The 72089-nt window shown below is 36.6% G+C and overlaps 1 protein-coding gene and 2 long non-coding RNA genes across 3 annotated transcripts; 2 read left to right on the top strand and 1 right to left on the bottom strand.

The window, feature by feature from the left end:
- The first annotated feature begins 1521 nt into the window (after positions 1-1521).
- LOC130051925 (uncharacterized) lies at positions 1522-6190 on the top strand. Its single transcript, XR_008800199.1, has 3 exons — positions 1522-1621; positions 4058-4104; positions 6113-6190. It is a non-coding gene; the product is annotated as an uncharacterized LOC130051925 (long non-coding RNA).
- Positions 6191-37183: 30993 nt separating this feature from the next.
- LOC130051526 (uncharacterized) lies at positions 37184-38283 on the bottom strand. Its single transcript, XM_056153499.1, has 2 exons — positions 38142-38283; positions 37184-37827 (listed from the first exon to the last, which is right to left on the bottom strand). Exons 1-2 carry the CDS (start codon positions 38281-38283, stop codon positions 37184-37186), a joined length of 786 nt encoding a protein of 261 aa, XP_056009474.1.
- An 8700-nt stretch (positions 38284-46983) lies between these two features.
- LOC125682327 (uncharacterized) lies at positions 46984-51512 on the top strand. Its single transcript, XR_007372517.2, has 3 exons — positions 46984-47077; positions 49393-49439; positions 51448-51512. It is a non-coding gene; the product is annotated as an uncharacterized LOC125682327 (long non-coding RNA).
- The last annotated feature ends 20577 nt before the right edge of the window (positions 51513-72089 follow it).

Raw genomic sequence — 72089 nt, 5'->3', positions numbered from 1 at the left:
AGTTAGTTATCTTCACCTTTCATTGACAAAGAGCTTATTTTGTGCAATTTGGAACGAACACAACCTCCAATCTGCGTTGCGTTGCATTGAGGTCACTCCAAAAGTGTAGGCACATCCATGGGGATTGGTTGTATGAATAAGTAATATACACTGATATTATAGAAACCTTACCCAGGATGTTTATGTTGTATACTATCGATGGGAAAGTTAGCAAGTGTTATCTAATCGAATTGTACACATCTTACTAGTGCTGTAAACAGCCTTCAGTTTTTCCGGATGAACTTCACTCATACCATGAACGCGGCACACCTAGGACATAAACATCGAGGTTCCATTGTGTCCTGCTTATCAAAGTCAAAATCCACCACGACTCCTACAAGCAAATTTAATGACGAGCATTCATCATAGAGAACGAAGTATACAGTGTACACTCTTCTTTATTTTAATAGCGTTGTATAATTGAACCTCTTCTGCTTTCTTATCAAAAATGCATGAATTTGAATGAGAAGCAGATAACAAACAACAATTCATTTTTATCCACCTCATTATTAACAAGGATATAGGTGTAACAAGTCAGCAGGTGATGTTTACTCCTTATAGGCACCCGATCCCCCTCTGGTTTGCCCAGGGATCCGTGTTTACCCAACTCTTAATTTTGTATTTCTTGTAAGAGTTATGAGATTGATCGCTGTTCGTTATCTTCACCTTTCATACAAGATTTATCAATTACTATACAAATTGTTCCAAAATTTCATGAAGTCTAGCTTAAGAAAGAGACTACTTTTTCCACTTTTATTACTCAACATTCTAAGCAGTGGCCTATATATAGTTCATTGATTGCAGAAAGGTCTTCGCGAAAGAGCATATGCATATGCATGAATACGTCATTGAAGTGACATTTGTAGATAATGATTAATTAGCAGCAGCGAACATATATATTTCACTTGAAACTCCGCAAAATAGGATTCAGCTGATACTCTATAGGTAAGTGTTGATCATTTAAACATGCTCTATGGATTGATTTTTTACGTGTGATTTCATACACCAAAGTAACCATTCTCTTGAAAAATGGGAAGAAATTATGTTCCTATATCTAACCTATACATAAACTTCTAGCGTATAAAATATTCTGACCACTGCAAAATATGGAATATATACTTGTAAATATACTGCTTCAGAAGTATGCATACTTTCCAGTTTGTATGATTTTGTTCCATTGAATATGGGTATTAATATAGATTCCAAGCCGGAAGGAAAGTTCATTAATTTTTCCAAAAGAATATTTGAATGCAAGGTGATCAATCTCATAATTCCTATCAGCAATACAAAATAGATAGTTGAGCAAACACGGACCCCTGGACACACCAGAGGTGGGATCAGGTGCCTAAGAGGAGTAAGCATCCGCTTCTCATTCGAAAAACATATAGGAATAATACGTAAAATTACAATAGTTCAATATTTCTATCACTGATTAAAAATCCAATATTGTAAAATTGTTTTCGTGTTCTTAATCCAGTTATTCTAGAATGAAGACCCATTCTGTGAGAAACAAGGACCCCAAAACCGAGGGGAAACAACGCCCGGAAACTCATATGAAATCTCAACAGAGTCGTGAAAATCGGTAATGTTTTATTTATTGAAATTTGTTTGAAAGTTGAGACTTTTGCACACGCACTTAAGAATCAGGTAGAATCAGGCCAAACAGTCCCTCTTTATCAGGCGTATTTGTATAAATTTTGTGTTTATTTGCAACATTCATTTTTAAAATCCTTTTTGCATAAACAATTACCACAAGGCTGAGTTTACAAACTAAGAGCACCGATTCTTATGTATGAAAGGTGAAGATAGCTACTAGTGATCAATCTAAAAAAAATCCCATATGCAATACAAAATAGATAGTTGGGCAAATACGGACCCCTGGACACACCAGAGGTGGGATCAGGTGCCTAGGAGGAGTAAGCATCCCTTGTCGACCGGTCACAACCGCCGTGAGCCCTATTATATCTCATAAGCCTAAAGTTTGCAGCCATTTACCGGCAATGGTTGCGTCTTCATATGAGTGAATTCTCGAGAGGGACGTTAAACAATATACAATCAATCAACAATACAATCATGGATGTATTGTGAAAAATAGATGAGTAAAACTCAAAAAATTTAAAATAGAATCACAGTATCTTATTTTTATTGAAGCAATAATTCTTTTTCTTTCTTCGCGGGTATGTTAAAGCAATGAACGAAAATTATTATTGTTAATAGATGAAATATCGTCGATATATATAAATGTGGAATTGAAGGCCACAGCAAGAGATTTTTTTCTTCCCGCGTAGAAGTTTTTGAATAAATTCCGCTTCATCAGAATATAAAAACAGGTCGGATAACAAAGAAGCACAATGAATAAAAGTAATCAAGTAAAGTAGCACTGAACAGTAATATTTTCCCTCTTCGCGGGTGTGCTAGGGTAGGCCATACTCCATTTATGCACGTAAATTGAACAATCTTTAGAATCTGCCCTACACTAATTTTTTAAAACTATACTAGGTGTTTACATAGTAGTACTTTGTATCATGACAACATGACAAATATGTGCTTCTGTATGACGTCATTACACAGCTGTTATAAATAGATCACGAATTTACCTTTACAGAAAATCCTAAAAGTAGAACACTACCCCAGGATTTGAACAATGATACAACTTGCGTTAATGACACTAAAACACCCAAGGATTATTAAAAGTGTGACCTGAATCACTCCAATTTCAGTATGAACATTATCAAACATCAAAAGATGAAACCATCTCAATGTTTTACATATAACACTTATTTTCTGGAGTGTTTTACCCGGTGTATAAAGAGGCTCTAAAAGTATGCGGCGCAGTGTTATACTTTTGCATTTTTTTGTCCTATCGAATCTTTGCAATCTTATCGTATTGTATGTTGTACATATCATCCTATCGTACCGTGTGTAATGGTATTGTATCGTGTGCGAATCCTATCGTACCGTGTGTAAATCCTATTGTATCTTGAGCTAATTCTATTGTATCGTGTGCTAATCCTATCGTATCGTCTGCTAATCTTATTATATCATGTTAATCCTATTGTATCGTTTTAATCCTATCATATCGTGTGCTAATCCTATCGTATCGAGTGCTACTCCTATCGTTCCGTGTGCTAATCCTGTCATATCATCTTAATCCTATCGTACCGTGTGCTAATCCTATCATATCCTGTGCTAATCCTATCATATCATGTGCTAATCCTATGGTACCGTGCACTAATCTTTTTGTATCATAGCAATCCTATTGTATCGTGTACTAATTCTATTGTACGGTGTTTACATCCTATCGTATCATATGTTAATGATATCGTATCGTGTGTTAATCCTCTTGTATCGTGTGTTAATCCTATCGTATTGCGTGTTAAGCCTATCATATCGTGTTAATCTTATCGTACCATGTGCTAATTCTATCGTATCGTGTGTTAATCCCATCGTATCGTGTATTAATTTTATCGCATTGTGTGCTAATCCTATCGTATGGTGTATTAATCTTATCGTACCATGTGTTAATTCTATCGTATCGTGTGTTAATCCCATCGTATCGTGTATTAATTCTGTCGCATTGTGTGCTAATCCTATCGTATGGTGTGTTAATCTTATCGTACTGTGTGCTACTTCTATCGTATCATATGCTAATCCTACTGTATCGCGTGTTATTCCTATTGTATCATGTGTTAATCCCATCGTATCGTGTGCTAATTCTATCGTACCGTGTGTTAATCCCATCGTATCGTGTGCTAATCCTATGGTACCGTGTGCTAATCTTTTCGTATCATATCAGTCCTATTGTATCGTGTGTTATTCCTATTGTATCATGTGTTAATCCCATCGTATCATGTGCTAATTATAACGTACCGTGTGCTCATCCTATTGTACCGTATGTTAATCCCATAGCATCGTAATTGTATCATGTCGTTTTGTGTATCATATTAAAAATACAGAGTATCGAAATGGAATGTATTAAATGGTACGTTTTAACACATTGTTTAAATCAACATTTCAGAGTGCATTCTGCACAGTCTCCACCTTCAGATGACACGGCGAAGACAAGTAAGTATTCATTTCAAATACACTGCTTGTCGGTCATACACGGATTTTTATTATTACATCGGAAAACAGTTTAAGGCCAGTTATGCGATGTTTAGGTATAACATCAAGCTTTAAATCATAAAGTACAAGTATGAACAAGTCAAAATAGCACAGACTGATCAATCTCAGTAATCCTCACCTTCACAAGTCAAGGGTTATTGATTCGTTACCTCGCACTAACCCTTGACATCAGTCACTATCAATAAGTTGGGTCCGTTCTGATTGTTTCCACGAAATAGTGGGAACCAATGAGAATGCGGTTTTATTTATAACAACGCGAAGTGAGAGATTCAAATAAAAACACGTGTATTGATACCTACAGTTATAGCTAATATTGTCCTAAACCGAAAGGTTTCCAAACTTGATCTACTATCAATAAACGTTCTTAGTGGTGTAAATATTACAATTGCGCGTGTTACAATATTACAATACAGCAGTATGAGATCGCGTCATTTGTATCCATGTACATAACAAGATGCAATGATTTCATTGGATGTTTTATTTATAGTGGATTGTGTAATGGTCTAATTGGCCCAACTTCTATATAGCGACTGATGTCAAGGGTCAGTGCGATGTAACGAATCATTAACCCTTCACTTGTGAAGATGATTAATCCTATAAAGAATAAAAACGTAATATACATGTAAGGAAAAAAGGAGCGCTGGACGTACCAGAGACAGGATCAGGTGCCTAGGAGGAATAATCATTCCCTATTGACTGGTCAAACTCGTCATGAGCTGTATGTCTTTACCAGGCAAACGGAGTAAGCATGTAAAGAACGGTCTAATGATTGATATAAAACACCTCAGATAGCATTCGGCTTAACGAAATGTTGTATTTGAAAATAAAATCGTCATAATAATCATAAAAATTGCTAAATGCTGACTTTAAACGAGACTGTCGAAACTCTTGTAACCTCAGCTTATCTGTCAGTAGCCTGCCTTAATTTGAATATTGATCATCCTCAGAACACACTCTTGCATATTAAATCATTTGAGATATAAACACCATATGCAGGTGATAAAGCAATATGACTACATGAATGTCGGGGAAATGACGGTGGAGAAGCTGGAGTCATCTCGTTTGTCATATAAATGTGTTGTTAGTTTGACTTTGACATCTATGTTCAATCAAAAACCCAAATATGGGTCAATATTATCGACTCTGAAGTGTCTTTCAGTTCCAGTTTCCCGAGATATATCAAATCAACATATGAATGAAAATGAGTATTTTGATAAATAAAACATCCTTGATGCAACTTACATGTCTAGATGAAGGCCAGAGCAGCACATTTTTTTCATGTAGAAGCCATTGATTAGATTTTACCTCACACGAATACAAAAACTGGTCCGCTAATAATGGAGCACAAGTTGCACCCATGAGTATCCAGACAGACCTCTAGAAGAATTGATCACCGAAGACTATGTAATTATTACTAACCAAGAACTTCATCATCTTTATCATGAAAAGTGAAGATAACGAACAGTGATAAATCTCATAACTCCTACAAGCAATACAAAATAGATAGTTGGGCACACACGGACCCCTGGACACACCAGAGGTGGGATCAGGTGCCTAGGAGGAGTAATCATCCCCTGTATACATCTAATTGACAAACATCCGACTTTGAAGACGAAATGTACATGAAATTAAACTTTTCTGAGACAAAGAAACATCTCTTTCAAGCCATTGGCCAAAAATTCGGAACCAGTGTGCTCAAGATTCTTGATGTATTTTGTGTCTTATCCCTAAGAATTATAATTTCGTAAATAATCACATCTTCTAAAGGCATGGGTTTTTCGTTGGATAGCGTACGAAACCGATATTCCTTGTTATGAGAGAATAATACAAGCACTTTATACAGAGTCCTTGGCTTCTATCGGTTTTCAAAATGAAAACTAAAATGTCACTGGAGAATACTTTTGCAAATACATATCACGTGGTGTTTCACTTCTTTGATTAATTTCAGGTTGCATATCTACCTCAGAAAAAGGAGTTCAAACGGAAATATCGATGGCGGATGCTAGTTCGTGGTGGAAAGTTTTGTATCGTAAGTTTATTTTTATGTGTTAATGAAACATGTCTATTTATCTTGGCTGCAAAAATTATTTCAAGTCTTTATTCTTTTTAATGATGTTTTCTTCTTTGAACAAATAAATATTTATCCTGTTGATTTTATTGCCATATAGAAACATTATTCATGTTCAATATATCATGGTGAAAGGTGAAGATAACGAACAGTGTTCAATCTCATAACTCCAACAAGCAATACAAAATAGATAGTCTATATTATATATAGATATATAAACATGTATATATAAAATTTGCTAACTGCGAAAAAGGGGTGTTCGACAGGAACGGCAACTTTCCCTAATCGGGACTCCGTGTCTGGTATTTCAACACTCGTGATGTAAAACTTACCTTCATCCTGATTCTTTTATTTTCGAAGTTCAGAACTGTAATAAGACTAAATATATTTTTCTATTTCCCGGATGTTGTTCATGCCAACTTTCATAACATTACAATCCGTCTATGTCAACCTGTTTAAATAATTAATGCAGCTATATATATGTAGCTGTTATTCGCAAACTGCGAAAATTTCATACGTTATCTATTTGAGGTTAGGGTTTCCAGTTTCAAGACGAAAATCACAATGTTCATTAAATTGAACTTTTCTGAGACAGAGAAACATCTCTTTCAAGCATTCAAAGCAGTCAGAATTTTCCTGATTCTTTTTTGTTAATTACGTCTATGTTAAGCTTGCTTTCTGATATCATTTCTTTCAAAGGCGTCGTTTGCTCGATTTATTTACTTTTAGAACGAATGAAATTTAAAAAACATATAAAGATACTCGTTTTTCAGGATTCTTTATATTTTCGTATTAATTGAAAGGTATTTAAACAAGGTTTTGCAAAATAGATAATATACCTGAGAGTATTTTCTTGTAATACAAAATTTTAAAATTTTGATCGTTGCCATGGCAATATTTTATATTTGCCATTCATATCTAAAACACCTACATTTAAAACATTCTACAAATAGACTTATGATAATACTTTATACTAAAGCAGTCAAACCTATATGTACCCGAACTCCTTTCCACTGAAATTGCCAGCTTCTATAATTAGCACAAAATGACAGTACATTCAGTAACCTACTTTTGAAAATAATGACGCCACCTTTTGACGTATTCGGACTAAATAAGAACAATACTTATATTGAGTATTTAGTACATAATCCCTATCAATTTCCATCAAAATCCTTCAAGAGGTTCTGAAGGAAATTTCAAAAAAGAATCCTATTGTTGCTGCAGTCTTACAAAATTCATGAAAAATAGAAAATATATATAATTTCATAAAAGTTCGCTGGTCAAAGCACTTCTCTGCCTACAAGTTATTAAAATAACTCCAATTGATACATCATGATCAAATAAAAGAGAAAGAATGAATTAAATCACACTATTTGACATTGAATTAAATCCCTGTACCTGCAACCCTGACGTTAACTTCATTTAGCGGATGGTTGAAACAAAGAATTATTCTTGCTTTCCTATAGGGTGTCACGTTACTGACGTAATGCATTCTTGTAATACTATGTGGAAAAGAAAGCAAGCACGATGCACTACGTTCAATACATTAGAACATGTTCCCGATTTGTGCACATTGGTCCATGTTTGCCCTACTACACTTAATTTTGTATTTTTTATACGAATTATGAGATTGGTCACTGTTATCCTCACCTTTTCATTGGATAATTAGGTTTAGGACTATAGGTGTTAACTATGGTCTAATATCAGGATGAACTTGTGACATTCAGTCGACTGACAGTTCACAAAAAAGTCTGGAATTTTAGTGAAAGAAAATTCAGTGTCTATTATTTTTTAATTCTGAAGTTAGAAATTTCGTCACTTTGAAGGATATTTTATGGGTTATTTTCTTTTCCCTATCGTCTACATCCAACAGCTCACTCCATTTTCATTTGCCAGCTGAAACCGAGTTGCTTTGATTAAGAAATTCAAAACTTATGTTACCTTATTTCGGCATGGTCTTACCTTGTTGAAACTAATTCCTGGCCTACTAGTATCATAAACAACTTCAAAGTAATATTATGTGTATTTCAAAACATATGTACTGATTTTGACAAATTATTACTCCGTTTACCTGTTTAAGATACAGGGCTCACGGTGGGTGTGACCAGCCGGTAGAGGATGTATACTACACATAGGCACCTGATTCTACCTCTGGTATATCCAAGGGTCCATGATGGCCCTACTGTTAATTTTTGTATTTTTATAGGAGTTGTGAGATGAATCACTGTTCGTTTTCTTCCCCTTTTCAGTCTGATCATTCACCCACTTATTCCATAAAAATGAAGTTGTACGTTTCGATTGTTCAGGTTAAAATTCTACAGTACACTTGATATTTGAAGTGGAATTCCCAATAATCACAACATCCAACATCCATGGTCTCGGTTAGCTTAATTTAAATAACTGCAATAAATCTACTCCCCATACTCCTATAAGCCTATATATCAGTAATCCAGAGGATGCACTTCCTTCTCGTGCAATGATTCGATTACGAATCAACTTATACTCTGTAATAAAACGTTCCTCCGAAAATGCTGTAAGGTTTTTAGCAGTCTCGTTTAAAGTCAGTATTTCGCAGATTCTACGGTCGTTGAGTTAAATGCTGTCTGACGTGTTTCATACCGATTGTAAGGCCGTTCTTGGCACACTGATTTGGCTACGAATAACTCTTTTTACCTGATAAACATATAGGGCTTACGGCGGGTGTAACTGGTCGATAGGGGATACTTACTCCTCCTAGGCACCTGATCCCACCTATGAATGATCACTTTATCTTTATTTTGTGCTCATTCTATTCCCTGACTAGGAAAATGTTTCCTGTTTTCTAGAAGACAATTCGAACTCTTGGGTTCATTATACACGATATATTTGAGATTGCCTTGCAGAACATACATGGAGGAGACATCTTTATATGAAATTCCAATTACTCTGTCTATTTGTAGTCATAGCATTTCACGAACAAAACAGAAATGACGCCTGGGACTTCAAAGGACGAGAATCGTGATCAGTAGACGAATGCCAAGTCCAAAATAAAAGTATGATGAAATTGCATTATAAACGCTATGTATCATCAATAGTTTTTTGTAAATCAAAAATGATAGGAATAAAAAGGAATGATTCAAGTTTTATTAGATGTTCAGTGCATGCTATGCAGGAACTTCACAAGCCAAGTGTCCGATTCGCTTACTCTCAGGGGAGATGAGGGAAAGCGAATCAGACACTAGGCTTGCGAAGATGACTTCGCAGATAAAAGGTCAAACATAGATTATTAAACATGTTTTTGTCGTTATTATCTGTGATGTTTTGTTTTGTCGTTATTATCTGTGATGTTTTGTTTTGTAGGACTGGAAATGACGAAGATTTATCCACATCCCGAAACTCTGACCAAATGATTGAAACTCTTATTTTGGCATTTTCAAATGTTTTCCTTTTTGTACAGTTATTATAATATAATGATGTTGTATTCCTCAATGTATAAAAACTCGTTTCAATTGATATATTGCACTTCATTTAGAAGACTTTGTAAAAGAACCGGTAACCATTGTGACAGCTAAAAAGGATAGGGCATTATGGTAGTTTTTCAAACCAATATTACACGTTACCTAGTAGTGTCGGATCCACTCTGTGGATATAAAGTCAAATATATAGGAAAACGCGAGAAAAAAAATCGCTGATGTCTGTATGAATGTTAGATTTTGTAATAAAGTACATTTCCAAAAGACACTAAATATTGAATTGTCGAATGTGCATGCTGATTTATCGAAACCCGAAAGCTAAGATACATTGATACATATCTTATTGAAAGTAGATATTAACGGCAAACTAACAACTCAACTTTATAACAAACGGGATGTTTGTAGCTTCTCCATCGTCAACTTACCATATTTATGTAGCAATATTCATGATCACCTGCATATGGTGTTTATATCTCTCAACTGATTCGATGCGCAAGGGATTGTTCTGCGTATGGTCAGTTTTTAAATCGAGACAAGCAACTGACAAACAAGTTGATGGTACAGGGGATTCAACAGTCTCGTTAAAAATCAGCTTTTCGCAAATGCTATGGTCGTTATAACGATAGGAATCAAGGTGGGTGTGACCAGTCAACAGGGGATGCTTACTCCTCGTAGGCGCCTTTTCCTACCTCTGGTGTGTCCAGGGGTCCGTGTTTGCCCGACTATCTATTTTATATCGTTTATAGGAGTTATGAGATTGATCACTGTTCGTTATCTTCACCTTTCAACAAACAATGCATCTAAATACAAAAAACTACATTGGTCAATCATTAAACAATGTCATCTTCTGAACAAATACAAGTGATTAAAGCTGACATGAATTAATAAATATAGTATAATTTTATATGTCCGACATATTTCTCTGCTAATCCGCCATATTAGTTGGATATTCTATTGTTATATGTATCAGGGTTCGCATGGTATATAAGGGGACGAGTTTTGCTACGCTTCACTTCACATCAGTGTCTTCGATTTACCTGTACGGATAGCTTCGACAGCTAACACGTACATTTCCGATACTAATTTACAGGACATCAAGAAGAAATGAAATCACGTTTTGGAACACCGCGCAGTGCTCAAAATTATAATAAACATATCGTACAATAGTAAATCATTTTAAAAGCTTTGAATAAATATATATAGAATGCCTTTTCTTTACGTGAGTGTCGGTACATTTGCAGTAAATATGTCAAAACTATACAAAAACGCGGAGAAATATTTCATCTATTATCTATTGATACAATGGAATAAGCAAAGGGTATACAATCTATTCCATTCACAATTACTTCAAGTAAAAGGCAAATAAATAAGTAATTTTGTACTTATAAACATGACATGTATGCTCGCCATGAAAACGCATCGAATGCGGACGACTATTTACCTGGGTCTACTCGTAATATCTGTAAAGGACCGCAAATGTACGTGTACACTTGTCGAAAATACTCTAAGTAGTAGTAAAACTCCCGTTATTTGCATAATCCATGAAACAAAACGATAAACTCCATTTGCATTCCAACAGTAAATACCATTGTACAGCCTGCGACACACTTAGTCAGCATTTCGCAAATTCTATGGTCGTTATAACGATCTAGTTCGTCAATACAACCTCGCATTGGGTCAAATGCTGTCTGACGTGTTTCATACTGATTGTTAAGCCGTTCTTGGCACACTGAATTTGACTGCGGCTAACTCCGTTTACCTGATCGGGATATGGTGCTCACGGCGGGTTTGACCGGTCAACAGGGGATGCTTACTCCTCCTAGGCACCTGATCCCACCTCTGGTATATCTAGGGGTCCGTGTTTGCCCAACTATCTATTTTGTATTGCTTGTAGGAATTATGAGATTGATCACTGTTCGTTATCTTCACCTTGCACTTAGCCCGTGCCGATCAGCTATCTTCAATCAGGGGAAGTATCAGAGTATAATATTTACCCTGTATTGTGCATGAATCCTTATACCATATGATTTACTGGTCAGAGTATTGCAGATTTATAAATCAGGAAATCATTTAGGTACAGAAATTGTTTATGCATATATAATTTGCATATACAACACTGTACGAGTGTATGGGATGAGAGAGAGAGAGAGAGAGAGAGAGAGAGAGAGAGAGAGAGAGGATGACCTTGTAATAATCACAAATGATATTGTTAATTCATTAAAAGAGAACAGTACTAGTAACTCAATATTGCTCTCATCAATTGATAATACAGATTTGTTTGATTCATTTAAAACACACAATAATTAAAAATTAAGCATATCTTTTAATAATGTTATTTTCGATTACTTCATTTTATGCTAATTTGGCGCTCAATAGATCTTATATATATCTATGCCATTTTGCGTTATTACATTCTGCGTTGAACTCGATGCAAATTGTACTAATGCAAATGTAATAATCGAGTTTATCATATTATGTGTCGTTATCAAACACATAGAATCAAGGGGAGGGGACAAGAGTGTCTTTCCCCCACCTTTAATAACAATATTCTTTTTTGTTATTTTGTAATGCAAATAATATGTATGAAGCATAAATGGATTAGGCAGCAGGCTTGCAGCCTATATAAGCCTTCTCCAATAAGGTACAAGGTGATTACATGTATGTATAATGATGAGCATGAGTATATATATTTTTTTATCACCGATTCCTGTCCAAAAATAACACTGTACAACCACTATAATAATGAACGGTATTTATTTGTTTTGGCGCTCTTGGCCGCGGTGATGGTTGGGGGCTACCACAGAGCCGCCCCCTCAACAATCAATCAAATGTGACGGCCCCAGATGGGCGAATTGCGCACTGGGTAAACGCAAGTGCACAACGTCACCAAATGCAAATACAACTAGTTCTAATTGTAACGGGGACCGTTACAGATGTTCCCCAAACCTCCCCCAATTAAAAAGTGATGTCCTTGTGAATCTATAGGAAAAAATCATTTTATTTTAGCCTTTAATTACATGTAGTACGTTCAATATGGTCATTTCAGTACCAAGAAATGAAAGAAAGCGTTGCACGTGCATACACGCGCACGCGTGTATGATTCCGAATTTTTGTTGATGTCGTTCAACAGGCATTTGTATCATATACCCACAGTATGAATTTCATAACGTTTCCACCAAATATAAGGAAGTTATAGCGATTTTAAAATCGTCCAATCAGAAATCAGCACACGTGCATGCACGTGATGAGCAGTAATTCTAACCACAGCAATTTGTAAGGAGTACCAAGATACATCTAAACCCCTAATATGAATAGAATTTGATGAAAAACAAAAACGTTATCGTCCTTTAAAAATTGAACATTTAAAAACCGTTGCACGCGCATGTGCGTGTGCGTTGGCATTTTTTGTTACACCAACATATAGATACACATATTGTCTACATATGCTGTGAATATCATCTCATTCGCTTCATAAATAAGATAGTTACAAACGTTTTAGCATTATCCAATCAAAATGAAGCGCACGTGCATGCGCGTGCAAATTGGTAATTTTGACCATGTAAATCAGTTAAGGGTCTCAATATCTACCTATGATATGAATTTCAAGCCATTTCAATGAACAACAAAAAAGTTAGACTGATTCCAAAGTTAGCGTACAAATTTTGTAATGCGCGTGCACGCGCATGCGTGCGCGTGCTGGCAAAATAACTATTATTTTTCATATGTACAAATGATATACTATCATCCTATTTAGGTTTTATATCGCTTCCTTCAATATTCTGATTTTCCATTTTTTGTACCAAAATTGCAATGCACGTGCGCGCGCGTGCATGCACGTGCAAACAAAATGACTATCACTATGCACATCTACAAACGCTATACTATCATCCTGGAAAGTTTCATATCGATCCCTTTTGTAGTTTCTGAGAACACTACCGGACAAAAAAGTACCGGAGAAAAAGAATAATAATAATAATAATAAGAAACAGAGTAAAAACAATATGTTCCCAAACTTTGTTTGGGGAACATAATAAATCAATCAATAATACAAGAATTAAGATATTAAATCAATCAATCAATAGTCCGACAATTCAATGTCAACAATTCCATCATTCAATCAGCAATTCAATCATTAATCAATACTGCAAATTTTCAAGTTCATGGCATGAAGCTGCAGAATATTGGGTGCACTCCTCCATTTGAGTTGGGGTGCGCCGAAACGCCACTTGCACGTGCCACACACGCCCGTGAAACAGAAGCGTTTGTGGGACTGCAACCGCCACAAAGGGAGTGCCCAGAACCGTGGTGACGGCGGCAGTACGCCAACTCAAATGGTCACCGCTAACCAGATTGCCGCAAATCGAAACAGGTCTAAGGAAACGCATTAACCCTGCCACCAATGAAGGTTTCAAGGGTACCTTGTAGATTATTGAGAAATAAGTCATTCCCGAGCTGTGACAGATGCACACCATCAGAATGATACAGATGAACGGGCTTAGCTTCAAATTGTGTGTGTTTGATGAACGCCCCACCCTTTGAAGCTATTAGCCTAATACCCTCCCTGTTAATTCTTGCTCTGGCGTTTTCCATTGCCTGTATCTGTGTAGAATAATGCCAACTAAATCTAGGTAGCAGTGAAGACCACACTAATTTCACACTAGGAAAACGTTTGGTTATTTCTAGTATAGCAGACTGAAGAAGTCTGACCAGTGACCACAGGTTGGTACGGCCAAGGTTGTTTGCCCCACAATGAACAATGATAAGATCAGGAATATCTTGCACCTGCTGTAATATTTTAAGTTTCGGCACCAACTCGTATAAATTCATACCCCCGTAACCTTGCCACCAAATGGTCGTGTTTGGAACGTTAAGGTTTGGTCCCCCTGTCCTGGATCTGGCAGCCACTGCTGCCCTCTTAATAATGGAGGATCCAACAATCCACACTTTAATTGGACCTATGAAGAACTTGGTGAATGTTAGGCATGCAAATACCCAAGGCATATGAACGTTAAGAGATTAGCGAATATATGACTGATATGCAACAGATCTCCATCGACCTGCCGCTTGAATAACTTCGGCTGACATGCCTTGTTGAGCGAGTGTAGTTGCTGCACCAATGCGAAACGAGTGGGATTTGAAGTGCCTACTGTCTATCCCCGCTAAATTAAGCGAGCGTGACAAAACTGAGGTAAACTGGTAACGAGTAAGAGGCTGACCAGAGTAATGACAAAATAATGGCCCCGCTTTCGGTGCCCTAACCTCCATATAATCGTGCATGGCCTGTATTGGACAAGTAGTTCCGGTCATCTTATGTACTGTCAATGTGGTGCCCTACCTAATTGGTCAGTTTTCGAATATCTAATGTGAATTGTTAAATAGTTAGTGTGCAGGGAAATGTCCCCAGTATGTAAAACCCGATCCACAGAATTGCCCTTTGACAAAGCAAATTCCCCTATCCTAAGCAAGGCATTAAAAGCTAGTGAGAATGATGCTTTAAAAAGAAGGGTCTCATACATGCTAGAGCATACCACCTGTAGTTTATTTATGATTAGTTCCAAAATGCCCAATGTGATAGGTAAACGGGCATCCGATATTGAATTTGTGCGCTTCATACCCTGCAACAATTTCTGCACTATAAAATGCTTAGTCGGATCCGCATTCCAGTGGAGTTTGCAATAAAAACTAATGGCAGAGATGTATGCTTTAGCTGTGGATTGCTTGTAACCGTGTATGGATAAATGTGCAATAAATGTATTGATGTGAGCATCCAGTGGTGGGCTTGTGTTAGGTAGTCCCTGAATGCTACGGAAATGGTTGAATGCCTGAATACCCACCATATATGCTTGGTTGGTGTTTGCTGACAAGGATGAGTGTAAAAGGCGGCTTATTTCACTTGACAAAGCAGCCTCTGGAACGAAGCTGGGATTAGCTGAGGGTTGTGATCGGCTGTAGGTGCTAGGTTCCTGAACAAGTCCCACTGCTTGCGAGATATAGAATCAGCAATTTTATTTGTTTTCCCAGGGATATGCTGGGCTTTGAACTGAATATTGAAGTGCAATGTTTGAAGGATAAGTGGCCTAACAAACGACATAACCCGATGTGACTTAGATGACTGTTTGTTAAGAATGTGTACTAAGGCCATATTGTCCACATGAAATAGTATCTTTTTGTTTTGCAACCTACTGCCCCATACTGATATGGCTAGCACAATGGGCACAAGTTCTAAAAATGTGATGTCTTTCAAGATTGAAGTAATGGTCCAATCATGTGGCCATTGAAGGTAGGTCCACTGACCCTGAAAATAACACCCGCAACCTAAACTAGATCCACCTGCACTGTCCGTGAACAGTTGTAAAGTGTTGTGGGTGGCCCACTCCCTCTCTGGGAAATACACTACACCATTGAATCCCCTCAAAAAACTTATCCATGTATTCATGTCTTCACGCATTGAGTGATTGATTCTGATATGATGCGATGGCTTAGTGGGACCAATCGTGGCGTTGTAAAATCTACGGTTGAATGCCCTGCTACCGAGTATTGCTTTGCCAAAAAAAATTTAACTTGCCCACCAGGCTCTGAAGGGTAGATAACTTAATTTTATTTTTCGAGACCCAGAAGAGTAGGAGATTCATGACTTCGTCAACCTTTTCTCGGGGTATTCTAATTTGCATTTTGATAGTATCAATCTCCAGACCGAGAAATATTAAACAGGTAGTGGGTTGAACAGATTTATCCTGGTTCAAAGGTATTCCCATCTCGACACACATAGACTGAAATGTATGCATAAGGACATGACAATGGCTTGTATGCGCACTGCCTGCAAAAATAAAATCATCCAAGTAATGGTGAACCGTTTCAATCCCTGATTTAGCTATGACCAACCACTCTAAAAATGATGAGAACATTTCAAAAATTTTGCATGAAATAGCGCAACCAAAAGGTAAACACTTATCAATATAAAAACTGCCATTCATATGCAAGCCCAAGAGTTCGAAATCAGCTGGATGAACCCGAATTAACCTGAACGCACTTTTGATATCAACTTTTGCAATGAACGTCCCCTTGCCCAGAAGACTAATGGTTTGGACTACAGTATCAAATGAGGTATACTTAACAGATCTGTGAACCGGGTCGATATGGTGGTTTATACTATTTGACGGTGGGTAAGAAAGATGTGTGATCATGCGCCAACCGCCATCTGCCTTCGGAACGACACCTATTGGGGAAACGTGTAAATTATGCAATGGGGGGTGGTCAAAAGGACCAGCCATTCGTCCTTCAAGCACCTCTTTATGGATTTTTTCTTGCAACACCTCTGTGTGCTCAGTGGCTGATACAAGATTACTACAAAACATTGGCAGTCGAGGACCCGAATACTGCAATCTAAACCCCCGAATTAGACCATTTTTTAAAAAGAAATAGCTGATGTAGTGTCTGGGTATGTGTGGAGATAACTAACAACTATGCTAGTATTTATTGGCGAATTTGCCAGGGCCCATATATCCAGATTGCTGTCTGGTTTGGCTTGGGCTAAAGGATTGTGACTGGTTGCTATTGGCCCAAAAGGGCTGATTGTTGCTTGGTCCCCCTGGTTTGCCCGCCTTAGCCTGGGTTTTAGCACAATCACTTGACGGATGGTTGTCGCCACACTTAAGGCAACGGTGTAAATATCTACACTGAATCTTGTGGCACGACCCCTTGTAATTATAATCAAAGCACTTGAGATACTGATTTGATGGTGGTTGGGGGGATGGGGTGTTTGAAGGGGTCATGTAAATGAGCCAAAGCTCTGCATCAACCCTGCCCCAGTCCATAGACGGATTAGTTGCCATGCGCAAGCGAAACTGCTCGTCATAATTAGGCCAACCCTGTGACTTTTCTGCCCCCAGTCTAACGTCGTGGACGTACTTTAATAATTGCTGTGTTTTTTCTGGATGAGCAGCAATATATATGCTAGTAAATATGAGGAACGCATCTGTCCAGCGTTCAATAGTAGTGATTTTGTTTGATTGCTTAGGATATGCAATAATTTGGCCAAATTTGTTGACTGAGAGAATAGATGCTATCTGAGAATTACTGCTGTCACGTACAAGCAACGTGGCTAAATTAACAAATTCACCGTTGACTATTTTATGTTTAGTGTGGTTATAACATATGGAGCGCCAAATTAACATAAACTCAAATAATTGAAGATATCTTCAATTATTTGAAGATATCATTAATTCATTTGATGCACGCAACAATTGAATTAAAGATCTCTTCAAATAATTAATGATATCTTCAATTCTGAATTACTGCGCGCATTAATTAAATTGATGATAGCATTAATTCTTCAACTGAATTGATGCGCGCTTCAATTGAATTAATGATCTCTTCAAATGAATTAATGATATCAACAATTGAATTGATGCGTGCTACAATTCAATTGAAGAGAGCAATAATTGATATAATGCGCGCATTAAATCAATTGATGAGAGCAATAATTGAATTGATGCGCGCATTAATTCATTTGATGAGAGCAATAATTGATTTAATGCGCGCATTAATTCAATTATTGCTCTCTTCAATTGAATTAATGATATCTTTAATTCATTTGAAGAGAGCAATAATTCTTTTAGAGAGAGCAACTATATAATTAAAGATATCTTCAATTCAACATATCCACAATTGAATTAATGATCTCTTTAATTGAATTGTTGCTCTCTTTAAAAGAATTGATGTGCGCATTAATTCCTTATACAAAAGCATTGTAAATGATTTAAAGATATCTTCAATTGAATTAAAGAGATCATCAAATTATTTAAACCGAGCTCTAAATTAATTATTGCGAGCAATATTTCTACTAAATTGATGCTCTCATCAAATGCATTGAAGAGAGCAATAATTGAATTAATGCGCGCATTAAATCAATTATTGCTCTCATTAATTCAATTGATGCGAGCATTAATTCAATTGATGTGAGCAATAATAGAATTGAAGCGCGCATTAATTCATTTGATTAGAGCAATAATTGATTTAATACGCGCATTAATTCAATTAAAGAGAGCAATAATTTAATTGATGATATCTTCAAATAATTGAAGATATCTTCAATTATTTGAGTTTATGTTAATTTGGCGCTCCATAATAACATGATATGCCAATGGGGCCTGGTTTGAATTGATCATTGTAGGTAACGGTTGTAGGCCCTGATTAAATTCATTGTGCAAAATATCATTACCTGTACTTGGCGTTAATTCTACCCCAGGCTGCACCCGCTGTGGGGATTAAAAGTGGTTTTTGGGATGGAGGACAGGTATCTGAGGCTGGACGACAGGTATCTGAGGCTGGACGACAGGTATCTGTGGCTGGACTCCGCCATGTGCTACGCTGGGGTCAGCATTGCTCCTCCGTGTCCTGCGATTACGCCCTGTCTGTACTGCCTGAGCATGCTGAGACTGGTCCGACGTCGTGGATCTGGGTGCCCCCCTTTTTGATTTGGTCTTGGGCATATTTTAAAGTGATATGGATAGAATTGATGCTGCACCAAATTGATGACCACGGCGTTTGGAAGAATGTTCCAGAAAGGACGTGACGTGTACGTGTCAATATATATTAGACTATTGCAGAATTAAATTTCCCGGAATAAATAAGAAACCCCCCCCCCCCTTTCCCTTTTAGTAAAAACTGACGAGGATACAGTTACGGAGATAAATGCGCATATCCAAGACAAGCGTGGATATGCGATAATATTTTCAAGGATCCAGGAATTGTGGTTACGGGGGGCGCCACTTTATGAGGCAGGGGGTCTGCGAACCGCCTTGAGGTGAAAATAATAAAATGACGCTAATTTTAAGGATTTTTAGAAAAAATTAAGTTCTCCCAATAAAGTAATTCAAGAAATCAAAAGATTTTGTCATTTATTTCTCAAGGAGTGGAAGAAATTATTGCTTCTTTTATCGTTGAGTACATTTTTCTAAAGAAGATACCACGATTTACCTTAAATTTGAAATTTTTAGGGGGGGGGGGAGGGGCGCCGGCTGCACCCCCTTAAATCCGCCACTGATATTGTACATCGAAGTAGGACGGTCTCTCTCCATCTCTCTCTTTTCTCTCTTTTCTCTCTCTCTCTCTCTCTCTCTCTCTCTCTCTCTCTCTCTCTCTCTCCTGTTCAATCAATGAATATGGGCATACAGAGACCGTACCGTAAATAATTTTATCATGTGGTTCCAAAAGAGAAAACAAAACTATATTTTCGTTTATACATTTCCTTTTAGATGTGTCTTTGTGTATTCAACTGTTTATTGTTGATTGCAAATGTAATACACGCATTTTCACACAGATATATATTTTTGATCATTGTTCCCTCATTTGTATATCCAAGTTTGTATATGATCATCGATAAATTTTGAATTGTGCACGCAATATATCCAACCAGATATTAGATTCCCCATTTCTATATTCAAACTGCAAAACCTCGACCAGACAAGCATTCAATACAGGAAAAAATTTCGACTCTGACATCTCCCCTGATTGAAGACACCCTGTTTGGCACGGGTGAAGTGTGTCGCAGTCTGTATAATGGAATGACAACGTGTTGTAAAGTTCTAACGAGATACAAATGGAGTTTATCATTTTGTTTCGTGGATTTATCGGAATAAAGAGAATATAATATTTTCGGTAAGTGCACATCTCCGATACCTGTTGAATAGACAGCCGTATTTGATACGGGTTTTTGGTGGGGTTTTTTTTTGCGAATATACCTTACGCATTACATATTATGCATATGGCATGCACCTTTATTTTGCAAGAATTGATATAAATAATATAGTTTATGCTCTTTGTGTATTCCATTCTATCAGTATGTAATTGGCAAATGATTTATCCGCATTTATTATATAAGAAACAGCAAATACTTGCATGCACTTGCAAGTATGCAAGAAAACCGGGGTTTTTGGTTTGTTTTTTTTTTTGTTTTTTTTTTTTTTTTTTTTTTACATTTTTGTCTAACTTATCAAAACTTCCAGAATGTTGCATTGGTATACAATAAATATTTTGTAATTTTGAGCAAAGCATAATGTTTTAAAATGTGATTTTATTTGTTTCTCATTCCCTATATATTACTATCGGAGATGTGCACTGGTCGAATCCACCTAGAAAAATCACTCAGGTGTGAGAATCACATTTGGGGTATATACGGGTAGAGTAAATTGGGCTACCTGAGAGAAATATGGCGGATAAGATGAGAAAGGTGTACGTATTTATTAATTCATGTCAGCTTTAATCTTGTGAATTATGAGAGATGTAGCTATTACAGGAAATAAAAGGGGGATAACTGTGGTAAAGACAAACTACATGTAGTATACTTGCTTTCATGAATTTTTACTAATTATTCATACATCGCTCAACAGGATGTCATGTCAGATTTTTTTTTTGCATTAGTTGTCTGTGTTTTCAGGGCCTTTAAAATGTTAAATCATTGATGGAAATATTTTGAAACAAGTAGTTAGAGATTTTCCCTATGAAAACTCGATTAAATTTTTCTCCAGAATAGAGTTGAAGTCTGGTCTGCTTTTATGTGCCGGTGTACCAAAGCATTTCTAGAAGATTTGGTGATATGAAAATGTGAAGATAACGTACTCAATTTTATGAAATCTCAATTTCATAAATCCTATAAGGAATACAAAATTGAGAGTTGGACCCGATGGGGGATCATTACTCCTCCTAGACACCTGATGCCCAAATCTTTATTTTGTATTCCTTATATAGGAGTTATGAGATTGATCAATGTTCGATATTTTCACCTTCAATGCAATGAAATTGGTCAATGAATAAGAATATTCCAACCCTGGAAAAGTATTCATTTCCTATATAAATCATATATTTGGCTTCATCCTGGTGGTTTCGCCCTTTCTCGTGTGGTCTTTTTCGCAAACTCAACATTTCCTAGAGTGAGCGCACTCCAGTTTCTGCCTTCAAAATCAATTGTACAGTGACATTATGAACCACTGATATCCTACAAATACTTATTTCATAATTAAATAGAAGAACATACATCCCAGTGAACTCGAAATAAAAGACACCGCAGAGTCTTCCAGATTTGTTTCTAAGATTTTTTTTATTGATCATAAATGTTAATGGCATACTAAGAACTCAACAATATGACAATCGGGGTGAGTTAAATTTCTCTATCATCAACTTCCCATATTTATGTCACAATATTCCATAATCACCTACATATGGTTTTTATGTCCTTCGACTGTTTCGATACACACGATCGTGTTCTGCGTATAACCAGTTTCTAAATCGAGGCAGCCAACTGACAAAGAAGTTGATGGTACAGGAGTTTAAACAGTTTCATTTAAAATCAACATTTAGCGAATTCTATAGTCGTTACAACGGTCTAGTTTGCCATTGAAAATTGTCATTGGTTCTAGAGCTGTCTGAAGTGTTTCTTAAACGAGGTTCAAAAAGTAGTATTACACGGTCGACGGTGGATGCTTACATTTCCTAGGCACCTGATCCCACCTCAGGTATGTCCTGGGTTCCATGTTGGTCCCACACTTATTTTGTATTCTTTATAGGAGTTATGATATTGGTCACTACGTTTTCTGCGCCTTTTAATCATAACGATTCATCATCATAACAATGAATCACTATGCATCCTATTTACTGACAAGATAGAATTTGATATTTCCAAACTTTTTTGGCTTAGAATAATGTTAAGTAAATTCTGCTGTACTATGGATGAACACGGGATGAAATTATGCCATTCTATCAGACACCTCCCCACACCTTCAGTGAACTTTCAGAAGACTGTATCACAGTTTCATCCTGTGCTAAATCCAGATATAATTGCCATCAAAACATAATTAACACCTATAGTATATAGTCATAAATATGTTAATCTACTGACATACAGCGAAAAATAACCTATAAAGAATACAAATTTAAGAGTAGGGCAACCTGACGTGTTTCATGTCAATTGTTAGGCCGTTCTTTCCACACTGATTTTAACTAGGGAATACTGCGTTTACCCGATAAAGTATTAAGGCCCATTGCGGGTCTGACTGGTTGACAGAGACTGCTTACTCCTCCTAGGCACCTGATCCCATCTCTGGTACATCCAAAGATCCGTGTTTCCCAACTCTTCCTTTTGTATTCCTTGTAAGTTGGTTGGTTGTATATTGTTTAACGTTCATATTGAGAATTTTCTCTCATATGGAGACGTCTGTTCTTTGTGGGAGTTAAGAGATTGATCACTCTTCTCTTCGTTATCTTCGCTTCTCATATATATATATATATATATATATATATATATATATATATATATACCACCTCTATATCCTTCGCTATATATATATATATATATATATATATATATATATATATATATATATAAGTGTGCCGCCTTTACGGAATGGATGATCTATCTACTATATGCGGATGTACTTCACCCATGCCATGAATGTGGCACACCTAGGAGGATGTATATAGACGATCTATATAATGATATTAGAGAGAAAAATATTTCTTATTTACAGTACCTTACTGAATATGATTATAATTTGAACATTTCATGTTTCCCTCGCTACAGCGGTCTCACTGGTCACACTGGGATATATATTATAAGGATAACAAAGCAACATTTATTGACAAAGAGCCTATTTTGTGCAATTTGGAACGAATTCAAACTCCAAGTTGCGTTGTATTGAGGTAAACCCAAAAGTGTAAGTGTATCCATGGGGATTGGTCCAATGAATAAGCAATATACACTCTTATTATAGAAACCTTCCCCAGGATGTTTATGTTGTATACTATCAATGGGGAAGTTGGCATGTGCTATGTGATCGAATTGTACACATTTTAATAGTGCTGTAAACAGTTTTCAGTTTATGCGAATGAACTTCACTCATACCATGAACGCGGCACATCTAGGACATAAACATCGAGGTTCCATTGTGTCTTGCTTATCAAAGTCAAAATCCACCACGACTCCTACAAGCAAATTTAATGACGAGCATTCATCATAGAGAACGAAACATACATTCTTCTTTATTTTAATATCGTTGTATAATTGAACCTCTTCTGCTTTCTTATCAAAAATGCATGAATTTGAATGAGAAGCAGATAACAAACAACAATTCATTTTTATCCACCTCATTATTAACAAGGATATAGGTGTAACAAGTCAGCAGGTGATGTTTACTCCTTATAGGCACCCGATCCCACCTCTAGTTTGCACAGGGATCCGTGTTTACCCAACTCTTAATTTTGTATTTCTTGTAAGAGTTATGAAATTGATCGCTGTTCGTTATCTTCACCTTTCATACAAGATTTATCAATTACTATACAAATTGTTCCAAAATTTCATGAAGTCTAGCTTAAGAAAGAGACTATTTTTCCACCATTCTAAGCAGTGGCCTATAGTTCATTGATTGCAGAAAGGTCTTCGCGAAAGAGCATATGCATATGCATGAATACGTCATTGAAGTGACATTTGTAGATAATGATTAATTAGCAGCAGCGAACATATATATTTCACTTGAAACTCCGCAAAATAGGATTCAGTTGATACTCTATAGGTAAGTGTTGATCATTTAAACATGCTCTATGCATTGATTTTTTACGTGTGATTTCATACACCAAAGTAACCATTCTCTTGAAAAATGGGAAGAAATGATGTTCCTATATCTAACCTATACATAAACTTCTAGCGTATAAAATGTTCTGACCACTGCAAAATATGGAATGTACAGTTGTAAATATACTGTTTCAGAAGTATGCATACTTTCCAGTTTGTATGATTTTGTTCCATTGAATATGGGTATTAATATAGATCCCAAGCCGGAAGGAAAGTTCATTAATTTTTCCAAAAGAATATTTGAATGCAAGGTGATTAATCTCATAATTCCTATCAGCAATACAAAATAGATAGTTGGGCAAACACGGACCCCTGGACACACCAGAGGTGGGATCAGGTACCTAGGAGGAGTAAGCATCCGATTCTCATTCGAAAAACATATTGGAATAATACGTAAAATTACAATAGTTCAATATTTCTATCACTGATTAAAAATCCAATATTGTAAAATTGTTTTCGTGTTCTTAATCCAGTTATTCTAGAATGAATACCCATTCTGTGAGAAACAAGGACCCCAAAACTGAGGAGAAACAACGCCCGGAAACTCATATGAAATCTCAACAGAGTCGTGAAAATCGGTAATGTTTTATATATTGAAATTTGTTTGAAAGTTGAGACTTTTGCACACGCACTTAAGAATCAGGTAGAATCAGGCCAAACAGTCCCTCTTTATCAGGCGTATTTCTATAAATTTTGTGTTTATTTGCAACATTCATTTTTAAAATCCTTTTTGCATAAACAATTACCACAAGGCTGAGTTTACAAACTAAGAGCACCGATTCGTATGTATGAAAGGTGAAGATAGCGACTAGTGATCAATCTAAAAAAAAATCCCATATGCAATACAAAATAGATAGTTGGGCAAATACGGACCCCTGGACACACCAGAGGTGGGATCAGGTGCCTAGGAGGAGAAAGCATCCCTTGTCGACCGGTCACAACCCCCGTGAGCCCTATCATATCTCATAAGCCTAAAGTTTGCAGCCATTTACCGGCAATGGTTGTGTCTTCATATGAGTGAATTCTCGAGAGGGACGTTAAACAATATACAATCAATCAACAATACAATCATGGATGTATTGTGAAAAATAGATGAGTAAAACTCAAAAAATTTAAAATAGAATCACAGTATCTTATTTTTATTGAAGCAATAATTCTTTTTCTTTCTTCGCGGGTATGTTAAAGCAATGAACGAAAATTATTATTGTTAATAGATGAAATATCGTCGATATATATAAATGTGGAATTGAAGGCCACAGCAAGAGATTTTTATCTTCCCGCGTAAAAGTTTTTGAATAAATTCCGCTTCATCAGAATATAAAAACAGGTCGGATAACAAAGAAGCACAATGAATAAAAGTAATCAAGTAAAGTAGCACTGAACAGTAATATTTTCCCTCTTCGCGGGTGTGCTAGGGTAGGCCATACTCCATTTATGCACGTAAATTGAACAATCTTTAGAATCTGCCCTACACTAATTTTTTAAAACTATACTAGGTGTTTACATAGTAGTACTTTGTATCATGACAACATGACAAATATGTGCTTCTGTATGACGTCATTACACAGCTGTTATAAATAGATCACGAATTTACCTTTACAGAAAATCCTAAAAGTAGAACACTACCCCAGGATTTGAACAATGATACAACTTGCGTTAATGACACTAAAACACCCAAGGATTATTAAAAGTGTGACCTGAATCACTCCAATTTCAGTATGAACATTATCAAACATCAAAAGATGAAACCATCTCAATGTTTTACATATAACACTTATTTTCTGGAGTGTTTTACCCGGTGTATAAAGAGGCTCTAAAAGTATGCGGCGCAGTGTTATACTTTTGCATTTTTTTGTCCTATCGAATCTTTGCAATCTTATCGTATTGTATGTTGTACATATCATCCTATCGTACCGTGTGTAATGGTATTGTATCGTGTGCGAATCCTATCGTACCGTGTGTAAATCCTATTGTATCTTGAGCTAATTCTATTGTATCGTGTGCTAATCCTATCGTATCGTCTGCTAATCTTATTATATCATGTTAATCCTATTGTATCGTTTTAATCCTATCATATCGTGTGCTAATCCTATCGTATCGAGTGCTACTCCTATCGTTCCGTGTGCTAATCCTGTCATATCATCTTAATCCTATCGTACCGTGTGCTAATCCTATCATATCCTGTGCTAATCCTATCATATCATGTGCTAATCCTATGGTACCGTGCACTAATCTTTTTGTATCATATCAATCCTATTGTATCGTGTACTAATTCTATTGTGCGGTGTTTACATCCTATCGTATCATATGTTAATGATATCGTATCGTGTGTTAATCCTCTTGTATCGTGTGTTAATCCTATCGTATTGCGTGTTAAGCCTATCATATTGTGTTAATCTTATCGTACCATGTGCTAATTCTATCGTATCGTGTGTTAATCCCATCGTATCGTGTATTAATTCTATCGTATTGTGTGCTAATCCTATCGTATGGTGTATTAATCTTATCGTACCATGTGTTAATTCTATCGTATCGTGTGTTAATCCCATCGTATCGTGTATTAATTCTGTCGCATTGTGTGCTAATCCTATCGTATGGTGTGTTAATCTTATCGTACTGTGTGCTACTTCTATCGTATCATATGCTAATCCTACTGTATCGCGTGTTATTCCTATTGTATCATGTGTTAATCCCATCGTATCGTGTGCTAATTCTATCGTACCGTGTGTTAATCCCATCGTATCGTGTGCTAATCCTATGGTACCGTGTGCTAATCTTTTCGTATCATATCAGTCCTATTGTATCGTGTGTTATTCCTATTGTATCATGTGTTAATCCCATCGTATCATGTGCTAATTATAACGTACCGTGTGCTCATCCTATTGTACCGTATGTTAATCCCATAGCATCGTAATTGTATCATGTCGTTTTGTGTATCATATTAAAAATACAGAGTATCGAAATGGAATGTATTAAATGGTACGTTTTAACACATTGTTTAAATCAACATTTCAGAGTGCATTCTGCACAGTCTCCACCTTCAGATGACACGGCGAAGACAAGTAAGTATTCATTTCAAATACACTGCTTGTCGGTCATACACGGATTTTTATTATTACATCGGAAAACAGTTTAAGGCCAGTTATGCGATGTTTAGGTATAACATCAAGCTTTAAATCATAAAGTACAAGTATGAACAAGTCAAAATAGCACAGACTGATCAATCTCAGTAATCCTCATCTTCACAAGTCAAGGGTTATTGATTCGTTACCTCGTACTAACCCTTGACATCAGTCACTATCAATAAGTTGGGTCCGTTCTGATTGTTTCCACGAAATAGTGGGAACCAATGAGAATGCGGTTTTATTTATAACAACGCGAAGTGAGAGATTCAAATAAAAACACGTGTATTGATACCTACAGTTATAGCTAATATTGTCCTAAACCGAAAGGTTTCCAAACTTGATCTACTATCAATAAACGTTCTTAGTGGTGTAAATATTACAATTGCGCGTGTTACAATATTACAATACAGCAGTATGAGATCGCGTCATTTGTATCCATGTACATAACAAGATGCAATGATTTCATTGGATGTTTTATTTATAGTGGATTGTGTAATGGTCTAATTGGCCCAACTTCTATATAGCGACTGATGTCAAGGGTCAGTGCGATGTAACGAATCATTAACCCTTCACTTGTGAAGATGATTAATCCTATAAAGAATAAAAACGTAATATACATGTAAGGAAAAAAGGAGCGCTGGACGTACCAGAGACAGGATCAGGTGCCTAGGAGGAATAATCATTCCCTATTGACTGGTCAAACTCGTCATGAGCTGTATGTCTTTACCAGGCAAACGGAGTAAGCATGTAAAGAACGGTCTAATGATTGATATAAAACACCTCAGATAGCATTCGGCTTAACGAAATGTTGTTTTTGAAAATAAAATCGTCATAATAATCATAAAAATTGCTAAATGCTGACTTTAAACGAGACTGTCGAAACTCTTGTAACCTCAGCTTATCTGTCAGTAGCCTGCCTTAATTTGAATATTGATCATACTCAGAACACACTCTTGCATATTAAATCATTTGAGATATAAACACCATATGCAGGTGATAAAGCAATATGACTACATGAATGTCGGGGAAATGACGGTGGAGAAGCTGGAGTCATCTCGTTTGTCATATAAATGTGTTGTTAGTTTGACTTTGACATCTATGTTCAATCAAAAACCCAAATATGGGTCAATATTATCGACTCTGAAGTGTCTTTCAGTTCCAGTTTCCCGAGATATATCAAATCAACATATGAATGAAAATGAGTATTTTGATAAATAAAACATCCTTGATGCAACTTACATGTCTAGATGAAGGCCAGAGCAGCACATTTTTTTCATGTAGAAGCCATTGATTAGATTTTACCTCACACGAATACAAAAACTGGTCCGCTAATAATGGAGCACAAGTTGCACCCATGAGTATCCAGACAGACCTCTAGAAGAATTGATCACCGAAGACTATGTAATTATTACTAACCAAGAACTTCATCATCTTTATCGTGAAAAGTGAAGATAACGAACAGTGATAAATCTCATAACTCCTACAAGCAATACAAAATAGATAGTTGGGCACACACGGACCCCTGGACACACCAGAGGTGGGATCAGGTGCCTAGGAGGAGTAATCATCCCCTGTATACATCTAATTGACAAACATCCGACTTTGAAGACGAAATGTACATGAAATTAAACTTTTCTGAGACAAAGAAACATCTCTTTCAAGCCATTGGACAAAAATTCGGAACCAGTGTGCTCAAGATTTTTGATGTATTTTGTGTCTTATCCCTAAGAATTATAATTTCGTAAATAATCACATCTTCTAAAGGCATGGGTTTTTCGTTGGATAGCGTACGAAACCGATATTCCTTGTTATGAGAGAATAATACAAGCACTTTATACAGAGTCCTTGGCTTCTATCGGTTTTCAAAATGAAAACTAAAATGTCACTGGAGAATACTTTTGCAAATACATATCACGTGGTGTTTCACTTCTTTGATTAATTTCAGGTTGCATATCTACCTCAGAAAAAGGAGTTCAAACGGAAATATCGATGGCGGATGCTAGTTCGTGGTGGAAAGTTTTGTATCGTAAGTTTATTTTTATGTGTTAATGAAACATGTCTATTTATCTTGGCTGCAAAAATTATTTCAAGTCTTTATTCTTTTTAATGATGTTTTCTTCTTTGAACAAATAAATATTTATCCTGTTGATTTTATTGCCATATAGAAACATTATTCATGTTCAATATATCATGGTGAAAGGTGAAGATAACGAACAGTGTTCAATCTCATAACTCCAACAAGCAATACAAAATAGATAGTCTATATTATATATAGATATATAAACATGTATATATAAAATTTGCTAACTGCGAAAAAGGGGTGTTCGACAGGAACGGCAACTTTCCCTAATCGGGACTCCGTGTCTGGTATTTCAACACTCGTGATGTAAAACTTACCTTCATCCTGATTCTTTTATTTTCGAAGTTCAGAACTGTAATAAGACTAAATATATTTTTCTATTTCCCGGATGTTGTTCATGCCAACTTTCATAACATTACAATCCGTCTATGTCAACCTGTTTAAATAATTAATGCAGCTATATATATGTAGCTGTTATTCGCAAACTGCGAAAATTTCATACGTTATCTATTTGAGGTTAAGGTTTCCAGTTTCAAGACGAAAATCACAATGTTCATTAAATTGAACTTTTCTGAGACAGAGAAACATCTCTTTCAAGCATTCAAAGCAGTCAGAATTTTCCTGATTCTTTTTTGTTAATTACGTCTATGTTAAGCTTGCTTTCTGATATCATTTCTTTCAAAGGCGTCGTTTGCTCGATTTATTTACTTTTAGAACGAATGAAATTTAAAAAATATATAAAGATACTCGTTTTTCAGGATTCTTTATATTTTCGTATTAATTGAAAGGTATTTAAACAAGGTTTTGCAAAATAGATAATATACCTGAGAGTATTTTCTTGTAATACAAAATTTTAAAATTTTGATCGTTGCCATGGCAATATTTTATATTTGCCATTCATATCTAAAACACCTACATTTAAAACATTCTACAAATAGACTTATGATAATACTTTATACTAAAGCAGTCAAACCTATATGTACCCGAACTCCTTTCCACTGAAATTGCCAGCTTCTATAATTAGCACAAAATGACAGTACATTCAGTAACCTACTTTTGAAAATAATGACGCCACCTTTTGACGTATTCGGACTAAATAAGAACAATACTTATATTGAGTATTTAGTACATAATCCCTATCAATTTCCATCAAAATCCTTCAAGAGGTTCTGAAGGAAATTTCAAAAAAGAATCCTATTGTTGCTGCAATCTTACAAAATTCATGAAAAATAGAAAATATATATAATTTCATAAAAGTTCGCTGGTCAAAGCACTTCTCTGCCTACAAGTTATTAAAATAACTCCAATTGATACATCATGATCAAATAAAAGAGAAAGAATGAATTAAATCACACTATTTGACATTGAATTAAATCCCTGTACCTGCAACCCTGACGTTAACTTCATTTAGCGGATGGTTGAAACAAAGAATTATTCTTGCTTTCCTATAGGGTGTCACGTTACTGACGTAATGCATTCTTGTAATACTATGTGGAAAAGAAAGCAAGCACGATGCACTACGTTCAATACATTAGAACATGTTCCCGATTTGTGCACATTGGTCCATGTTTGCCCTACTACACTTAATTTTGTATTTTTTATACGAATTATGAGATTGGTCACTGTTATCCTCACCTTTTCATTGGATAATTAGGTTTAGGACTATAGGTGTTAACTATGGTCTAATATCAGGATGAACTTGTGACATTCAGTCGACTGACAGTTCACAAAAAAGTCTGGAATTTTAGTGAAAGAAAATTCAGTGTCTATTATTTTTTAATTCTGAAGTTAGAAATTTCGTCACTTTGAAGGATATTTTATGGGTTATTTTCTTTTCCCTATCGTCTACATCCAACAGCTCACTCCATTTTCATTTGCCAGCTGAAACCGAGTTGCTTTGATTAAGAAATTCAAAACTTATGTTACCTTATTTCGGCATGGTCTTACCTTGTTGAAACTAATTCCTGGCCTACTAGTATTATAAACAACTTCAAAGTAATATTATGTGTATTTCAAAACATATGTACTGATTTTGACAAATTATTACTCCGTTTACCTGTTTAAGATACAGGGCTCACGGTGGGTGTGACCAGTCGGTAGAGGATGTATACTACACATAGGCACCTGATTCCACCTCTGGTATATCCAAGGGTCCATGATGGCCCTACTGTTAATTTTGTATTTTTATAGGAGTTATGAGATGGATCACTGTTCGTTTTCTTCCCCTTTTCAGTCTGATCATTCACCCACTTATTCCATAAAAATGAAGTTGTATGTTTCGATTGTTCAGGTTAAAATTCTACAGTACACTTGATATTTGAAGTGGAATTCCCAATAATCACAACATCCAACATCCATGGTCTCGGTTAGCTTAATTTAAATAACTGCAATAAATCTACTATACTCCTATAAGCCTATATATCAGTAATCCAGAGGATGCACTTCCTTCTCGTGCAATGATTCGATTACGAATCAACTTATACTCTGTAATAAAACGTTCCTCCAAAAATGCTGCAAGGTTTTTAGCAGTCTCGTTTAAAGTCAGTATTTCGCAGATTCTACGGTCGTTGGGTTAAATGCTGTCTGACGTGTTTCATACCGATTGTAAGGCCGTTCTTGGCACACTGATTTGGCTACGAATAACTCTTTTTACCTGACAAACATATAGGGCTTACGGCGGGTGTAACTGGTCGATAGGGGATACTTACTCCTCCTAGGCACCTGATCCCACCTATGAATGATCACTTTATCTTTATTTTGTGCTCATTCTATTCCCTGACTAGGAAAATGTTTCCTGTTTTCTAGAAGACAATTCGAACTCTTGTGTTCATTATACACGATGAGTGTCTTGCAATAGTCGATATATTTGAGATTGCCTTGCAGAACATACATCCAGGAGACATCTTTATATGAAATTCCAATTACTCTGTCTATTTGTAGTCATAGCATTTCACGAACAAAACAGAAATGACGGCTGGGACTTCAAAGGACGAGAATCGTGATCAGTAGACGAATGCAAAGTCCAAAATAAAAGTATGATGAAATTGCATTATAAACGCTATGTATCATCAATAGGTTTTTGTAAATCAAAAATGATAGGAATAAAAAGGAATGATTCAAGTTTTATTAGATGTTTAGTGCATGCTATGCAGCAACTTCACAAGCCAAGTGTCCGATTCGCTTACTCTAAGGGAGATGAGGGAAAGCGAATCAGACACTAGGCTTGCGAAGATGACTTCGCAGATAAAGTGTCAAACATAGATTATTAAACATATTTTTGTCGTTATTATTTGTGATGTTTTGTTTCGTCGTTATTATCTGTGACGTTTTGTTTTGTAGGATTGGAAACGACGAAGATTTATCCACATCCCGAAACTCTGACCAAATGATTGAAACTCTTATTTTCGCATTTTCAAATGTTTTCCTTTTTGTACAGTTATTATAATATAATGATGTTGTATTCCTCAGTGTATAAAAACTCGTTTCAATTGATATATTGCACTTCATTTAGAAGACTTTGTAAAAGAACCAGTAACCATTGTGACAGCTAAAAAGGATAGGGCATTATGGTAGTTTTTCAAACCAATATTACACGTTACCTAGTAGTGTCGGATCCACTCTGTGGATATAAAGTCAAATATATAGGAAAACGAGAGAAAAAAATCACTGATGTCTGTATGAATGTTAGATTTTGTAATAAAGTACATTTCCGAAAGACACTAAATATTGAATTGTCGAATGTGCATGCTGATTTATCGAAACCCGAAAGCTAAGATTCATTGATACATATCTTATTGAAAGTAGATATTAACGGCAAACTAACAACTCAACTTTATGACAAACGGTATGCTTGTAGCTTCTCCATCGTCAACTTACCATATGTATGTAGCAATATTCATGATCACCTGCATATGGTGTTTATATCTCTCAACTGATTCGATACGCAAGGGCTTGTTCTGCGTATGGTCAGTTTTTAAATCGAGACAAGCTACTGATAAACAAGTTGATGGTACAGGGGATTCAACAGTCTCGTTAAAAATAAGCTTTTCGCAAATGCTATGGTCGTTATAACGATAGGAATCAAGGTGGGTTTGACCGGTCAACAGGGGATGCTTACTCCTCGTAGGCGACTTATCCTACCTCTGGTGTGTCCAGGGGTCCGTGTTTGCCCGACTATCTATTTTATATCGTTGATAGGAGTTATGAGATTGATCACTGTTCGTTATCTTCACCTTTCAACAAACAATGCATCTAAATACAAAAAACTGCATTGGTCAATCATTAAACAATGTCATCTTCTGAACAAATACATGTGATTAAAGCTGACATGAATTAATAAATATAGTATAATTTTATATGTCCGACATATTTCTCTGCTAATCCGCCATATTAGTTGGATATTCTATTGTTATATGTATCAGGGTTCGCATGGTATATAAGGGGACGAGTTTTGCTACGCTTCACTTCACATCAGTGTCTTCGATTTACCTGTACGGATAGCTTCGACAGGTAACACGTACATTTCCGATACTAATTTACAGGACATCAAGAAGAAATGAAATCACGTTTTGGAACACCGCGCAGTGCTCAAAATTATAGTAAACATATCGTACAATAGTAAATCATTTCAAAAGCTTTGGATAAATATATATAGAATGCCTTTTCTTTACGTGAGTGTCGGTACATTTGCAGTAAATATGTCAAAACTATACAAAAACGCGGAGAAATATTTCATCTATTATCTATTGATACAATGGAATAAGCAAAGGGTATACAATCTATTCCATTCACAATTACTTCAAGTAAAAGGCAAATAAATAAGTAATTTTGTACTTATAAACATGACATGTATGCTCGCCATGAAAACGCATCGAATGCGGACGACTATTTACCTGGGTCTACTCGTAATATCTGTAAAGGACCGCAAATGTACGTGTACACTTGTCGAAAATACTCTAAGTAGTAGTAAAACTCCCGTTATTTGCATAATCCATGAAACAAAACGATAAACTCCATTTGCATTCCAACAGTAAATACCATTGTACAGCCTGCGACACACTTAGTCAGCATTTCGCAAATTCTATGGTTGTTATAACGATCTAGTTCGTCAATACAACCTCGCATTGGGTCAAATGCTGTCTGACGTGTTTCATACTGATTGTTAAGCCGTTCTTGGCACACTGAATTTGACTGCGGCTAACTCCGTTTACCTGATCGGGATATGGTGCTCACGGCGGGTTTGACCGGTCAACAGGGGATGCTTACTCCTCCTAGGCACCTGATCCCACCTCTGGTGTGTCCAGGGGTCCGTGTTTGCCCAACTATCTATTTTGTATTGCTTGTAGGAATTATGAGATTGATCACTGTTCGTTATCTTCACCTTGCACTTAGCCCGTGCCGATCAGCTATCTTCAATCAGGGGAAGTATCAGAGTAGAATATTTACCCTGTATTGTGCATGAATCCTTATACCATATGATTTACTGGTCAGAGTATTGCAGATTTATAAATCAGGAAATCATTTAGCTACATAAATTGTTTATGCATATATAATTTGCATATACAACACTGTACGAGTGTATGGGATGAAAGAGAGAGAGAGAGAGAGAGAGAGAGAGAGAGAGAGAGAGAGAGAGAGAGGATGACCTTGTAATAATCGCGCTCTTATTAAGACAAATGATATCGTTAATTCATTAAAAGAGAACAGTACTAGTAACTCAATATTGCTCTCATCAATTGATAATACAGATTTGTTTGATTCATTTAAAACACACAATAATTAAAAATTAAACATATCTTTTAATAATGTTATTTTCAATTACTTCATTTTATGCTAATTTGGCGCTCAATAGATCTTATATATATCTATGTCATTTTGCGTTATTACATTCTGCGTTGAACTCGATGCAAATTGTACTAATGCAAATGTAATAATCGAGTTTATCATATTATGTGTCGTTATCAAACCCATAGAATCAAGGGGAGGTGACAAGAGTGTCTGTCCCCCACCTTTAATAACAATATTCTTTTTTGTTATTTTGTAATGCAAATAATATGTATGAAGCATAAATGGATTAGGCAGCAGGCTTGCAGCCTATATAAGCCTTCTCCAATAAGGTACAAGGTGATTACATGTATGTATAATGATGAGCATGAGTATATATATTTTTTATCACCGATTCCTGTCCAAAAATAACACTGTACAACCACTATAATAATGAACGGTATTTATTTGTTTTGGCGCTCTTGGCCGCGGTGATGGTTGGGGGCTACCACAGAGCCGCCCCCTCAACAATCAATCAATCAATGAAATGTGACGGCACCAGATGGGCGAATTGCGCACTGGGTAAACGCAAGTGCACAACGTCACCAAATGCAAATACAATAAATCAATCAATAATACAAGAATTAAGATATTAAATCAATCAATCAATAGTCCGACAATTCAATGTCAACAATTCCATCATTCAATCAGCAATTCAATCATCAATCAATACTGCAAATTTTCAAGTTCATGGCATGAAGCTGCAGAATATTGGGTGCACTCCTCCATTTGAGTTGGGGTGCGCCGAAACGCCACTTGCACGTGCCACACACGCCCGTGAAACAGGAGCGTTTGTGGGACTGCAACCGCCACAAAGGGAGTGCCCAGAACCGTGGTGACGGCGGCAGTACGCCAACTCAAATGGTCACCGCTAACCAGATTGCCGCAAATCGAAACAGGTCTAAGGAAACGCATTAACCCTGCCACCAATGAAGGTTTCAAGGGTACCTTGTAGATTATTGAGAAATAAGTCATTCCCGAGCTGTGACAGATGCACACCATCAGAATGATACAGATGAACGGGCTTAGCTTCAAATTGTGTGTGTTTGATGAACGCCCCACCCTTTGAAGCTATTAGCCTAATACCCTCCCTGTTAATTCTTGCTCTGGCGTTTTCCATTGCCTGTATCTGTGTAGAATAACGCCAACTAAATCTAGGTAGCAGTGAGGACCACACTAATTTCACACTAGGAAAACGTTTGGTTATTTCTAGTATAGCAGACTGAAGAAGTCTGACCAGTGACCACAGGTTGGTACGGCCAAGGTTGTTTGCCCCACAATGAACAATGATAAGATCAGGAATATCTTGCACCTGCTGTAATATTTTAAGTTTCGGCACCAACTCGTATAAATTCATACCCCCGTAACCTTGCCACCAAATGGTCGTGTTTGGAACGTTAAGGTTTGGTCCCCCTGTCCTGGATCTGGCAGCCACTGCTGCCCTCTTAATAATGGAGGATCCAACAATCCACACTTTAATTGGACCTATGAAGAACTTGGTGAATGTTAGGCATGCAAATACCCAAGGCATATGAACGTTAAGAGATTAGCGAATATATGACTGATATGCAACAGATCTCCATCGACCTGCCGCTTGAATAACTTCGGCTGACATGCCTTGTTGAGCGAGTGTAGTTGCTGCACCAATGCGAAACGAGTGGGATTTGAAGTGCCTACTGTCTATCCCCGCTAAATTAAGCGAGCGTGACAAAACTGAGGTAAACTGGTAACGAGTAAGAGGCTGACCAGAGTAATGACAAAATAATGGCCCCGCTTTCGGTGCCCTAACCTCCATATAATCGTGCATGGCCTGTATTGGACAAGTAGTTCCGGTCATCTTATGTACTGTCAATGTGGTGCCCTACCTAATTGGTCAGTTTTCGAATATCTAATGTGAATTGTTAAATAGTCCCCAGTATGTAAAACCCGATCCACAGAATTGCCCTTTGACAAAGCAAATTCCCCTATCCTAAGCAAGGCATTAAAAGCTAGTGAGAATGATGCTTTAAAAAGAAGGGTCTCATACATGCTGGAGCATACCACCTGTAGTTTATTTATGATTAGTTCCAAAATGCCCAATGTGATAGGTAAACGGGCATCCGATATTGAATTTGTGCGCTTCATACCCTGCAACAATTTCTGCACTATAAAATGCTTAGTCGGATCCGCATTCCAGTGGAGTTTGCAATAAAAACTAATGGCAGAAATGTATGCTTTAGCTGTGGATTGCTTGTAACCGTGTATGGATAAATGTGCAATAAATGTATTGATGTGAGCATCCGGTGGTGGCCATGTGTTAGGTAGTCCCTGAATGCTACGGAAATGGTTGAATGCCTGAATACCCACCATATATGCTTGGTTGGTGTTTGCTGACAAGGATGAGTGTAAAAGGCGGCTTATTTCACTTGACAAAGCAGCCTCTGGAACGAAGCTGGGATTAGCTGAGGGTTGTGATCGGCTGTAGGTGCCAGGTTCCTGAACAAGTCCCACTGCTTGCGAGATATAGAATCAGCAATTTTATTTGTTTTCCCAGGGATATGCTGGGCTTTGAACTGAATATTGAAGTGCAATGTTTGAAGGATAAGTGGCCTAACAAACGACATAACCCGATGTGACTTAGATGACTGTTTGTTAAGAATGTGTACTAAGGCCATATTGTCCACATGAAATAGTATCTTTTTGTTTTGCAACCTACTGCCCCATACTGATATGGCTAGTACAATGGGCACAAGTTCTAAAAATGTGATGTCTTTCAAGATTGAAGTAATGGTCCAATCATGTGGCCATTGAAGGTAGGTCCACTGACCCTGAAAATAACACCCGCAACCTAAACTAGATCCACCTGCACAGTCCGTGAACAGTTGTAAAGTGTTGTGGGTGGCCCACTCCCTCTCTGGGAAATACACTACACCATTGAATCCCCTCAAAAAACTTATCCATGTATTCATGTCTTCACGCATTGAGTGATTGATTCTGATATGATGCGATGGCTTAGTGGGACCAATCGTGGCGTTGTAAAATCTACGGTTGAATGCCCTGCTACCGAGTATTGCTTTGCCAAAAAAAATTTAACTTGCCCACCAGGCTCTGAAGGGTAGATAACTTAATTTTATTTTTCGAGACCCAGAAGAGTAGGAGATTCATGACTTCGTCAACCTTTTCTCGGGGTATTCTAATTTGCATTTTGATAGTATCAATCTCCAGACCGAGAAATATTAAACAGGTAGTGGGTTGAACAGATTTATCCTGGTTCAAAGGTATTCCCATCTCGACACACGTAGACTGAAATGTATGCATAAGGACATGACAATGGCTTGTATGCGCACTGCCTGCAAAAATAAAATCATCCAAGTAATGGTGAACCGTTTCAATCCCTGATTTAGCTATGACCAACCACTCTAAAAATGATGAGAACATTTCAAAACTTTTGCATGAAATAGCGCAACCAAAAGGTAAACACTCATCAATATAAAAACTGCCATTCATATGCAAGCCCAAGAGTTCGAAATCAGCTGGATGAACCCGAATTAACCTGAACGCACTTTTGATATCAACTTTTGCAATGAACGTCCCCTTGCCCAGAAGACTAATGGTTTGGACTACAGTATCAAATGAGGTATACTTAACAGATCTGTGAACCGGGTCGATATGGTGGTTTATACTATTTGACGGTGGGTAAGAAAGATGTGTGATCATGCGCCAACCGCCATCTGCCTTCGGAACGACACCTATTGGGGAAACGTGTAAATCATGCAATGGGGGGTGGTCAAAAGGACCAGCCATTCGCCCTTCAAGCACCTCTTTATGGATTTTTTCTTGCAACACCTCTGTGTGCTCAGTGGCTGATACAAGATTACTACAAAACATTGGCAGTCGAGGACCCGAATACTGCAATCTAAACCCCCGAATTAGACCATTTTTTTTTTAAAGAAATAGCTGATGTAGTGTCTGGGTATGTGTGGAGATAACTAACAACTATGCTAGTATTTATTGGCGAATTTGCCAGGGCCCATATATCCAGACTGCTGTCTGGTTTGGCTTGGGCTAAAGGATTGTGACTGGTTGCTATTGGCCCAAAAGGGCTGATTGTTGCTTGGTCCCCCTGGTTTGCCCGCCTTAGCCTGGGTTTTAGCACAATCACTTGACGGATGGTTGTCGCCACACTTAAGGCAACGGTGTAAATATCTACACTGAATCTTGTGGCACGACCCCTTGTAATTATAATCAAAGCACTTGAGATACTGATTTGATGGTGGCTGGGGGGATGGGGTGTTTGAAGGGGTCATGTAAATGAGCCAAAGCTCTGCATCAACCCTGCCCCAGTCCATAGACGGATTAGTTGCCATGCGCAAGCGAAACTGCTCGTCATAATTAGGCCAACCCTGTGACTTTTCTGCCCCCAGTCTAACGTCGTGGACGTACTTTAATAATTGCTGTGTTTTTTTCTGGATGAGCAGCAATATATATGCTAGTAAATTTGAGGAACGCATCTGTCCAGCGTTCAATAGTAGTGATTTTGTTTGATTGCTTAGGATATGCAATAATTTGGCCAAATTTGTTGACTGAGAGAATAGATGTTATCTGAGAATTACTGCTGTCACGTACAAGCAAAGTGGCTAAATTAACAAATTCACCGTTGACTATTTTATGTTTAGTGTGGTTATAACATATGGAGCGCCAAATTAACATAAACTCAAATAATTGAAGATATCTTCAATTATTTGAAGATATCATTAATTCATTTGATGCGCGCAACAATTGAATTAAAGATCTCTTCAAATAATTAATGATATCTTCAATTCTGAATTACTGCGCGCATTAATTAAATTGATGATAGCATTAATTCTTCAACTGAATTGATGCGCGCTTCAATCGAATTAATGATCTCTTCAAATGAATTAATGATATCAACAATTGAATTGATGCGCGCTACAATTCAATTGAAGAGAGCAATAATTGATATAATGCGCGCATTAAATCAATTGATGAGAGCAATAATTGAATTGATGCGCGCATTAATTCATTTGATGAGAGCAATAATTGATTTAATGCGCGCATTAATTCAATTATTGCTCTCTTCAATTGAATTAATGATATCTTTAATTCATTTGAAGAGAGCAATAATTCTTTTAGAGAGAGCAACTATATAATTAAAGATATCTTCAATTCAACATATCCACAATTGAATTAATGATATCTTTAATTGAATTGTTGCTCTCTTTAAAAGAATTGATGCGCGCATTAATTCCTTATACAAAAGCATTGTAAATGATTTAAAGATATCTTCAATTGAATTAAAGAGATCATCAAATTATTTAAACCGAGCTCTAAATTAATTATTGCGAGCAATATTTCTACTAAATTGATGCTCTCATCAAATGCATTGAAGAGAGCAATAATTGAATTAATGCGCGCATCAAATCTATTATTGCTCTCATTAATTGAATTAATGCGCGCATCAATTGAATTGAAGAGAGCAATAATTGAATTAATGCGCGCATTAAATCAATTATTGCTCTCATTAATTCAATTGATGCGCGCATTAATTCAATTGATGTGAGCAATAATAGAATTGAAGCGCGCATTAATTCATTTGATTAGAGCAATAATTGATTTAATGCGCGCATTAATTCAATTAAAGTGAGCAATAATTTAATTGATGATATCTTCAAATAATTGAAGATATCTTCAATTATTTGAGTTTATGTTAATTTGGCGCTCCATAATAACATGATATGCCAATGGGGCCTGGTTTGAATTGATCATTGTAGGTAACGGTTGTAGGCCCTGATTAAATTCATTGTGCAAAATATCATTACCTGTACTTGGCGTTAATTCTACCCCAGGCTGCACCCGCTGTGGGGGTTAAAAGTGGTTTTTGGGATGGAGGACAGGTATCTGAGGCTGGACGACAGGTATCTGTGGCTGGACGACAGGTATCTGTGGCTGGACTCCGCCATGTGCTACGCTGGGGTCAGCATTGCTTCTCCGTGTCCTGCGATTACGCCCTGTCTGTACTGCCTGAGCATGTTGAGACTGGTCCGACGTCGTGGATCTGGGTGCCCCCCTTTTTGATTTGGTCTTGGGCATATTTTAAAGTGATATGGATAGAATTGATGCTGCACCAAATTGATGACCACGCCGTTTGGAAGAATGTTCCAGAAAGGACGTGACGTGTACGTGTCAATATATATTAGACTATTGCAGAATTAAATTTCCCGGAATAAATAAGAACCCCCCCCCCCTTTCCCTTTTAGTAAAAACTGACGAGGATACAGTTACGGAGATAAATGCGCATATCCAAGACAAGTGTGGATATGCGATAATATTTTCAAGGATCCAGGAATTGTGGTTACGGGGGGCGCCACTTTATGAGGCAGGGGGTCTGCGAACCGCCTTGAGGTGAAAATAATAAAATGACGCTAATTTTAAGGATTTTTAGAAAAAATTAAGTTCTCCCAATAAAGTAATTCAAGAAATCAAAAGATTTTGTCATTTATTTCTCAGGGAGTGGAAGAAATTATTGCTTCTTTTATCGTTGAGTACATTTTTCTAAAGAAGATACCACGATTTACCTTAAATTTGAAATTTTTAGGGGGGGGGGGGGGGCGCCGGCTGCACCTCCTTAAATCCGCCACTGATATTGTACATCGAAGTAGGACGGTCTCTCTCCATCTCTCTCTTTTCTCTCTCTCTCTCTCTCTCTCTCTCTCTCTCTCTCTCTCTCTCTCTCTCTCTCTCTCTCTCTCTCTCTCTCTCTCTCCTGTTCAATCAATGAATATGGGCATACAGAGACCGTACCGTAAATAATTTTATCATGTGGTTCCAAAAGAGAAAACAAAACTATATTTTCGTTTATACATTTCCTTTTAGATGTGTCTTTGTGTATTCAACTGTTTATTGTTGATTGCAAATGTAATACACGCATTTTCACACAGATATATATTTTTGATCATTGTTCCCTTATTTGTATATCCAAGTTTGTATATGATCATCGATAAATTTTGAATTGTGCACGCAATATATCCAACCAGATATTAGATTCCCCATTTCTATATTCAAACTGCAAAACCTCGACCAGACAAGCATTCAATACAGGAAAAAATTTCGACTCTGACATCTCCCCTGATTGAAGACATCCTGTTTGGCACGGGTGAAGTGTGTCGCAGTCTGTATAATGGAATGACAACGTGTTGTAAAGTTCTAACGAGATACAAATGGAGTTTATCATTTTGTTTCGTGGATTTATCGGAATAAAGAGAATATAATATTTTCGGTAAGTGCACATCTCCGATACCTGTTGAATAGACGGCCGTATTTGATACGGGTTTTTGGTGGGTTTTTTTTTTTGCGAATATACCTTACGCATTACATATTATGCATATGGCATGCACCTTTATTTTGCAAGAATTGATATAAATAATATATTTTATGCTCTTTGTGTATTCCATTCTATCAGTATGTAATTGGCAAATGATTTATCCGCATTTATTATATAAGAAACAGCAAATACTTGCATGCACTTGCAAGTATGCAAGAAAACCGGGGTTTTTGGTTGTTGTTGTTTTTTTGGTTGTTTTTTTTTTGCATTTTTGTCTAACTTATCAAAACTTCCAGAATGTTGCATTGGTATACAATAAATATTTTGTAATTTTGAGCAAAGCATAATGTTTTAAAATGTGATTTTATTTGTTTCTCATTCCCTATATATTACTATCGGAGATGTGCACTGGTCGAATCCACCTAGAAAAATCACTCAGGTGTGAGAATCACATTTGGGGTATATACGGGTAGAGTAAATTGGGCTACCTGAGAGAAATATGGCGGATAAGATGAGAAAGGTGTACGTATTTATTAATTCATGTCAGCTTTAATCTTGTGAATTATGAGAGACGTAGCTATTACAGGAAATAAAAGGGGGATAACTGTGGTAAAGACAAACTACATGTAGTATACTTGCTTTCATGAATTTTTACTAATTATTCATACATCGCTCAACAGGATGTCATGTCAGATTTTTTTTTTGCATTAGTTGTCTGTGTTTTCAGGGCCTTTAAAATGTTAAATCATTGATGGAAATATTTTGAAACAAGTAGTTAGAGATTTTCCCTATGAAAACTCGATTAAATTTTTCTCCAGAATAGAGTTGAAGTCTGGTCTGCTTTTATGTGCCGGTGTACCAAAGCATTTCTAGAAGATTTGGTGATATGAAAATGTGAAGATAACGTACTCAATTTTATGAAATCTCAATTTCATAAATCCTATAAGGAATACAAAATTGAGAGTTGGACTCGATGGGGGATCATTACTCCTCCTAGACACCTGATGCCCAAATCTTTATTTTGTATTTCTTATATAGGAGTTATGAGATTGATCAATGTTCGATATTTTCACCTTCAATGCAATGAAATTGGTCAATGAATAAGAATATTCCAACCCCGGAAAAGTATTCATTTCCTATATAAATCATATATTTGGCTTCATCCTGGTGGTTTCGCCCTTTCTCGTGTGGTCTTTTTCGTAAACTCAACATTTCCTAGAGTGAGCGCACTCCAGTTTCTGCCTTCAAAATCAATTGTACAGTGACATTATGAACCACTGATATCCTACAAATACTTATTTCATAATTAAATAGAAGAACATACATCCCAGTGAACTCGAAATAAAAGACACCGCAGAGTCTTCCAGATTTGTTTCTAAGATTTTTTATTGATCATAAATGTTAATGGCATACTAAGAACTCAACAATATGACAATCGGGGTGAGTTAAATTTCTCTAACATCAACTTTCCATATTTATGTCGCAATATTCCATAATCACCTACATGTGGTTTTATGTCCTTCGACTCATTCGATACACACGAGGGTGTTCTGAGTATAACCAGTTTCTAAATCGAGGCAGCCAACTGACAAAGAAGTTGATGGTACAGGAGTTTAAACAGTTTCATTTAAAATCAACATTTAGCGAATTCTATAGTCGTTGCAACGGTCTAGTTTGCCATTGAAAATTGTCATTGGTTCTAGAGCTGTCTGACGTGTTTCTTAAACGAGGTTCAAAAAGTAGTATTACACGGTCGACGGTGGATGCTTACATTTTCTAGGCACCTGATCCCACCTCAGGTATGTCCTGGGTTCCATGTTGGTCCCACACTTATTTTGTATTCTTTATAGGAGTTATGATATTGGTCACTACGTTTTCTGCGCCTTTTAATCATAGCAATTCAGCATCATAACAATTAATCACCATGCATCCTATTTACTGACCAGATAGAATTTGATATTTCCAAACCTTTTTGGCTTAGAATAATGTTAAGTAAATTCTGCTGTACCATGGATGAACACGGGAAGAAATTATGCCATTCTATCAGACACCTCCCCACACCTTCAGTGAACTTTCAGTTGATTGTATCACAGTTTCATCCTGTGCTAAATCCAGATATAATTGCCATCAAAACATAATTAACACCTATAGTATATAGTCATAAATATGTCAATCTACTGACATATAGTGAACAATAACCTATAAAGAATACAAAATTAAGAGTAGGGCAACCTGACGTGTTTCATGCCAATTGTTAGGCCGTTCTTTACACACTGATTTTAACTAGGGAATACTGCGTTTACCCGATAAAGTATTAAGGCCCATTGCGGGTCTGACTGGTCGATAGAGGATGCTTACTCCTCCTAGGCACCTGATCCCATCTCTGGTACATCCAGGGGTCCGTGTTTACAAACTCTTCCTTTTGCATTCCTTGTAAGTTGGTTGGTTGTATATTGTTTAACGTTTCTATTGAGAATTTTCACTCATATGGAGACGTCTGTTCTTTGTGGGAGTTAAGAGATTGATCACTCTTCGTTATCTTCGCTTCTCATATATATATATATATATATATATATATATATATATATATATCCCACCTCTATATCCTTCGCTATATATATATATATATATTAGTCCTAGGTGTGCCGCCTTCACGGCATGGATGATCTATCTACTATATGCGGATGTACTTCACCCATGCCATGAATGTGGCACACCTAGGACGATGTATATAGACGATCTATATAATGATATTAGAGAGAAAAATATTTCTTATTTACAGTACCTTACTGAATATGATTATAATTTGAACATTTCATGTTTCCCTCGCTACAGCGGTCTCACTGGTCACACGGGGATATATATTATAAGGATAACAAAGCAACATTTATTGACAAAGAGCCTATTTTGTGCAATTTGGAACGAATTCAAACTCCAAGTTGCGTTGTATTGAGGTAAACCCAAAAGTGTAAGTGTATCCATGGGGATTGGTCCAATGAATAAGCAATATACACTCTTATTATAGAAACCTTCCCCAGGATGTTTATGTTGTATACTATCAATGGGGAAGTTGGCATGTGCTATGTGATCGAATTGTACACATTTTAATAGTGCTGTAAACAGTTTTCAGTTTTTCCGGATGAACTTCACTCATACCATGAACGCGGCACACCTAGAACATAAACATCGAGGTTCCATTGTGTCCTGCTTATCAAAGTCAAAATCCACCACGACTCCTACAAGCAAATTTAATGACGAGCATTCATCATAGAGAACGAAATATACAGTGTACACTCTTGTTTATTTTAACAGCGTTGTATAATTGAACCTTTTCTGCTTTCTTATCAAAAATGCATGAATTTGAATGAGAAGCAGATAACAAACAACAATTCATTTTTATCCACCTCATTATTAACAAGGATATAGGTGTAACAAGTCAGCAGGTGATGTACTCCTTATAGGCCCCCGATCCCACCTCTGGTTTGCCCAGGGATCCGTGTTTAACCAACTCTTAATTTTGTATTTCTTGTAAGAGTTACGAGATTGATCGCTGTTCGTTATCTTCACCTTTCATACAAGATTTATCAATTACTATACATATTGTTCCAAAATTTCATGAAGTCTAGCTTAAGAAAGAGACTACTTTTTCCACTTTTATTACTCACCATTCTAAGCAGTGGCCTATACTTCATTGATTGCAGAAAGGTCTTCGCGAAAGAGCATATGCATATGCATGAATACGTCATTGAAGTGACATTTGTAGATAATGATTAATTAGCAGCAGCGAACATATATAATTCACTTGAAACTCCGCAAAATAGGATTCAGCTGATACTCTATAGGTAAGTGTTGATCATTTAAACATGCTCTATGCATTGATTTTTTACGTGTGGTTTCATACACCAAAGTAACCATTCTCTTGAAAAATGGGAAGAAATTATGTTCCTATATCTAACCTATACATAAACTTCTAGCGTATAAAATATTCTGACCACTGCAAAATATGGAATGTATACTTGTAAATATACTGTTTCAGAAGTATGCATACTTTCCAGTTTGTATGATTTTGTTCCATTGAATATGGGTATTAATATAGATCCCAAGCCGGAAGGAAAGTTCATTAATTTTTCCAAAAGAATATTTGAATGCAAGGTGATCAATCTCATAATTCCTATCAGCAATACAAAATAGATAGTTGAGGAAACACGGACCCCTGGACACACCAGAGGATAATACGTAAAATTACAATAGTTCAATATTTCTATCACTGATTAAAAATCCAATATTGTAAAATTGTTTTCGTGTTCTTAATCCAGTTATTCTAGAATGAAGACCCATTCTGTGAGAAACAAGGACCCCAAAACCGAGGGGAAACAACGCCCGGAAACTCATATGAAATCTCAACAGAGTCGTGAAAATCGGTAATGTTTTATATATTGAAATTTGTTTGAAAGTTGAGACTTTTGCACACGCACTTAAGAATCAGATAGAATCAGGCCAAACAATTCCTCTTCATCAGGCGTATTTGTATAAATTTTGTGTTTATTTGCAACATTCATTTTTAAAATCCTTTTTGCATAAACAATTACCACCAGGCTGAGTTTACAAACTAAGAGCACCGATTCTTATGTATGAAAGGTGAAGATAGCGACTAGTGATCAATCTAAAAAAAATCCCATATGCAATACAAAATAGATAGTTGGGCAAATACGGACCCCTGGACACACCAGAGGTGGGATCAGGTGCCTAGGAGGAGTAAGCATCCCTTGTCGACCGGTCACAACCGCCGTGAGCCCTATTATATCTCATAAGCCTAAAGTTTGCAGCCATTTACCGGCAATGGTTGCGTCTTCATATGAGTGAATTCTCGAGAGGGACGTTAAACAATATACAATCAATCAACAATACAATCATGGATGTATTGTGAAAAATAGATGAGTAAAACTCAAAAAATTTAAAATAGAATCACAGTATCTTATTTTTATTGAAGCAATAATTCTTTTTCTTTCTTCGCGGGTATGTTAAAGCAATGAACGAAAATTATTATTGTTAATAGATGAAATATCGTCGATATATATAAATGTGGAATTGAAGGCCACAGCAAGAGATTTTTTTCTTCCCGCGTAAAAGTTTTTGAATAAATTCCGCTTCATCAGAATATAAAAACAGGTCGGATAACAAAGAAGCACAATGAATAAAAGTAATCAAGTAAAGTAGAACTGAACAGTAATATTTTCCCTCTTCGCGGGTGTGCTAGGGTAGGCCATACTCCATTTATGCACGTAAATTGAACAATCTTTAGAATCTGCCCTACACTAATTTTTTAAAACTATACTAGGTGTTTACATAGTAGTACTTTGTATCATGACAACATGACAAATATGTGCTTCTGTATGACGTCATTACACAGCTGTTATAAATAGATCACGAATTTACCTTTACAGAAAATCCTAAAAGTAGAACACTACCCCAGGATTTGAACAATGATACAACTTGCGTTAATGACACTAAAACACCCAAGGATTATTAAAAGTGTGACCTGAATCACTCCAATTTCAGTATGAACATTATCAAACATCAAAAGATGAAACCATCTCAACGTTTTACATATAACACTTATTTTCTGGAGTGTTTTACCCGGTGTATAAAGAAGCTCTAAAAGTATGCGGCGCAGTGTTATACTTTTGCATTTTTTTTTGGTCCTATCGAATCTTTGCAATCTTATCGTATTGTATGTTGTACATATCATCCTATCGGACCGTGTGTAATGGTATTGTATCGTGTGCGAATCCTATCGTACCGTGTGTAAATCCTATTGTATCTTGAGCTAATTCTATTGTATCGTGTGCTAATCCTATCGTATCGTCTGCTAATCTTATTATATCATGTTAATCCTATTGTATCGTTTTAATCCTATCATATCGTGTGCTAATCCTATCGTATCGTGTGCTACTCCTATCGTTCCGTGTGCTAATCCTGTCATATCATCTTAATCCTATCGTACCGTGTGCTAATCCCATCATATCGTGTGCTAATCCTATCATATCATGTGCTAATCCTATCATATCATGTGCTAATCCTATGGTACCGTGCACTAATCTTTTTGTATCATATCAATCCTATTGTATCGTGTACTAATTCTATTGTACGGTGTTTACATCCTATCGTATCATATGTTAATGATATCGTATCGTGTGTTAATCCTCTTGTATCGTGTGTTAATCCTATCGTATTGCGTGTTAAGCCTATCATATTGTGTTAATCTTATCGTACCATGTGCTAATTCTATCGTATCGTGTGTTAATCCCATCGTATCGTGTATTAATTCTATCGCATTGTGTGCTAATCCTATCGCATGGTGTATTAATCTTATCGTACCATGTGTTAATTCTATCGTATCGTGTGTTAATCCCATCGTATCGTGTATTAATTCTGTCGCATTGTGTGCTAATCCTATCGTATGGTGTGTTAATCTTATCGTACTATGTGCTACTTCTATCGTATCATATGCTGATCCTATTGTATCGTGTGTTATTCCTATTGTATCATGTGTTAATCCCATCGTATCATGTGCTAATTATAACGTACTATGTGCTCATCCTATTGTACCGTATGTTAATCCCATCGTATCGTAATTGTATCATGTCGTTTGGTGTATCATATTAAAAGTGCAGAGTATCGAAATGGAATGTATTAAATGATTCGTTTTAACACATTGTTTAAATCAACATTTCAGAGTGCATTCTGCACAGTCTCCACCTTCAGATGACACGGCGAAGACAAGTAAGTATTCATTTCAAATACACTGCTTGTCGGTCATACACGGATTTTTATTATTACATCGAAAAACATTTTAAGGCCAGTTATGCGATGTTTAGGTAGAACATCAAGCTTTAAATCATAAAGTACAAGTATGAACAAGTCAAAATAGCGCAGACTGATCAATCTCAATAATCCTCATCTTCACAAGTCAAGGGTTATTGATTCGTTACCTCGCACTAACCCTTGACATCAGTGACTATCAAAACGTTGGGTCCGTTCTGATTGTTTCCACGAAATAGTGGGAACCAATGAGAATGTGGTTCTATTTATCACAACGCGAAGTGAGAGATTCAAATAAAAACACGTGTATTGATACCTACAGTTATGGCTAATATTGTCCTAAACCGAAAGGTTTCCAAACTTGATCTACTATCAATAAACGTTCTTAGTGGTGTAAATATTACAATTGCGCGTGTTTATCAATACAGCCTTATGAGATCGCGTCATTTGTATCCATGTACATAACAAGATGCAATGATTTCATTGGATGTTTTATTTATAGTGGATTGTGTAATGGTCTAATTGGCCCAACTTTTATATAGCGACTGATGTCAAGGGTTAGTGCGATGTAACGAATCAATAACCCTTGACTTGTGAAGATGATTAATCCTATAAAGAATAAAAACGTAATATACATGTAAGGAAAAAAGGAGCGCTGGACGTACCAGAGACAGGATCAGGTGCCTAGGAGGAATAATCATTCCCTATTGACTGGTCAAACTCGTCATGAGCTGTATGTCTTTACCAGGCAAACGGAGTAAGCATGTAAAGAACGGTCTAATGATTGATATAAAACACCTCAGATAGCATTCGGCTTAACGAAATGTTGTATTTGAAAATAAAATCGTCATAATAATCATAAAAATTGCTAAATGCTGACTTTAAACGAGACTGTCGAAACTCTTGTAATCTCAGCTTATCTGTCAGTAGCCTGTCTTAATTTGAATATTGAATATTGATCATACGCAGAACACACTCTTGCAAATTAAATCATTTGAGATATAAACACCATATGCAGGTGATGAAGCAATATGACTACATGAATGTGGGGGAAATGACGGTGGAGAAGCTGGAGTCATCTAGTTTGTCATATAAATGTGTTGTTAGTTTCACTTTGGCATCTATGTTCAATCAAAAACCCAAATATGGGTTAATATTGTCGACTCTGAAGTGTCTTTCAGTTCCAGTTTCCCGAGCTATATCAAATCAACATATGAATGAAAATGAGTATTTTGATAAATAAAACATCATTGATGCAACTTACATGTCTAGATGAAGGCCAGAGCAGCATATTTTTTTTTTCATGTAGAAGCTATTGATTAGATTTTACCTCACACGAATACAAAAACTGGTCAGCTAATAATGGAGCACAAGTTGCGCCCATGCGTACCCCAACAGACTTCTAGAAGAACTGATCACCGAAGACTATGTAATTATTACTAACCAAGAACTTCATCATCTTTATCATGAAAGGTGAAGATAACGAACAGTGATCAATCTCATAACTCGTACAAGCAATACAAAATAGTTGGGCAAACACGGACCCCTGGACACACCAGAGGTGGGATCAGGTGCCTAGGAGGAGTAATCATCCCCTGTATACATCTAATTGACAAACATCCGACTTTGAAGACGAAATGTACATCAAATTGAACTTTTCTGAGACAAAGAAACATCTCTTTCAAGCCATTGGACAAAAATTCGGAACCAGTGTGCGCAAGATTCTTGATGTATTTTGTGTCTTATCCCTCAGAATTATAATTTCGTAAATAATGACATCTTCTAAAGTCATGGGTTTTTCGTTGGGTAGGGTACGAAACCGATATTCCTTGTTATGAAAGAATAGTACAAGCACTTTATACAGAGTCCTTGGCTTCTAATGGTTTTCAAAATGAAAACTAAAATGTCACTGGAGAATACTTTTGCAAATACATATCACGTGGTGTTTCACTTCTTTGATTAATTTCAGGTTGCATATCTACCTCAGAAAAAGGAGTTCAAACGGAAATATCGATGGCGGATGCTAGTTCGTGGTGGGAAGTTTTATTTCGTAAGTTTATTTTTATGTGTTAATGAAACATGTCTATTTATCTTGGCTGCAAAAATTATTTCAAGTCTTTATTCTTTTTAATTATGTTTTCTTCTTTGAACAAATAAATATTTATCCTGTTGATTTTATTGCCATATAGAAACGTTATTCATGTTCAATATATCATGGTGAAAGGTGAAGATAACGAACAGTGTTCAATCTCATAACTCCTACAAGCAATACAAAATAGATAGTCTATATTATATATAGATATATAAACATGTATATATAAAATTTGCTAACTGCGAAAAGGGGGTGTTCGACAGGAACGGCAACTTTCCCTAATCGGGACTCCGTGTCTGGTATTTCAACACTCGTGATGTAAAACTTACCTTCATCCTGATTCTTTTATTTTCGAAGTTCAGAACTGTAATAAGACTAAATATATTTTTCTATTTCTGGGATGTTGTTCATGCCAACTTTCATAACATTACAATCCGTCTACGCCGTTATCATGTCAGCCTGTTTAAATAATTAATGCAGCTATATATATGTAGCTGTTGTTCGCAAACTGCGAAAATTTCATACGTTATCTATTTGAGGTTAGGGTTTCCAGTTTCAAGACGAAAATCACAATGTTCATTAAATTGAACTTTTCTGAGACAGAGAAACATCTCCTTCAAGCATTCAAAGCAGTCAGAAGTTTCCTGATTCTTTTTTGTTAATTACGTCTATGTTAAGCTTGCTTTCTGATATCATTTCTTTCAAAGGCGTCGTTTGCTCGATTTATTTACTTTTAGAACGAATGAAATTTAAAAAACATATAAAGATACTCGTTTTTCAGGATTCTTTATATTTTCGTATTAATTGAAAGGTATTTAAACAAGGTTTTGCAAAATAGATAATATACCTGAGAGTATTTTCTTGTAATACAAAATTTTAAAATTTTGATCGTTGCCATGGCAATATTTTATATTTGCCATTCATATCTAAAACACCTACATTTAAAACATTCTACAAATAGACTTATGATAATACTTTATACTAAAGCAGTCAAACCTATATGTACCCGAACTCCTTTCCACTGAAATTGCCAGCTTCTATAATTAGCACAAAATGACAGTACATTCAGTAACCTACTTTTGAAAATAATGACGCCACCTTTTGACGTATTCGGACTAAATAAGAACAATACTTATATTGAGTATTTAGTACATAATCCCTATCAATTTCCATCAAAATCCTTCAAGAGGTTCTGAAGGAAATTTCAAAAAAGAATCCTATTGTTGCTGCAGTCTTACAAAATTCATGAAAAATAGAAAATATATATAATTTCATAAAAGTTCGTTGGTCAAAGCACTTCTCTGCCTACAAGTTATTAAAATAACTCCAATTGATACATCATGATCAAATAAAAGAGAAAGAATGAATTAAATCACACTATTTGACATTGAATTAAATCCCTGTACCTGCAACCCTGACGTTAACTTCATTTAGCGGATGGTTGAAACAAAGAATTATTCTTGCTTTCCTATAGGGTGTCACGTTACTGACGTAATGCATTCTTGTAATACTATGTGGAAAAGAAAGCAAGCACGATGCACTACGTTCAATACATTAGAACATGTTCCCGATTTGTGCACATTGGTCCATGTTTGCCCTACTACACTTAATTTTGTATTTTTTATACGAATTATGAGATTGGTCACTGTTATCCTCACCTTTTCATTGGATAATTAGGTTTAGGACTATAGGTGTTAACTATGGTCTAATATCAGGATGAACTTGTGACATTCAGTCGACTGACAGTTCACAAAAAAGTCTGGAATTTTAGTGAAAGAAAATTCAGTGTCTATTATTTTTTAATTCTGAAGTTAGAAATTTCGTCACTTTGAAGGATATTTTATGGGTTATTTTCTTTTCCCTATCGTCTACATCCAACAGCTCACTCCATTTTCATTTGCCAGCTGAAACCGAGTTGCTTTGATTAAGAAATTCAAAACTTATGTTACCTTATTTCGGCATGGTCTTACCTTGTTGAAACTAATTCCTGGCCTACTAGTATCATAAACAACTTCAAAGTAATATTATGTGTATTTCAAAACATATGTACTGATTTTGACAAATTATTACTCCGTTTACCTGTTTAAGATACAGGGCTCACGGTGGGTGTGACCAGTCGGTAGAGGATGTATACTACACATAGGCACCTGATTCCACCTCTGGTATATCCAAGGGTCCATGATGGCCCTACTGTTAATTTTGTATTTTTATAGGAGTTATGAGATGGATCACTGTTCGTTTTCTTCCCCTTTTCAGTCTGATCATTCACCCACTTATTCCATAAAAATGAAGTTGTATGTTTCGATTGTTCAGGTTAAAATTCTACAGTACACTTGATATTTGAAGTGGAATTCCCAATAATCACAACATCCAACGTCCATGGTCTCGGTTAGCTTAATTTAAATAACTGCAATAAATCTACTATACCCCTATAAGCCTATATATCAGTAATCCAGAGGATACACTTCCTTCTCGTGCAATGATTCGATTACGAATCAACTTATACTCTGTAATAAAACGTTCCTCCGAAAATGTTGTAAGGTTTTTAGCAGTCTCGTTTAAAGTCAGTATTTCGCAGATTCTACGGTCGTTGAGTTAAATGCTGTCTGACGTGTTTCATACCGATTGTAAGGCCGTTCTTGGCACACTGATTTGGCTACGAATAACTCTTTTTACCTGATAAACATATAGGGCTTACGGCGGGTGTAACTGGTCGATAGGGGATACTTCCTCCTCCTAGGCACCTGATCCCACCTATGAATGATCACTTTATCTTTATTTTGTGCTCATTCTATTCCCTGACTAGGAAAATGTTTCCTGTTTTCTAGAAGACAATTCGAACTCTTGGGTTCATTATACACGATATATTTGAGATTGCCTTGCAGAACATACATGGAGGAGACATCTTTATATGAAATTCCAATTACTCTGTCTATTTGTAGTCATAGTATTTCACGAACAAAACAGAAATGACGCCTGGGACTTCAAAGGACGAGAATCGTGATCAGTAGACGAATGCCAAGTCCAAAATAAAAGTATGATGAAATTGCATTATAAACGCTATGTATCATCAATAGTTTTTTGTAAATCAAAAATGATAGGAATAAAAAGGAATGATTCAAGTTTTATTAGATGTTCAGTGCATGCTATGCAGGAACTTCACAAGCCAAGTGTCCGATTCGCTTACTCTCAGGGGAGATGAGGGAAAGCGAATCAGACACTAGGCTTGCGAAGATGACTTCGCAGATAAAGTGTCAAACATAGATTATTAAACATGTTTTTGTCGTTATTATCTGTGATGTTTTGTTTTGTCGTTATTATCTGTGATGTTTTGTTTTGTAGGACTGGAAACGACGAAGATTTATCCACATCCCGAAACTTTGACCAAATGATTGAAACTCTTATTTTCGCATTTTCAAATGTTTTCCTTTTTGTACAGTTATTATAATATAATGATGTTGTATTCCTCAATGTATAAAAACTCGTTTCAATTGATATATTGCACTTCATTTAGAAGACTTTGTAAAAGAACCGGTAACCATTGTGACAGCTAAAAAGGATAGGGCATTATGGTAGTTTTTCAAACCAATATTACACGTTACCTAGTAGTGTCGGATCCACTCTGTGGATATAAAGTCAAATATATAGGAAAACGCGAGAAAAAAAATCGCTGATGTCTGTATGAATGTTAGATTTTGTAATAAAGTACATTTCCAAAAGACACTAAATATTGAATTGTCGACTGTGCATGCTGATTTATCGAAACCCGAAAGCTAAGATACATTGATACATATCTTATTGAAAGTAGATATTAACGGCAAACTAACAACTCAACTTTATAACAAACGGGATGCTTGTAGCTTCTCCATCGTCAACTTACCATATTTATGTAGCAATATTCATGATCACCTGCATATGGTGTTTATATCTCTCAACTGATTCGATGCGCAAGGGATTGTTCTGCGTATGGTCAGTTTTTAAATCGAGACAAGCTACTGACAAACAAGTTGATGGTACAGGGGATTCAACAGTCTCGTTAAAAATCAGCTTTTCGCAAATGCTATGGTCGTTATAACGATAGGAATCAAGGTGGGTGTGACCAGTCAACAGGGGATGCTTACTCCTCGTAGGCGCCTTTTCCTACCTCTGGTGTGTCCAGGGGTCCGTGTTTGCCCGACTATCTATTTTATATCGTTTATAGGAGTTATGAGATTGATCACTGTTCGTTATCTTCACCTTTCAACAAACAATGCATCTAAATACAAAAAACTACATTGGTCAATCATTAAACAATGTCATCTTCTGAACAAATACAAGTGATTAAAGCTGACATGAATTAATAAATATAGTATAATTTTATATGTCCGACATATTTCTCTGCTAATCCGCCATATTAGTTGGATATTCTATTGTTATATGTATCAGGGTTCGCATGGTATATAAGGGGACGAGTTTTGCTACGCTTCACTTCACATCAGTGTCTTCGATTTACCTGTACGGATAGCTTCGACAGGTAACACGTACATTTCCGATACTAATTTACAGGACATCAAGAAGAAATGAAATCACGTTTTGGAACACCACGCAGTGCTCAAAATTATAATAAACATATCGTACAATAGTAAATCATTTTAAAAGCTTTGGATAAATATATATAGAATGCCTTTTCTTTACGTGAGTGTGGGTACATTTGCAGTAAATATGTCAAAACTATACAAAAACGCGGAGAAATATTTCATCTATTATCTATTGATACAATGGAATAAGCAAAGGGTATACAATCTATTCCATTCACAATTACTTCAAGTAAAAGGCAAATAAATAAGTAATTTTGTACTTATAAACATGACATGTATGCTCGCCATGAAAACGCATCGAATGCGGACGACTATTTACCTGGGTCTACTCGTAATATCTGTAAAGGACCGCAAATGTACGTGTACACTTGTCGAAAATACTCTAAGTAGTAGTAAAACTCCCGTTATTTGCATAATCCATGAAACAAAACGATAAACTCCATTTGCATTCCAACAGTAAATACCATTGTACAGCCTGCGACACACTTAGTCAGCATTTCGCAAATTCTATGGTCGTTATAACGATCTAGTTCGTCAATACAACCTCGCATTGGGTCAAATGCTGTCTGACGTGTTTCATACTGATTGTTAAGCCGTTCTTGGCACACTGAATTTGACTGCGGCTAACTCCGTTTACCTGATCGGGATATGGTGCTCACGGCGGGTTTGACCGGTCAACAGGGGATGCTTACTCCTCCTAGGCACCTGATCCCACCTCTGGTGTGTCCAGGGGTCCGTGTTTGCCCAACTATCTATTTTGTATTGCTTGTAGGAATTATGAGATTGATCACTGTTCGTTATCTTCACCTTGCACTTAGCCCGTGCCGATCAGCTATCTTCAATCAGGGGAAGTATCAGAGTAGAATATTTACCCTGTATTGTGCATGAATCCTTATACCATATGATTTACTGGTCAGAGTATTGCAGATTTATAAATCAGGAAATCATTTAGGTACAGAAATTGTTTATGCATATATAATTTGCATATACAACACTGTACGAGTGTATGGGATGAGAGAGAGAGAGAGAGAGAGAGAGAGAGAGAGAGAGAGAGGATGACCTTGTAATAATCGCGCTCTTATTAAGACAAATGATATCGTTAATTCATTAAAAGAGAACAGTACTAGTAACTCAATATTGCTCTCATCAATTGATAATACAGATTTGTTTGATTCATTTAAAACACACAATAATTAAAAATTAAGCATATCTTTTAATAATGTTATTTTCGATTACTTCATTTTATGCTAATTTGGCGCTCAATAGATCTTATATATATCTATGCCATTTTGCGTTATTACATTCTGCGTTGAACTCGATGCAAATTGTACTAATGCAAATGTAATAATCGAGTTTATCATATTATGCGTCGTTATCAAACACATAGAATCAAGGGGAGGGGACAAGAGTGTCTTTCCCCCACCTTTAATAACAATATTCTTTTTTGTTATTTTGTAATGCAAATAATATGTATGAAGCATAAATGGATTAGGCAGCAGGCTTGCAGCCTATATAAGCCTTCTCCAATAAGGTACAAGGTGATTACATGTATGTATAATGATGAGCATGAGTATATATATTTTTTATCACCGATTCCTGTCCAAAAATAACACTGTACAACCACTATAATAATGAACGGTATTTATTTGTTTTGGCGCTCTTGGCCGCGGTGATGGTTGGGGGCTACCACAGAGCCGCCCCCTCAACAATCAATCAATCAATCAAATGTGACGGCCCCAGATGGGCGAATTGCGCACTGGGTAAACGCAAGTGCACAACGTCACCAAATGCAAATACAATAAATCAATCAATAATACAAGAATTAAGATATTAAATCAATCAATCAATAGTCCGACAATTCAATGTCAACAATTCCATCATTCAATCATCAATTCAATCATCAATCAATACTGCAAATTTTCAAGTTCATGGCATGAAGCTGCAGAATATTGGGTGCACTCCTCCATTTGAGTTGGGGTGCGCCGAAACGCCACTTGCACGTGCCACACACGCCCGTGAAACAGGAGCGTTTGTGGGACTGCAACCGCCACAAAGGGAGTGCCCAGAACCGTGGTGACGGCGGCAGTACGCCAATTCAAATGGTCACCGCTAACCAGATTGCCGCAAATCGAAACAGGTCTAAGGAAACGCATTAACCCTGCCACCAATGAAGGTTTCAAGGGTACCTTGTAGATTATTGAGAAATAAGTCATTCCCGAGCTGTGACAGATGCACACCATCAGAATGATACAGATGAACGGGCTTAGCTTCAAATTGTGTGTGTTTGATGAACGCCCCACCCTTTGAAGCTATTAGCCTAATACCCTCCCTGTTAATTCTTGCTCTGGCGTTTTCCATTGCCTGTATCTGTGTAGAATAACGCCAACTAAATCTAGGTAGCAGTGAGGACCACACTAATTTCACACTAGGAAAACGTTTGGTTATTTCTAGTATAGCAGACTGAAGAAGTCTGACCAGTGACCACAGGTTGGTACGGCCAAGGTTGTTTGCCCCACAATGAACAATGATAAGATCAGGAATATCTTGCACCTGCTGTAATATTTTAAGTTTCGGCACCAACTCGTATAAATTCATACCCCCGTAACCTTGCCACCAAATGGTCGTGTTTGGAACGTTAAGGTTTGGTCCCCCTGTCCTGGATCTGGCAGCCACTGCTGCCCTCTTAATAATGGAGGATCCAACAATCCACACTTTAATTGGACCTATGAAGAACTTGGTGAATGTTAGGCATGCAAATACCCAAGGCATATGAACGTTAAGAGATTAGCGAATATATGACTGATATGCAACAGATCTCCATCGACCTGCCGCTTGAATAACTTCGGCTGACATGCCTTGTTGAGCGAGTGTAGTTGCTGCACCAATGCGAAACGAGTGGGATTTGAAGTGCCTACTGTCTATCCCCGCTAAATTAAGCGAGCGTGACAGAACTGAGGTAAACTGGTAACGAGTAAGAGGCTGACCAGAGTAATGACAAAATAATGGCCCCGCTTTCGGTGCCCTAACCTCCATATAATCGTGCATGGCCTGTATTGGACAAGTAGTTCCGGTCATCTTATGTACTGTCAATGTGGTGCCCTACCTAATTGGTCAGTTTTCGAATATCTAATGTGAATTGTTAAATAGTTAGTGTGCAGGGAAATGTCCCCAGTATGTAAAACCCGATCCACAGAATTGCCCTTTGACAAAGCAAATTCCCCTATCCTAAGCAAGGCATTAAAAGCTAGTGAGAATGATGCTTTAAAAAGAAGGGTCTCATACATGCTAGAGCATACCACCTGTAGTTTATTTATGATTAGTTCCAAAATGCCCAATGTGATAGGTAAACGGGCATCCGATATTGAATTTGTGCGCTTCATACCCTGCAACAATTTCTGCACTATAAAATGCTTAGTCGGATCCGCATTCCAGTGGAGTTTGCAATAAAAACTAATGGCAGAGATGTATGCTTTAGCTGTGGATTGCTTGTAACCGTGTATGGATAAATGTGCAATAAATGTATTGATGTGAGCATCCGGTGGTGGCCATGTGTTAGGTAGTCCCTGAATGCTACGGAAATGGTTGAATGCCTGAATACCCACCATATATGCTTGGTTGGTGTTTGCTGACAAGGATGAGTGTAAAAGGCGGCTTATTTCACTTGACAAAGCAGCCTCTGGAACGAAGCTGGGATTAGCTGAGGGTTGTGATCGGCTGTAGGTGCCAGGTTCCTGAACAAGTCCCACTGCTTGCGAGATATAGAATCAGCAATTTTATTTGTTTTCCCAGGGATATGCTGGGCTTTGAACTGAATATTGAAGTGCAATGTTTGAAGGATAAGTGGCCTAACAAACGACATAACCCGATGTGACTTAGATGACTGTTTGTTAAGAATGTGTACTAAGGCCATATTGTCCACATGAAATAGTATCTTTTTGTTTTGCAACCTACTGCCCCATACTGATATGGCTAGCACAATGGGCACAAGTTCTAAAAATGTGATGTCTTTCAAGATTGAAGTAATGGTCCAATCATGTGGCCATTGAAGGTAGGTCCACTGACCCTGAAAATAACACCCGCAACCTAAACTAGATCCACCTGCACTGTCCGTGAACAGTTGTAAAGTGTTGTGGGTGGCCCACTCCCTCTCTGGGAAATACACTACACCATTGAATCCCCTCAAAAAACTTATCCATGTATTCATGTCTTCACGCATTGAGTGATTGATTCTGATATGATGCGATGGCTTAGTGGGACCAATCGTGGCGTTGTAAAATCTACGGTTGAATGCCCTGCTACCGAGTATTGCTTTGCCAAAAAAAATTTAACTTGCCCACCAGGCTCTGAAGGGTAGATAACTTAATTTTATTTTTCGAGACCCAGAAGAGTAGGAGATTCATGACTTCGTCAACCTTTTCTCGGGGTATTCTAATTTGCATTTTGATAGTATCAATCTCCAGACCGAGAAATATTAAACAGGTAGTGGGTTGAACAGATTTATCCTGGTTCAAAGGTATTCCCATCTCGACACACATAGACTGAAATGTATGCATAAGGACATGACAATGGCTTGTATGCGCACTGCCTGCAAAAATAAAATCATCCAAGTAATGGTGAACCGTTTCAATCCCTGATTTAGCTATGACCAACCACTCTAAAAATGATGAGAACATTTCAAAAATTTTGCATGAAATAGCGCAACCAAAAGGTAAACACTTATCAATATAAAAACTGCCATTCATATGCAAGCCCAAGAGTTCGAAATCAGCTGGATGAACCCGAATTAACCTGAACGCACTTTTGATATCAACTTTTGCAATGAACGTCCCCTTGCCCAAAAGACTAATGGTTTGGACTACAGTATCAAATGGGGTATACTTAACAGATCTGTGAACCGGGTCGATATGGTGGTTTATACTATTTGACGGTGGGTAAGAAAGATGTGTGATCATGCGCCAACCGCCATCTGCCTTCGGAACGACACCTATTGGGGAAACGTGTAAATTATGCAATGGGGGGTGGTCAAAAGGACCAGCCATTCGTCCTTCAAGCACCTCTTTATGGATTTTTTCTTGCAACACCTCTGTGTGCTCAGTGGCTGATACAAGATTACTACAAAACATTGGCAGTCGAGGACCCGAATACTGCAATCTAAACCCCCGAATTAGACCATTTTTAAAAAAAGAAATAGCTGATGTAGTGTCTGGGTATGTGTGGAGATAACTAACAACTATGCTAGTATTTATTGGCGAATTTGCCAGGGCCCATATATCCAGACTGCTGTCTGGTTTGGCTTGGGCTAAAGGATTGTGACTGGTTGCTATTGGCCCAAAAGGGCTGATTGTTGCTTGGTCCCCCTGGTTTGCCCGCCTTAGCCTGGGTTTTAGCACAATCACTTGACGGATGGTTGTCGCCACACTTAAGGCAACGGTGTAAATATCTACACTGAATCTTGTGGCACGACCCCTTGTAATTATAATCAAAGCACTTGAGATACTGATTTGATGGTGGCTGGGGGGATGGGGTGTTTGAAGGGGTCATGTAAATGAGCCAAAGCTCTGCATCAACCCTGCCCCAGTCCATAGACGGATTAGTTGCCATGCGCAAGCGAAACTGCTCGTCATAATTAGGCCAACCCTGTGACTTTTCTGCCCCCAGTCTAACGTCGTGGACGTACTTTAATAATTGCTGTGTTTTTTCTGGATGACCAGCAATATATATGCTAGTAAATATGAGGAACGCATCTGTCCAGCGTTCAATAGTAGTGATTTTGTTTGATTGCTTAGGATATGCAATAATTTGGCCAAATTTGTTGACTGAGAGAATAGATGCTATCTGAGAATTACTGCTGTCACGTACAAGCAAAGTGGCTAAATTAACAAATTCACCGTTGACTATTTTATGTTTAGTGTGGTTATAACATATGGAGCGCCAAATTAACATAAACTCAAATAATTGAAGATATCTTCAATTATTTGAAGATATCATTAATTCATTTGATGCGCGCAACAATTGAATTAAAGATCTCTTCAAATAATTAATGATATCTTCAATTCTGAATTACTGCGCGCATTAATTAAATTGATGATAGCATTAATTCTTCAACTGAATTGATGCGCGCTTCAATTGAATTAATGATCTCTTCAAATGAATTAATGATATCAACAATTGAATTGATGCGCGCTACAATTCAATTGAAGAGAGCAATAATTGATATAATGCGCGCATTAAATCAATTGATGAGAGCAATAATTGAATTGATGCGCGCATTAATTCAATTATTGCTCTCTTCAATTGAATTAATGATATCTTTAATTCATTTGAAGAGAGCAATAATTCTTTTAGAGAGAGCAACTATATAATTAAAGATATCTTCAATTCAACATATCCACAATTGAATTAATGATATCTTTAATTGAATTGTTGCTCTCTTTAAAAGAATTGATGCGCGCATTAATTCCTTATACAAAAGCATTGTAAATGATTTAAAGATATCTTCAATTGAATTAAAGAGATCATCAAATTATTTAAACCGAGCTCTAAATTAATTATTGCGAGCAATATTTCTACTAAATTGATGCTCTCATCAAATGCATTGAAGAGAGCAATAATTGAATTAATGCGCGCATCAAATCTATTATTGCTCTCATTAATTGAATTAATGCGCGCATCAATTGAATTGAAGAGAGCAATAATTGAATTAATGCGCGCATTAAATCAATTATTGCTCTCATTAATTCAATTGATGCGCGCATTAATTCAATTGATGTGAGCAATAATAGAATTGAAGCGCGCATTAATTCATTTGATTAGAGCAATAATTGATTTAATGCGCGCATTAATTCAATTAAAGTGAGCAATAATTTAATTGATGATATCTTCAAATAATTGAAGATATCTTCAATTATTTGAGTTTATGTTAATTTGGCGCTCCATAATAACATGATATGCCAATGGGGCCTGGTTTGAATTGATCATTGTAGGTAACGGTTGTAGGCCCTGATTAAATTCATTGTGCAAAATATCATTACCTGTACTTGGCGTTAATTCTACCCCAGGCTGCACCCGCTGTGGGGGTTAAAAGTGGTTTTTGGGATGGAGGACAGGTATCTGAGGCTGGACGACAGGTATCTGTGGCTGGACGACAGGTATCTGTGGCTGGACTCCGCCATGTGCTACGCTGGGGTCAGCATTGCCCTGTGTGTACTGCCTGAGCATGCTGAGACTGGTCCGACGTCGTGGATCTGGGTGCCCCCCTTTTTGATTTGGTCTTGGGCATATTTTAAAGTGATATGGATAGAATTGATGCTGCACCAAATTGATGACCACGCCGTTTGGAAGAATGTTCCAGAAAGGACGTGACGTGTACGTGTCAATATATATTAGACTATTGCAGAATTAAATTTCCCGGAATAAATAAGAACTCTCCCCCCCCCCTTTCCCTTTTAGTAAAAACTGACGAGGATACAGTTACGGAGATAAATGCGCATATCCAAGACAAGCGTGGATATGCGATAATATTTTCAAGGATCCAGGAATTGTGGTTACGGGGGGCGCCACTTTATGAGGCAGGGGGTCTGCGAACCGCCTTGAGGTGAAAATAATAAAATGACGCTAATTTTAAGGATTTTTAGAAAAAATTAAGTTCTCCCAATAAAGTAATTCAAGAAATCAAAAGATTTTGTCATTTATTTCTCAGGGAGTGGAAGAAATTATTGCTTCTTTTATCGTTGAGTACATTTTTCTAAAGAAGATACCACGATTTACCTTAAATTTGAAATTTTTAAGGGGGGGGGGCGCCGGCTGCACCCCCTTAAATCCGCCACTGATATTGTACATCGAAGTAGGACGGTCTCTCTCCATCTCTCTCTTTTCTCTCTCTCTCTCTCTCTCTCTCTCTCTCTCTTTCTCTCTCTCTGTCTCTCTCTCTCTCTCCTGTTCAATCAATGAATATGGGCATACAGAGACCGTAAATAATTTCATCATGTGGTTGCAAAAGAGAAAACAAAACTATATTTTCGTTTATACATTTCCTTTTAGATGTGTCTTTGTGTATTCAACTGTTTATTGTTGATTGCAAATGTAATACGCGCATTTTCACACAGATATATATTTTTGATCATTGTTCCCTTATTTGTATATCCAAGTTTGTATATGATCATCGATAAATTTTGAATTGTGCACGCAATATATCCAACCAGATATTAGATTCCCCATTTCTATATTCAAACTGCAAAACCTCGACCAGACAAGCATTCAATACAGGAAAAAATTTCGACTCTGACATCTCCCCTGATTGAAGCACGGGTGAAGTGTGTCGCAGTCTGTATAATGGAATGACAACGTGTTGTAAAGTTCTAACGAGATACAAATGGAGTTTATCATTTTGTTTCGTGGATTTATCGGAATAAAGAGAATATAATATTTTCGGTAAGTGCACATCTCCGATACCTGTTGAATAGACGGCCGTATTTGATACGGGTTTTTGGTGGGGCTTTTTTTGCGAATATACCTTACGCATTACATATTATGCATATGGCATGCACCTTTATTTTGCAAGAATTGATATAAATAATATATTTTATGCTCTTTGTGTATTCCATTCTATCAGTATGTAATTGGCAAATGATTTATCCGCATTTATTATATAAGAAACAGCAAATACTTGCATGCACTTGCAAGTATGCAAGAAAACCGGGTTTTTTTTTTTTTGTTGTTGTTTTTTTGGTTGTTTTTTTTTTGCATTTTTGTCTAACTTATCAAAACTTCCAGAATGTTGCATTGGTATACAATAAATATTTTGTAATTTTGAGCAAAGCATAATGTTTTAAAATGTGATTTTATTTGTTTCTCATTCCCTATATATTACTATCGGAGATGTGCACTGGTCGAATCCACCTAGAAAAATCACTCACGGGTAGAGTAAATTGGGCTACCTGAGAGAAATATGGCGGATAAGATGAGAAAGGTGTACGTATTTATTAATTCATGTCAGCTTTAATCTTGTGAATTATGAGAGATGTAGCTATTACAGGAAATAAAAGGGGGATAACTGTGGTAAAGACAAACTATATATAGTATACTTGCTTTCATGAATTTTTACTAATTATTCATACATCGCTCAACAGGATGTCATGCCAGATTATTTTTTTTGCATTAGTTGTCTGTGTTTTCAGGGCCTTTAAAATGTTAAATCATTGATGGAAATATTTTGAAACAAGTAGTTAGAGATTTTCCCTATGAAAACTCGATTAAATTTTTCTCCAGAATAGAGTTGAAGTCTGGTCTGCTTTTATGTGCCGGTGTACCAAAGCATTTCTAGAAGATTTGGTGATATGAAAATGTGAAGATAACGTACTCAATTTTATGAAATCTCAATTTCATAAATCCTATAAGGAATACAAAATTGAGAGTTGGACCCGATGGGGGATCATTACTCCTCCTAGACACCTGATGCCCAAATCTTTATTTTGTATTCCTTATATAGGAGTTATGAGATTGATCAATGTTCGATATTTTCACCTTCAATGCAATGAAATTGGTCAATGAATAAGAATATTCCAACCCCGGAAAAGTATTCATTTCCTATATAAATCATATATTTGGCTTCATCCTGGTGGTTTCGCCCTTTCTCGTGTGGTCTTTTTCGCAAACTCAACATTTCCTAGAGTGAGCGCACTCCAGTTTCTGCCTTCAAAATCAATTGTACAGTGACATTATGAACCACTGATATCCTACAAATACTGATTTCATAATTAAATAGAAGAACATACATCCCAGTGAACTCGAAATAAAAGACACCGCAGAGTCTTCCAGATTTGTTTCTAAGATTTTTTATTGATCATAAATGTTAATGGCATACTAAGAACTCAACAATATGACAATCGGGGTGAGTTAAATTTCTCTAACATCAACTTTCCATATTTATGTCGCAATATTCCATAATCACCTACATGTGGTTTTATGTCCTTCGACTCATTCGATACACACGAGGGTGTTTTGAGTATAACCAGTTTCTAAATCGAGGCAGCCAACTGACAAAGAAGTTGATGGTACAGGAGTTTAAACAGTTTCATTTAAAATCAACATTTAGCGAATTCTATAGTCGTTGCAACGGTCTAGTTTGCCATTGAAAATTGTCATTGGTTCTAGAGCTGTCTGACGTGTTTCTTAAACGAGGTTCAAAAAGTAGTATTGCACGGTCGACGGTGGATGCTTACATTTTCTAGGCACCTGATCCCACCTCAGGTATGTCCTGGGTTCCATGTTGGTCCCACACTTATTTTGTATTCTTTATAGGAGTTATGATATTGGTCACTACGTTTTCTGCGCCTTTTAATCATAGCGATTCAGCATCATAACAATTAATCACCATGCATCCTATTTACTGACCAGATAGAATTTGATATTTCCAAACCTTCTTGGCTTAGAATAATGTTAAGTAAATTCTGCTGTACCATGGATGAACACGGGAAGAAATTATGCCATTCTATCAGACACCTCCCCACACCTTCAGTGAACTTTCAGTTGATTGTATCACAGTTTCAACCTGTGCTAAATCCAGATATAATTGCCATCAAAACATAATTAACACCTATAGTATATAGTCATAAATATCTCAATCTACTAACATATAGTGAACAATAACCTATAAAGAATACAAAATTAAGAGTAGGGCAACCTGACGTGTTTCATGCCAATTGTTAGACCGTTCTTTACACACTGATTTTAACTAGGGAATACTGCGTTTACCCGATAAAGTATTAAGGCCCATTGCGGGTCTGACTGGTCGATAGAGGATGCTTACTCCTCCTAGGCACCTGATCCCATCTCTGGTATATCCAGGGGTCCGTGTTTCCCAACTCTTCCTTTTGCATTCCTTGTAAGTTGGTTGGTTGTATATTGTTTAACGTTTCTATTGAGAATTTTCACTCATATGGAGACGTCTGTTCTTTGTGGGAGTTAAGAGATTGATCACTCTTTGTTATTTTCGCTTCTCCTATATATATATATATCCCACCTCTATATCCTTCGCTATATATATATATATATATATATATATATATATTAGTCCTAGGTGTGACGCCTTCACGGCATGGATGATCTATCTACTATATGCGGATGTACTTCACCCTTGCCATGAATGTGGCACACCTAGGACGATGTATATAGACGATCTATATAATGATATAATTTGAACATTTCATGTTTCCCTCGCTACAGCGGTCACATTGTGATATATATTATAAGGATAACAAAGGAACATTTATTGACAAAGAGCTTATTTTGTGTGATTTGGAACGAACACAAACTCCAAGTTGCGTTGTATTGAGGTCACTCCAAAAGTGTAGGCACATCCATGGGGATTGGTCAAATGAATAAGCAATATACACTGTTATTATAGAAACCTTCCCCAGGATGTTTATGTTGTATACTATCAATGGGGAAGTTAGCAGGTGCTATGTGATCGAATTGTACACATTTTAATAGTGCTGTAAACAGTTTTCAGTTTTTCCGGATGAACTTCACTCATACCATGAACGCGGCACACCTAGAACATAAACATCGAGGTTCCATTGTGTCCTGCTTATCAAAGTCAAAATCCACCACGACTCCTACAAGCAAATTTAATGACGAGCATTCATCATAGAGAACGAAATATACAGTGTACACTCTTGTTTATTTTAACAGCGTTGTATAATTGAACCTCTTCTGCTTTCTTATCAAAAATGCATGAATTTGAATGAGAAGCAGATAACAAACAACAATTCATTTTTATCCACCTCATTATTAACAAGGATATAGGTGTAACAAGTCAGCAGGTGATGTACTCCTTATAGGCCCCCGATCCCACCTCTGGTTTGCCCAGGGATCCGTGTTTACCCAACTCTTAATTTTGTATTTCTTGTAAGAGTTACGAGATTGATCGCTGTTCGTTATCTTCACCTTTCATACAAGATTTATCAATTACTATACATATTGTTTCAAAATTTCATGAAGTCTAGCTTAAAGAGACTACTTTTTCCACTTTTATTACTCAACATTCTAAGCAGTGGCCTATAGTTCATTGATTGCAGAAAGGTCTTCGCGAAAGAGCATATGCATATGCATGAATACGTCATTGAAGTGACATTTGTAGATAATGATTAATTAGCAGCAGCGAACATATATATTTCACTTGAAACTCCGCAAAATAGGATTCAGCTGATACTCTATAGGTAAGTGTTGATCATTTAAACATCCTCTATGTATTGATTTTTTACGTGTGGTTTCATACACCAAAGTAACCATTCTTTTGAAAAATGGGAAGAAATTATGTTCCTATATCTAACCTATACATAAACTTCTAGCGTATAAAATATTCTGACCACTGCAAAATATGGAATGTATACTTGTAAATATACTGTTTCAGAAGTATGCATACTTTCCAGTTTGTATGATTTTGTTCCATTGAATATGGGTATTAATATAGATTCCAAGCCGGAAGGAAAGTTCATTAATTTTTCCAAAAGAATATTTGAATGCAAGGTGATCAATCTCATAATTCCTATCAGCAATACAAAATAGATAGTTGAGCAAACACGGACCCCTGGACACACCAGAGGATAATACGTAAAATTACAATAGTTCAATATTTCTATCACTGATTAAAAATCCAATATTGTAAAATTGTTTTCGTGTTCTTAATCCAGTTATTCTAGAATGAAGACCCATTCTGTGAGAAACAAGGACCCCAAAACCGAGGGGAAACAACGCCCGGAAACTCATATGAAATCTCAACAGAGTCGTGAAAATCGGTAATGTTTTATATATTGAAATTTGTTTGAAAGTTGAGACTTTTGCACACGCACTTAAGAATCAGGTAGAATCAGGCCAAACAGTTCCTCTTTATCAGGCGTATTTGCATAAATTTTGTGTTTATTTGCAACATTCATTTTTAAAATCCTTTTTGCATAAACAATTACCACCAGGCTGAGTTTATAAACTAAGAGCACCGATTCTTATGTATGAAAGGTGAAGATAGCGACTAGTGATCAATCTAAAAAAATCCCATATGCAATACAAAATAGATAGTTGGGCAAATACGGACCCCTGGGCACACCAGAGGTGGGATCAGGTGCCTAGGAGGAGTAAGCATCCTTTGTCGACCGGTCACAACCGCCGTGAACCCTATTATATCTCATAAGCCTAAAGTTTGCAGCCATTTACCGGCAATGGTTGCGTATTCATATGAGTGAATTCTCGAGAGGGACGTTAAACAATATACAATCAATCAACAATACAATCATGGATGTATTGTGAAAAATAGATGAGTAAAACTAAGAAAATTTAAAATAAAATCACAGTATCTTATTTTAATTGAAGCAAAAATTCTTTTTCTTTCTTCGCGGGTATGTTAAAAGCAATGAACGAAAATTATTCTTCTTAATAGATGAAATATCCTCGATATATACATGTATAAATGTGGAATTGAAGGCCACAGGAAAACATTTTTTTCTTCTCGCGTAGAAGTTTTTGAATAAATTCCGCTTCATCAGAATATAAAAACAGGTCGGATAACAAAGAAGCACAATGAATAAAAGTAATCAAGTAAAGTAGCACTGAACAGTAATATTTTCCCTCTTCGCAGGTGTGCTAGGGTAGGCCATACTACATTTATGCACGTAAATTGAACAATCTTTAGAATCTGCCCTACACTAACTATTTAAAACTATACTAGGTGTTTACATAAGAGTACTTTGTATCATGACAACATGACAAATATGTGCTTCTGTATGACGTCATTACACAGCTGTTATAAATAAATCACGAATTTACCTTTACAGAAAATCCTAAAGGTAGAACACTACCCCAGGATTTGAACAATGATACAACTTGCGTTAATGACACTAAAACACCCAAGGTTTATTAACAGTGCGACCAGAATCACTCCAGTTTCAGTATGAACATTATCAAACATCAAAAGATGAAACCATCTCAACGTTTTACATATTACACTTATTTTCTGGAGTGTTTTACCCGGTGTATAAAGAGGCTCTAAAAGTATGCGGCGCAGTGTTATACTTTTGCATTTTTTGGTCCTATCGAATCTTTGCAATCTTATCGTATTGTATGTTGTACATATCATCCTATCGTACCGTGTGTAATGGTATTGTATCGTGTGCTACTCCTATCGTTCCGTGTGCTAATCCTGTCATATCATCTTAATCCTATCATACCGTGTGCTAATCCTATCATATCCTGTGCTAATCCTATCATATCCTGTGCTAATCCTATCATATCCTGTGCTAATCCTATCGTACCGTGCACTAATCTTTTTGTATCATAGCAATCCTATTGTATCGTGTACTAATTCTATTGTACGGTGTTTACATCCTATCGTATCATATGTTAATGATATCGTATCGTGTGTTAATCCTCTTGTATCGTGTGTTAATCCTATCGTATTGCGTGTTAAGCCTATCATATCGTGTTAATCTTATCGTACCATGTGCTAATTCTATCGTATCGTGTGTTAATCCCATCGTATCGTGTGTTAATTCTGTCGCATTGTGTGCTAATCCTATCGTATGGTGTGTAAATCTTGTCGTACTATGCGCTACTTCTATCGTATCATATGCTAGTCCTATTGTATCGCGTGTTATTCCTATTGTATCATGTGTTAATCCCATCGTATCATGTGCTAATTCTATCGTACCGTGTGTTAATCCCATCGTATCGTGTGCTAATCCTATGGTACCGTGTGCTAATCTTTTCGTATCATATCAGTCCTATTGTATCGTGTGTTATTCCTATTGTATCATGTGTTAATCCCATCGTATCATGTGCTAATTATAACGTACCATGTGCTCATCCTATTGTACCGTATGTTAATCCCATAGCATCGTAATTGTATCATGTCGTTTTGTGTATCATATTAAAAATACAGAGTATCGAAATGGAATGTACTAAATGCTTCGTTTTAACACATTGTTTAAATCAACATTTCAGAGTGTATTCTGCACAGTCTCCACCTTCAGATGACACGGCGAAGACAAGTAAGTATTCATTTCAAATACACTGCTTGTCGGTCATACACGGATTTTTATTATTACATCGGAAAACAGTTTAAGGCCAGTTATGCGATGTTTAGGTAGAACATCAAGCTTTAAATCATAAAGTACAAGTATGAACAAGTCAAAATAGCACAGACTGATCAATCTCAGTAATCCTCATCTTCACAAGTCAAGGGTTATTGATTCGTTACCTCGCACTAACCCTTCACATCAGTGACTATCAAAAACTTGGGTCCGTTCTGATTGTTTCCACGAAATAGTGGGAACCAATGAGAATGTTGTTCTATTTATAACAACGCGAAGTGAGAGATTCAAATAAAAACACGTGTATTGATACCTACAGTAATGGCTAATATTGTCCTAAACCGAAAGGTTTCCAAACTTGATCTACTATCAATAAACGTTCTTAGTGGTGTAAATATTACAATTGCGCGTGTTTATCAATACAGCCTTATGAGATCGCGTCATTTGTATCCATGTACATAACAAGATGCAATGATTTCATTGGATGTTTTATTTATAGTGGATTGTGTAATGGTCTAATTGGCCCAACTTTTATATAGCGACTGATGTCAAGGGCTTGTTAAGATGATTAATCCTAGTATAAAGAATAAAAACGTAATATACATGTAAGGAAAAAAGGAGCGCTGGACGTACCAGAGCCAGGATCAGGTGCCTAGGAGGAATAATCATCCCCTATTGACCGGTCAAACTCGTCATGAGCTGTATGTCTTTACCAGGCAAACGGAGTAAGCATGTAAAGAACGGTCTAATGATTGGTATAAAACACCTCAGATAGCATTCGGCTTAACGAAATGTTGTATTTGAAAATAAAATCATCATGATAATCATAAAAATTACTAAATGCTGACTTTAAACGAGACTG

This window comes from Ostrea edulis, chromosome 2 (genome assembly GCF_947568905.1).
Source record: "Ostrea edulis chromosome 2, xbOstEdul1.1, whole genome shotgun sequence".
NCBI classification, from domain to species: Eukaryota; Metazoa; Mollusca; class Bivalvia; order Ostreida; family Ostreidae; genus Ostrea; species Ostrea edulis.
The sequence above is the reverse complement of the archived record's forward strand: the minus strand, read 5'-3'. Positions and strand labels throughout refer to the sequence as shown.

What these genes read in the sequence shown, in the direction of transcription:
- LOC130051526 (XM_056153499.1), bottom strand. Translation starts at nt 38,283, where the DNA reads ATGAATACATGGATAAGTTTTTTGAGGGGATTCAATGGTGTAGTGTAT. An exon ending in TTGCGGGTGTTATTTTCAGG is followed by an intron (nt 37,828 to 38,141) that starts GTCAGTGGACCT and finishes ATATCTCGCAAG; the next exon opens with CAGTGGGACTTGTTCAGGAA.